The following is a 72,089-nucleotide window of genomic DNA, read 5'->3' on the forward strand; positions in this document are numbered from 1 at the left end:
CATCAGCACCAGCTCTGTCAGCAGCCTTACCAGTATTAGCACATGCCATCACAAACTTTAAAAGACAATTTTTCATCCGAAGACAAATCAACGAGTAGCCAATCAGGCACAATGATGACAAACACAAACGACCAAATAGATCTCAACAAATAAAGAAGCTAAGATAAATTAAAATTTTGAACGAGAACGAAAGATTTTTGTAGATCTAGAGTTGTTTATTTACAGTTAAATCCATTATTTATAACCAAATCAAAATTCTTTTTATGTAATATTTACAACCAAATCACGATCGGAGAGAGATTGCGGTTCGGTACCACTGGACTAAGTGGTGGTAGTGGCGTAAAATAGATTGAAAAAAATTATGCGAAGTCCAAAACAGAGATTTGTGAAGGTGGAAACGAAGCTGAAAGGGTGAAAGAACTGAAAGCGAGGTGAAGAAGAAGAAAAATTGTGAGCTGACAGAGCCCTGTTTGGATTCCGAGAAAGTGTGATAAAAATCTGTAATTTCAAAGCTTTTTATAAAAATATTACCGTGATGGTTTTGCATAATAACAGAGGTATCAAAATATTAGGTAGTAGTACAAGATCTTCTCTTGTAGTACATGATATTCCCCAAATGAAATCAGAATTTAATAATGAGTATATAATGGTACATATTTAAAACTGGTAATAAATGAAGATAAGGTTAATTATTACCATAGTCTAAAGTAAAAACATGAGAGAACACAGGTACCTGCTGGCTCTTTATCTCTCTACCATCTTCCGAGTCGAAGCCTTGTAGAAAGCAACCACCATGGAATTTATAAGTGCTTAACAATGGCGTCGTTCTGGTAGAAAGACACAAAACCCACGGGCTCTCAGATGAAGAAGATAACAGAGAAAAACATAGTCGGTGAACTGGGAGAGGACAGGAGTTTAATAGTAAAAGCAGTTGCATGTTGGAACGGAATTTCATTAGTTATACTCTGCTTTAAGTCACAATTGTAGCAAAAAAATTATGATAAACTTTTTATTGAGAAACTCTTCATTAATTGTGCTGAAAAAAGAGAAAGCAAAAACAAGTGAATAATATTATCTCGACTGACGTGTCAGTACGAATGGAAAAGAAAGGATAGATAAATAATTATATTCGGCCAAAAATTTAAGTAAAAAACAAAGGAAAAATGTAACATTTTTGCTGGGAAAGGTAAAGGTAGGAGCATTCACAGCAGTAGAGTTAAAATTTTAGTAATTTAAATTTATAAAAAGTTACTTTATCTATTTTATTTACTCATTTTACAAAACATGCTGCAAAAGTGGATCTATTTTAGCTTTCAACACAATAAAATAATATAAACATCACAATAAAATAATATATCTACTACAATAAAATAATATATCTCACTACCAAAAAAAATATTTAACCACAATTTAATTGGAAAGGTGAATAATTTTTTTTTTTTTATAGCTCTCAGCTACAGTGCTCATGTATTGATACATGAGCACTGTAGCACTTTAGCTAAATTTTTTTGCTTTATCTCCACTGTTGCAGGAGGATTTTTTGTGTTTGAGTGGAGCCACAATAGCTTATGATCTTTTATTTATATATTTCATTATTTCTTACTCTACACCTTTGTGTACTCGTGCCACGCAATACCTTTTACGCGCCGATAGTGTTTAGATACTATTTATATTACTGAAATTAAAAAATTATTATTAATAATATTATAGATAAAGGTAAAAGTTAGTTAAAATAGTATAATGAGCTCATAAATAGTGTTAAAAAGTACAGTTAAACTCATAAATAGTAATAAAAATAAGCTAAATAGTGAAATAATTTTAATTTTTAATCCCAACTTAAACGCACACTAAGCAAATTGCCAAGTTAAAAACTTTTCTTACATATTTCTAAATAAATAAATAAAAATCATATTCAAAACTCACTGTTTTGTTTGGTGAGTATTTTGCAAGTGTATATGTGTGTGTGTATATAATTAAGCTATTTGAACCACCTTAATAAAAATATTTACCACCCTAACTTGAAAATTATAAGAATTTTGATTCAATAAAAATAAAAGTAGTGTTACATTCATAATATTTTTACAATAATTTCACTATAGATCTTATGTAATAAGTGAAAAGCAGTTATTAATTCTAATTTTAGCTCAATATTGACATTAGTTTTTAACCCACTAATAACAAATTATTGCATAAGATTTGTTTTAAAAAACATTGTAGATGTAGCATTACTCCAAAAATAATTATGTCCCCACAAACATAATTTTTGACCCCTTAAACCCAAAAAAAAAAAAAACACTTAAATAAAAAAAAATGAGCACATATAACAACAAAAATAATCCAAAAAGAAGTTAACAAGTTAACAAATTATTCAACAAAAAAACTATTAAAAATGAAAAATAAAAATAATCATTCAAATTTTTAACTCTTTTAACCTATTACATCAAACTAATCTCTAATTTCATTTTTACTTGAAAAAAGAACTCAAGAAAAATATTGTAGTTCATGAGTTTTTCTTGGCAGTGTTGGCAATTATGCTCTTTTTGACTTTGTAATCGCAATAATTTTGCTCTTTTTAGCAACTCAACTTGTAGTTGCAGTAATATCATCAATTTTTCTTTCTCTTTTCTATTATTATTTCAATTCTCTTACTTTATTACTCTTGTAAGAACCCAAAAATACCATACCCACTTAGAATAGTCGAACAAGATTTTACAGGCGCAGTGCAACTAACTTGTTAGAGTATTAAAAATGTAATAATGATTATAATTTAGAATGTAAAATGTATATTCAAAAATTTTAAGGTGTAAAGTTTAATTAGTGCTATAGTCTAGGTTGAAATAATTTTTCCTAATTTATAAGTGGGATTCAAATTATTTGGACCTCTACTCATCATTGCAACATGGTTTTGAACTTTGGACCATTAAACTGTAAAATAGAGAGGTTCAAGACTTTTGAGGTCGAACCGATATCAAATTGAGGTTGAACTGTGATGATGTCATAATTAATTTTTATAATTATTTAAAATATAAATAAATATATTAAATTAGTAAAATATGACTAAAATAGTCAAAGTAAATATAGAGTTCTATTTTCAAATGTATTTTTTATATCATAACTTTCATAAGAGAAATAAAAAATATGAAATCCTAATCAAACATAATAAACAAAACATATAACAATATCATAGTTGATTTACTATATTAAAAAGGAAATTATTAATTTACATTGTAATATTTATGTAAGATTTACATTATAAACTAAATAAATGTGTATAATATTATATATTTTTATGTAAATGTATACAATATTAAACACTTTATACAAATGTGCAATAAGAAAATTATTACAATACCAACCAATAATTATTCTAGAAAAGAAACATATATAGTTGATTTATCAAAACTACTATTGAAGTAAACAAATAATAAACCACCGGTATCAAGTTTAAATCTAACATAAAATATTAATAAAATATTAAAAAGGTAAGTTTTTTTTTTTTTTCTTTGAGAATCACCTTTTGATGAAGTCAAAAGCTGCCGTGGTAGACAAATATCAACAAAACTAAATATAACAAATATTAGTAAAAATCTGATTTTTTGTGGTCTTTGATAGAGTGTGGTAGATTATTTAACCGCACTAGACTTACCCGTACATTAAAAATGGACTACCTATAAGTTAAAGCTTGGCCTTATATTCTAGCAGTCCCTTCAAATTTAAATGAATTATGAAAAATTAGCTTGAATTTAGATACAAAATCGGGAAAACAGCTTAAAGATATGACTCTGTAAAATGTCAGCGAGTTGATCAAACAAGGAATAGAGTACCCAAATTTAATTATTAGAACAAAAAAAAGAATAATTAAAATAATTTAAAATGATTAATGGGACTTCTTATGAATTACTTACTATTTTCGGTAATTGACTTTTAATTAGACTAGTAATTCACTAATTCTTTTGAATTTTCTAAAATTTTCGGTAATCAATTTTTAATTAGAGTAGTAATTTAAAAATTTTAAAACTTTTTTTTTTTTTATGGGAAAATTTTAAAACTTAGCACAAATAGAGAGTAGTTGACACATGCACATATAGTGTCTAGAACACTTGAATCCATATTAATCCCTAAATTTAGTCAAATAAAAAAAAATTCTTCAACAAAGAGGTACACTTCATGAAAAGGTTGTACTTGGAAAAAAGTGAAAATTAAAGAGTGCAAGTTACCAAACGGTGTACCATATGCCTAAACGACTTGGAGCATACTTTTAAATAAACGGCTTGCAGTATTCATCTTTCTTACAAAACAATAAAACGATTTAAAAAAAAAATTTATGGTTCCTGAATAATGAAATTCATTTAACAAATAAAGGGCCCAGCCCAAAGAGCAATAAGATTACAGAAATTGGAATGGACGCCAGAGCTTCACAAAAGGCTGCCCAAGTAGCAAGCTTCTGGGCCAAAATATTCACAGATACAGGGCAAAAAAAATACACACACACCCCAACAAAAGAATTTATTCTAGTTTAGGCCGATTTAGAATCCACTTATTTTGCTGAAATTGAAAATATTTTGTTAAAAGTACTATAGGTAAAAGTAATCATTAGCTAAAATAGCACAGTGAGACTTATTAATAATACCAAAAAGTGCAAGAGAACCCATAAATAGTAGCAAAAATAAACTGAATAGTAAAATAAGTCAGTAAAAACAATCTTTGGCAAACGGACGCTTAAATATCTGAAGTGCTATTTCTAATTTCCTAATCCATCTGTGATTCTTGCTCTGAGAATGCTGAAATAGCAAGCTGAGAATCTCTTCATACAAAATATACTTCAGTTCAGGCATGCCTTAGTTACTTCTTCCACTGCCAGGAGCATTACTTTTGCTTCTGTACGTAATTGGTAACCAGTCCATTCGTTTGACTGAAGCATCCAAGTTCACGTCTTCTCAACTGAAGGGTTTGGCTGTCCAAGTTGCTATATGAGAGAAAAATACATATGATTAATTCTTCTTCCCAATCAGACAGAATCAATTGATACCTTCAAAACATCAATTGGTTCCTGGACCACCATAAATTGTCACAACAGATGGCAGAGAGAGTATACTGTTTTGCTTCATTTTGATCAAGCCCCAAATGCTGGTCAGGATATAAAAAGCATGTTCAACAACTGGTTCATTGACAACGAATTGAGTTTGAATGAGCTGAAATAAATAGGCTAACCTGAAGTTGATTAGATTGAATTGCATGAGGGCATATGAAATGAGGCATGTGCTCGCGAGTTTCTGGATTATTTTGACGTCACAGGCATAGGAAATCTTCATAAGGTATTTCCCCATTAATTCTTTGAAAATGACTTGAAAGTTGTAACTTGTAACACATATTTTCTGTGCAAATGACGTGCATAGGGGTTTTTTTTTTTTTTTTTCGAGGGGTGGGAGGGTGGTTGTAATTGAGTGATGAGGTCTAATATTAAAATTTTAGAATTAATTAATTTAATTTAATTTCAAATATGAGTTAAGTATGAATTTATCATCGAAGTAGAAAGCTTTTTTTTAACCCACTCAAACTTCTAAGTAATCAATTTTAACCACAACTGAAAATTTCTTCCCTTCACAAATTTGTGCTTATGATCAGAACTAAGCTATAATTTAGATTATATTATATGAATTAATTAAAAAGATTAATTTAATTATGAACTTATAAAAATTAGATTCACTAACTTAGTATTATTAATAATCGGATACAATTTTTTATTATGAATGAACTATTTATATAATAGTAAACTAAAAAAAATAATTTGACTTATAAACTTAATTTCAATTCTAGACAATCTCTCTCTCTCTCTCTCTCTCTCTCTCTCTCTCTCTCTCTCTCTCTCTCTCTCTCTCTCTCTCTCTCTCTATATATATATATATATATATGTGTGTGTGTGTGTGTGTGTGTGTGTGTGTACACATAAACAGATATACAGAAACAAATAAATCAATTTCATATTCAAAAACTTATTCGTGAATACATTATTATATTTGAGTTTTAACTTGTTTAATAATGAGTTTGATATTGAACTTTTATTTGACTGGTTTATAAAAATAATTAGAGAAAAAGGAATTGCAAAAACACCTTTTGAACTTTGAGTCCAAATCAAATTGATTATTTGTTGTTCTAAACGGGATGGAGAAAGAATAATTTTATCTTTAAAAAACAAAAATTAAATCTTCTCCTTTTTCTCCACCAAGAACCCACAACACCCCAATAAGGCCTCGAGCCTTAACTAGTACTACTAAGTTACCAAAAACATATTAATATTTGTAAGGGTGACCACCTTATTAATATTGGTACACACCTACACACTTGATCTCAATCTCTCTCTTAATGGCTAGTTTGAATAGGAATGGGGCCAATCCTATTCTACTTTTCTTCTCCCCCTTCCATCCAAACTGATTATAAGGGAACGAGTGCAATGAACGTTAACTTTTCAAGCAAAAGGTCTAGACTCTAGTTGGTGAAGCAATGCAATCCTTCAAGGAGAGTTGCTTAGATAACTATGCTCAATGATGCACTCTATAAAAGAAGTGCTAGTCCCTCATTTTCACTCACTAAAATTCCTCTTTTGGAAAACCATAACCAGATTTTTTGCTTGTGATTTTCACTTTTATAGGATTACATTCTCTAAAACCAACTAAACAAACCCCAAACTAGGTACTGTTAGTGGCAAACCACCAACAGTACGTGATCGTCAATTCAAAAAATAGATTTCTGGTAAAAAATAAACCCTTTGCCATCATAATCAAACAATCAACAATCTATGGTGGTCGGTAGAAAATTGGGTATGTGGCCAGGCTCGTTGTGGATGAGCTTTCATTATTGGCGTGTTAAGATGGCAGCGAAAGGTTGCGGTGGCGATTAGGTGTTGGTAGGAGAGAGAGAGAGAGAGAGAACAAGAAGAAGATAGAAGGAAGAAGAAAATCAAATGAATTCTAAAATGAATTTACTTTCAGTTTAGCATAGAAGTGCGACAGAAGTACTAATTCGATCAAATTTTCAAATAAGGATAGAAAAGGGGAACAAACAAAACACAGGGCTAGTTTTCAAAATTTTATCTAATCTAATTTATTTCCTACCATTTGGTCAATGAGAATTTGAGCCAAATTCTAGTGGATCATCTTTGTTTTTTAAATAGATATAACTCTAGAGACACCAAAAATTCATAGACATTTTCACACACTTACTGTTTTTCTGAGTTTTTCCATAAATAAATGCAAACAAGTCCTTAGGTTGTCCATAAATAGCTTGACTTATTTATCCAAACGCTTAGCATTGCCTTACAAAACCAGTTGTACGAAAAAGAAAAAAAAAGTCCCCTGTTTTCTTTATTTCATTGTTTGTCGCTATCCCTAGTCAGCTAGTATGTGAACAGGAAATCGGATTTATTACTCTGTTGCACTTCCACTGGTATAATCAGGACCATCTTTCTGTCGAATAACAAATTTGTCAATAATCCTGACAGTCTTTAATGGTTCCTGATCCGATGCAACAGCCTTCCATTGGCTAGGATATTCTCTAAGGTGGCTCAACTCATCCGATTTCAGCTCCTTCCATTTAGGATCCTCCTCCCATTCCTCTGGTACCTAAATGTCAACATGGGTAATTATCAACTACAAAGATAAGAATTTAAAACTAGTTCAAGCCATCAAGTCTTGCAACTCAAGTGACATTAATTAATGTTTTTGACAAATACAATATTCAAGGTTCAAGTCTTCCACAATTATCGAATTAAAAACAAAACATAAAAAAAAATAATAAAAAGAAGAAATAGTTCAAGCCTCCTCAGAAATGCCCATATTATAGTTTTAAGCAATTAAACCATCCTAGAATTACCATCACAAAATGAACCACTAATACTGCTTTCTCACCTTATCAACTGCAAGGGTATAAACTTCAAGATCACCCTTACAGTTGATATGAAATCGTGTGAATGCCTTGTAATCAGCAATCCTAAGTGAGGAGAAGGCTTCATCATAGTGTAAGTTGAACCAGTTGATGCAGATGTACAAGTAGATTCCAAATACTAAGGCAACTGCAGGGGTTGACAATACCCAAAAATAAAGGAAGGTGGAAGCATAATAAATGGCGGCACCCCTTCGAGAGAGAGATTCCATCCCATTCTTGCAAATATTGCTCCGTGTCACCGCCATGAGCTGATAGAACATTTCTTATGAAATTTACGAAAATAGATAAGTAAAGAAGCATGTTTGTGGAGCCAAAGGGAATCCAGTTCTCACCTCTGGTACATCAAATGCAGACATGAGATACTTGATACATGCTGGATAAAGCCCAAAAGTCCACTGTTTTAGTCTTTTTTGAATGCCAATCGGAACTGGAAGGTGTTTATGGAACATAGATTGGTACCACCGATATAAAGAATGATGGTCTGAACAATAAAAGAGTATGCTTTAATTTTTTGGGAAGCTAAAAACATTATATATATATATATATATATATATATATATATATATATATATATATATATATTGAGATCCTCAACATGATACATACTATCTTAGATATCACATAATTAATCCATGAACATACAAACTAGAAAGCAATTTAACCTTTTTATTTGAGTGATGATAAGGATGTAACAAATTTTATTATGTAAGTCTCATAAATTAATGTATCACAAATGAGCAAAAAGTAATTCATATATTTGTTTAGGGAAAATATTAAAAATTTTACAAATTTACTACAAAACATCTACAAATTAATGTGGTAATGAATGTGATTGTTGGATTTTAAACACATAATAAATAAACTTGTCAATTAATTTTTTTGGATTTTTTTTTTTGTTGGATAATTCAATAGTTACAAGTACAACAATGTTGAGAGGAATTCAAACATTGATTCTCCAAGTAAAAGGTAGCAGACTTTTTAATCACTGAGCTACAAAACTTTTTTTTATTTTTATTTTTTGATAATTAATAACATATTAGTTTGTAAAGATTATATAGTAAAACAGTAGTGTTATGTTCACTATATTTTCACAAAATTTTTACAATAAATACTAGGTGGCAAATTGTTATCGGTTGGTAAAATAGTGATGTCAGTGGTGAGCATATATTATAATGAATAACAACTTGATACTTAAGGTTATTTATTGTAAAAATATTATGGACATAATATTACTCGTTGAGCTAGTGACAAGTGAAAGGGCAGGTACGTAGGTGCACTAAACTGTGAATCCATTGGCATTCTGCCATCATACTCTATTGTTTATATATGCTGTTCATTGAAGAGTTGCTTACATATCTTTATATGTTATGAAGTATGTGAATGAAAAACAGAAAGGGAAAACATTCCTGGGATGTCACACATAACCGGAAGGGAAAACTGACCTGAAGTTTCTACTAGATTAGACCTGACAAACCACTCAATACTCACTTCCAACGCCAACATAAGAAGTAGAGATACGGCCAGATGTGCAAAAACATGAAGAATTCCAATCATTATCCTTTTCTTCAATGACAGTTTGGAAGGTGCAAATGCAACCGCCACAATTAGAAATAGCAAAGTAGCTATTAGAGACATATAAGAGTAGTCCACCACGTACATAAAAGCATTCCAAACTGTGCCCAAGAAAGCCCTTGACGAACCGGAAATTGAGTCTACTTGAAAAATGTGGTCAAGCTTACACTGGAAAGGAACATGAAAAGAGAGAGAGAAAATCAAATTGATAAGCCTGTTTAAGAAATTTCAATTTAAGACAGGAAAGGAAGAAAGACATCATAATTGTCACAATAACTACTATAAATTGGAAAAATCACTAGAAGTAGAACATAAATTCACCTGTGGGAACAGAGAATAGACCAACATAAAGTATATGATGCCACCAACAATATCAAATCGCCAATTTTCCTTTCGGAAATTCCAGATATTTTTTAATGCGAGCTGCAAATTAAAAAACAAATAAGATGTATTATCTAAACAGGAAGCAGAAGAAAATGATACAATATGTGAAGTTGGTAAATAATAGGAAATGAAACAACAGAGTCACAATTAATTACCCTTCTTGACTTCTTAAAAGTAGGATAAGCGGCTTTGCACTTATAGAAAACTCCATGAGATTCGTTAAAATCACGAAACACATGGGTGGGATGTGCAAATGCTCCACCACAACCATTTACTAGCAGATGTTGGGGATATACTGAATTTGACTCTTTTGACCTAACAATTGAGTGGCGCATATAGTGATGTATGTCACCAGCAATTCGAAGCTTACACCTTTCTTTTAAAATGCCATAGATAAGGCGTGAGACATATTTTACTTTTGATTGGTACTTTGAGCCATTACTTTTAGAATCACTATTCTCATACCAATCAACAAGCCAATCAGGTTGGTGTGTCATGATGATCACAGAGTTTGTCTCTCCAACCTTACACATTAGACAAGGAAAGTAGTCAAATAATAGAAAGTTTTAGGGGAAAAAGAAAACAAGGAACAAGTTTGTGTGTTACAATTTAGGTTGTGATATCATGATAATTATCAATTATTCAAAAAATTTACATTGTTAAGAAATGATAAATCCAATCATTTAATATAATAGTTATAATTACTCAGAAATAGTAGCATGTAAAAGAAATGAGCCACTAAAACAAGACAAACAACTGTAGTATAATACATGGTAGTTTTTTCTTCTTTCTAAACTTATCAAAAGGAGAATTTGCCATATAATACATCTTACATATGACTATATGGAAAAAGTTTGTACAAACTCAATAATAGAAATATGACATGTACAATTACATGACTCACCAATTTTATACAATATTACAATTACTTAAGTGTGGATTAGTATTCTTCTCAAAAAAGAAAAAGAAAAAAGTGTTGATTAGTAACTTAGTAAGTCATGTGCAATACACATTACAAGGACACATATTATCTTCCTATAAACTACAACTAAGTTTGTAATCAAATTTTTTTCTATTCATATACACTTCATGCTATAAATAAATGAGCAAATCATGTGATCCATTTGTTTTGAAGAGAAATGACTATTTTTAAAAAAAAGTTAGGGTTAAGTCTTGTAAGTGTTGACAAATCCAAGTTAAAACACATTTTTCATTCATGTATTTCAGTACTCAAATATATGAAAAACTTATAACTAGTTATTAGTTTTCAGTGTTTAGATAAATATTGAAGAACACTTCACCGAGGAATCAGTTATGGCCGCCTTATGCCCCTTGGGTATTACACCAAGAAATATTAATGATTGTTTTTTATGCCCCTTGGGTATTAATGATTTTGTGGATCTATTTGTGGGCCTTGATGTACACTAATTTTAGAATCTGTACAGCAAAAAATAAAATAAAATAATTGGGAAAACGATTGCTTTGAACACAAAAATTAAAAGAAAAGGTCAATGTTTGGTCAATCGTCTGGTCAACAATCTGTCTATGAAAAGAGAGAGGGGGGCAGTGATAAATGTTACCATGAGAGAGCTTTTGTTTTTGCTTTTGTTTGTATGGGGTTTATTTGTGATGATTTATTCAGTTATGTTGTAGTAAACGCTAAAAATAACTTGTTTTGTTGTTGGCTTTAAAAATATTTTTCTTCTTCTTTTAAGTATATCCAACATTGGAAAATTTATATAAAAAAAGCGTAAAATATTATTTTGGTTCCTAAACTTTACCAAATGTTTATTTTTCATCTTAAATTTTAAAAAGTTCATTTTTGTCTGTAAACAATTGATAAGTTCATTTTTTTGCTTCTAAACTATTGAAAATGTTTTACTTTCTATCCTTAAATTTTACCAAATGGTTATTTTTCATTCCTAAACTATTAAAAAATATATTTGTTTTGTCATCTCTATTTTGTCTCTAAACTTTTTTAAAAAAAACTATTTACAAAGTGTGAGGATGAAAAAAGAACTTTTAGTAAAGTTTAGGGATCAAAATAGTATTTTACCAAAAAAAAATTAAAAAAAAATTCTGCTGAAACAAACATAATTTAATTTAATGCTTTGATAAACATATTGAAAGTCAAAACAATGAAAATACAAATATAGGAAAGACACCTTTTCCTTAGCTAGTTTGGAGAAGAATTCAAATTGGTAGACATCAATCTCACTATGGAGTGCAAGATCAAGACCAAATATCCACCATCCCCTAGGAAGTTGCAAGGCGAAATAACTTGTCTTCTGAGGCATGAACCACCCTCCCAACCAGCTATTATGACATATATATTCCGTAAAGGTATGAAGTCCATCAAACCAATCTGTCAAGCCAAAACAGAATATTACCACAAATGACAATCTAAATGCAAACAAATTTTAGAGGGTTTTTAAAAGAGTATGAAGAATGGTCTTCCTAGAAAACAAGTGATACATTAATTACTAATATAGGAAATACCAAAAATTATTTTACTACATTATTCTTAAAAACTGATGCATATATTATAAACTACAAAGAAGTGAGACTTTTGTTAATCAAGCATAAATTAGGGTACATTTAATATTTTATTAATTGATGTATTTATACAGTGTTAAAAAAAAAAATTCAAACTGTGTACAAAGATCAAGAAAACACAAATAACTACAATATGCATGCAAATCAATAAATTATATACCTGTATATTTTTTGGATTAAAAAAGACTTTTTTTTTTCTTTTTAAAAATGCATTGAAGCTCTTAACTTTATAATTATTAGTTCTCAACCTATCCTCTTAGAGAACTTGTTAACATGATAAAAAAAACTAATACATACATCTATTTATGGAAAGATGTTTAATTTACTTCAAAATATTTATATATTAATGTGACAATAAATGTAATTGGTACTACATTTTAACAATTTATTAAATAAATATTTGAATTACATTTTTTTTTATTGATTTCACATCAATTTGAAAAACTTGTATAAAATCTCTAGCATCAGTATTTATTTATTGAAATATATTAAAAGTATTACAAATTTTACTATAAAATGCCTACAAATTGACATGACAATTAATATAATTGATGCCACTTTAACAACATAATAAAAAATATTGAATTACATTTTGATGACTAGTAAAACATCAATTAGAAAGCATTTTAACAAAAATTAATATTAGATCTAACTTTTTTCCTTTAGAACATTCGCAATAGCTCATGCAAAAATTTTCGTTTATTTTAACATAAGAACTTACTTTTTCTATTTTACATACTTACTTTTTAAAACACCCCACATCAAATTATCTATTTTACATTACATTTCATTAAAATATTAATTTTTCTTGATTTGTTTTTAACTGGTTCTCTTCCATCTACTCTCTACCTTCATCCTCGAGATACATAAAAAAAATAAATAAATAAATAAATAACTAAATGCAAAATAAATAATGTCAATATAAGTTTACACTATTACTGTAGCAAACTTTTAAATTTACACATTATATACGGACTGATGTGGATCATTAATTTTTAGGTAAAACTATATAAATTCTACACATTTTTTTATTATACACGGACTGATGTGAATGCTCTTATACACACTCACTACGCAACATATTACCTCCTCTTTTTAAATAGGTGGTAACCCATATTTATAACATCTTTCTCGCATGGAGTTGGTCCCACACTTATGAGGTCCATCTTATGTGAGAGGGTTGTCCCCAAGGTTGTCAAAATCGGGATCCTACGTAGGATCGTGGGAGGTAGGTAGGATCGGAGATCGTAGGATCGGATCGTGAATCGTAAGATCCTACCTATTTTCAGATTTTAAGCAAAAAACCTATTGATAGTGACTTTGTATGTTATATAATTACTTAAAATATAAATCCATCCATTAAAAAAAAATTGCATCATAAAATGTAATTTGCACGCACTACATCGTTCTTATGTCATTCTAATGAAGCAAAATATATTTAACTTTTGACATAATGTATCTAAAAAGTTCAGTACATGTTTAATTAGCAACTAAGTACCAAAATATTATCTACACATATGAAAAATGTTTTCCAAATTCTAAGTTCCAAATCCAAAATAAGTTAGGCTAGTTAGCATATAAAAACTAGCTAACTACAATTTTACAATATGTAATCTAAAAGAAAATTTTCAATCTAATGTAAACTAGCTAATTAAATAATGAAGATCCTGTTTCATAATTTTTCAAATTTTACTTAATTTAGTTAACAAAATAGAAAAATAAAAACCTTAAAAGCTTTGTCAAAATCATATACGCAACACAACAATATGGAATTAAGCTAACAAAGTACAAATAAATGATAAACTACTAAGTACTAACTACCAAAACAAATTACCAGAAACTTTAAAGGCAGCAATGGCTCATGGCAACAATATTGAGAGGGTTGAGAGGTGCTGGGTTTTTGACTGAGTTTTTTTTTTTTTTTTTAAAACGTTAAACTTAAGTTAAGAAAGCTTAAAGGCAGTGATGGCTCACCATTAACAGGGCTGAAAGATGCTATGTTTTTGACAAAGGGCTAGTTATGGCATTTTTCACGTTTTATATTTTTGATAATATCGCAATCTCGATTGATCGAACTAGATGTCAAGCTTGAAATCGAAAATCTTATACGGTCTAGCCAGGAATCAAGCTAGCAGTAAAACTGATAGAAACTTTAGTTTTCTTGCTCTAAACTTGATTCTTTCTTGATCTGAACTTGGGTCTTTGTCTTGGACTATAAAATACATCTTTAACCCACTTAAGACACACCAAAAACACTATGAATTGATTACATTTATCGTATTTGCCAACTACAAAAATATGGACTCTACAAAATGCATTTTCTTTTCTACGAAGTTAGAAACACCACTGTTGTGAGTACTAAAACTGTTATTTCTAAGGTAAAGTTCCTAAATCTAATGCTTTAATGACATTGGTTTCAATTGTGTGGTTTTATTTTTTTTTTTTTGGTTCTAAAATTGATATTTACTTTTTTAGGTCTTATTATTCTATGAAAAAAAATAGTTCTTCTTAACTCAATAAAAATAATCACTTCAAAATTATATAAAACATGGTTGCCTATAGATAGTGAAACACAAGTACATCATTAGATTTTATGTAACAACATTTGTGAAGGCGATACAAATAGATGATTAATTTAGCATAAGTATGTTAATATTAAAAATGAATTGGCTTCTACAACAGTTTAAAAAAACAGGAACAGTTAAAGAAAGAAAATGTTTTGTTTTTGAAAACATTAAACTTATACCATAGGTTTTTTTGAGATTTTATGTTGACATAGGGGTAAATTTGGGACTTCAATTCATTATTGGGCTTCTAAAACCTGTTGGGCTTGTGGGTTTAGGTTTACCCAAATGAATCCCACTTAAAAAAAAAAAAAAAAAAAAAATTCAAGCCAAATGGTAGGATCGGTAGGATCGGTAGAATCCCATACGATCCTACGATCCTATACGATTCTACACGATCCTACCTACGATCCTAACATTTTTGCGATCCTGCTACGATTTAAAACTTTTTGGTGAGGTGGGATCGTAAAATCGTGCGATTCTACGATCTGGATCGCGATTTTGACAACCATGGTTGTCCCGACTATATGCACAAATAAAATTTGCTTTTTATGAGTCAAAACAATCTAATTAAGATGAGTTTAACACTCCATTTGTTTTAAAGTAAAACGTGTTTTTTATAAAATGTTTTCTCATTTTCAAATATTTGTTTGCATGTAAAATATAGTCAAACTTGTAAAATATTTTCTATTAACCGTAAAATCCATTATAAAAATTTGTAAAATGTTTTAATTTTTAAAACTTGGTAAAATATTTTTAAAAAAAACACACAATAACTCCCCTTCCCCTCATTTGGTGGCTAGGTCACAGGTTCAGTAGCCGAAGACACCATTCCGGCTGACCAGTCACCAAAGCCACCACTCTAGCTGTTGATTTCGGTAGTCCAATCACTGAACCTTCGGCACCAACAGCTTTGGTGGCTGAGTTTTCGTGGTTAGGTTGAAAATTTTACATTTAAAAAATATTATGTTTGAAAATATTTTACTTCAACACAAACAGAGCATAAATGTTAAAACTAAGACCAACCATGGTTTCCGGGGATAACAAAACATTGAGGCCCATTATATGGTATCGATTGTTTTTGGTACTTCCTTTTGTTTTTCTTCCCATGTTGCGGCTTTGACACCCCAGGAGGCACTGCATGCTTGTAGTCAGTCATACTTTCTTTTTCATGACAGCGTGGTGGTTGAAGAGCATATTTAAAAGGACGAAACAAGCGCCTTTCATATGTAAACTCTGAGGGATTAGGATACCTACAATAAATGCAAAAGTTTCAAAATTTAAACAACATATTGTCAAACATAATATATAAACATTTTTCTCTTGCATTTTTTTGAGAAACTTGGATACATATTTCTCATGCATGCAGAGGCGGAGCCACATTCACAGTAAAATGAGTAAAAAAAAAATTGTAGTAGGTAAAACCGTAAAAGTTAAGACTTTATTCCTTATTTTTATCAAAAATTTCATATTAGCTTCTAGTCAAATTCTTCTTAAAAAAAAAAAAAAAAAACTACTTCTAGTCAAAGAACTGAAATACAAGTTGGATTGGGTAAATATGACAAACGCAAATAGTACAAGATTACAACATAAAGTTTCGTAGTCCAATTTATGGTACCACAAATCTTATTTGAAAAATCTCGTACACATACCAAAACTAACAAATTTGTTTTTGTGTTTGACATTTGGAGACAAATCTTGAAATTGATGTTTGAAAATTCATTAATGTAGAGATGAGTGTGTTAGACATTCATACATAGATATTCTGAATCAATATGATCTTTTAGCCTTGGCCCCCTAAACAAAAATTTCTGACTCTATCCCTACATGCATTTATATATACATAGAGTAGTAATGCCATAAAAGGAGAATTTATAGCAAATGCTGTACCACTGAACAAAAAACTAGGACAAATAGAAGCCCAAATAAAAACTCAACAAATAGTGGCACCATTTGTAGTGCCTTAGGTATGTTGTTTGACAATACCTATCAAAAACACCCTTAACAACCTGTCCCACGTACACAACTGTGGAAGCAAGGAAAATGTTCTGAGGGTTTAACTAATATCATGCACAAGCAATGCATGAAAGATCCAAAAACCAACTTAAAAAAAGCTTTGATAGATCTTTAAGTTTGCACAGGGGTGAAGAGTAGTGATAGAGGTAGTCGCTCTTACCAATAAGGAGATTTGAGAAGTTAACCAGTGCCCAATTGGTGGAAACTTATTTTAGAGCATCAGTAGACAAAGGTTTATCACCTAGCTTGACCATCAAGAAAAAGGCCAACTACTGAAAGACAATGTTCGACTAGTCGACAATAATTTTATTTTTTTATAGAGATAGTTTTAACATATGATATTTGCTTATGATAATTGCATTTATCATCAAACCAAGATACCAATTGATTTTTTAGTGTAGGCAAGGATTAAACTACAAATTTGTTATTCACCAACAAAAAACCTGTCAAGGATCGAACCCACGACTTGGCACTAATAAGGTGTAGAATTGTTAATAAGAATTTTTATTATGAATAAAATTGTCAATTTTCACTCACTCCCAATGAGTAGTAAGTCTTAAAGTAAGATTGAAACCTTTATATATATATAAATGAAAGTAAGCTCGAAACCAGTTAAAATGTGTTAAATTGTCATATTATAATCAAAAAAAGGTATTGTCAACTTACGCAAGATCCCCCCCAATGAGGAGTAAGTCTCCGCGTTTTAAGGTATTCAAATTGATTTTGAATTCTTTTTTCTGGGATGGATCAATATTAATTTCACGTTGAGCAAGTAGCCGTGCCATGGTATAGGTTGAGTTCCCACCGTCACCGGTATCTGCTATGAAGTCGAACCATAGTTCTTTTTTTGCACTAAAATCATCATGTAAATAGTCCCTTTGAGCCTCCTTTTTTGGCACAAGTTGATTTTTCTTCATTGCTGTCTGATGGAAGAAAGGGTAAGATATAAAAGAAATCATTAGTAAGATTCATAACCAAATAATTTTTTTCCCATTTTCCATACCAAAAAAAAAAAGCCTATTTGCACGTGTAAGAATATAAAAGTGAAGATTTTAAATGATGTGGTATCACATATATCTTAGATTTGTAAATAAATTTCTTCATGAAATATAGCCCCCCCCCCCCCCCCCCCCTATACAAATAGCATTTTTGGTTCTTAAACATGTCCAATTTTTTAGTTTGGTTCTTGGAGTTTCAAAATGGCAATTGAATCCTTAAAATTTATAAAATGTTCCAATTTGTTATGCACACTAGCCGGATATATAATAATATGTCATGTGATGAGGCACATTTATAATTTTTTTTTTTAAGTCTATGTAACTTAAATATTACATGTTAACCATACATGTAAATTAAAAATAAGGGGCTATCAAGAGCCTTGTAGTTCAATCGATTGGCAACTCTTATTGTTTTTAAGGGAAACATTCAAGATTTAAATTTTTTCTTTCCCAATTATTGAATTATTTAAAAAAAAAAAAAAAAAAAAAAAAACAACAACAACAACAACAAACTAACTAACTAAATGGCCACAAGGATAGTTCACTACTTTATTGTCACATGCAACTAACGTGAAGTATTCAAAGAAATAACATTGTTTACTTTCTAAACTTGAATTTACTAAATAACTCTACATTTCAGGTTGACTGGTGAAAATATTGAAAAACAAAAGTTCAATAAAGGAAAAAAATGGGTAATCATTTTATAAACTTTTGAAACCTTATGAGCCAAAATGAAAAACGTGACAAAACTTACCAAATTTGATAATTTTACACACTTTAGGGATTTGATTGTTACTCTTGAAAATAAAACGATTTTAAATACTAGGGCAAATTACACAAACCTACCTGAGGTTTGTGATAATACCAGCTAGGTCCAAAATACTTTAAAACCAACCAATTTAGTCCTCAAAAGACAACTTCGCCCCTAGACATACAAACTCTCTATTCTCTCTAATTTCTGTCACTCTCAAACCTCTCTGTGGCCGAAAATACCCAACCCAAATCTCTGAATCCATAAGAACAATACCAAAATCCCACTGAAGGTCCCCAAAAAATGCTACAAAAAAGCACATAAAAATCACTCTTTCAAAACCCATTAATCCACTTGTAAACCCCATTGAAATCTCCAGAAAAACCTAACAAAAATCCCCAAAAACCAGAAAAAATCCCAACCAAACACAACACAGAAAATCAATACAAAACCACCCAAGACCCCACCGTAAACATCAAAATAGAAACCAAAAAAAAACCCACACCACGAGATTGGGGTCATCATCCCCTGGAGAACACTGCCCAAATTTGAAATCTAAAGCTCATGCCGAGATCCACGCTGCCGTTGCAAAGACAATGAGAGATCTAGATCGAAGCACCATCACCACCACCGTGTGGGTTCTGATAAGAGAGAGAGGGGCGAGAGTCCGTTGATGGCATCAAACTTGATGGGAATCGAGAAGACCCTTGCGTGGTGGTGTTGCAGACACCAATGACTAAGCTTATGGGTTTCACCGGTGACCAGATCGAAGCACCATCACCACCGCGTGGATTCCAGTCTGAGAGGGACGAAAGTCCGTTAAATAGCACTGATGGCGTCAAACGACTCAAACCTGCGGTGGGAATCAGGAAGTCCTTTGCTGGGTGGTGTTTCCGGTGACCAAAACTCATGGGTTTCACCGGTTAGAGAGAGAGAGTTCTAAGAAAGAGAGCTGAGAGAAGAGAGCTGAGCGAGGGAGAGTAACGAGATAGGAGAGAGAAAGAAGAGATAATAAAAATTAGGGACAAAATGGTCTTTTCAGAATGAAATTGGTAGGTTTTAAATTGTTTTGGACCTAGTTGGACCTAGTTGGTATTTAGGGTAGGTTTGTGTAATTTATCCTAAATACTAAGAGTGATGTTTTGATTTCCAAAATACAATTAACACTCCCTTTTTTTTTTTTTTCTTCCATGCGTAGTTCCCCCATTCCTCATACACTAGATAATTACAAGAGTAATCCTATATGGGTGGACGCAAGATGAGAACTAGAAATTTTGAACCTGATATCTTATGAATCTCATGCAACAATAAGAACTACTAGACCAACAATTATTAACACTCCATTGGTTCTAAGTTCTAACACAATTTTAGATAAGAAATATAATCCCATCTTTTCAATGCTTGGTGCAACAAAAAATTGTTAATCAACTGCAAACATTTTTATGCTCAAAGGAAATTTACATTGAAATTATAGAAAATATTTTATTCATTTAAAAGCCTAAATAAGTCTCCAGATCATGCATGTGCCCCTTCCACTGTAGCATGTTAGAATTGTGTGGTTAAATAATTAAATTTATCATATCCCAGTAGGTTGAGCTTTTGAGACAATTTGTAATTTAACATGGTATCAAAGCATGAGATTCTAAATTCGATCTTTGTCTCCTTCACTCTACCTCTCATTTAAAATTCCACATGTTGGACCTTACTTATTAAGAGGAATTTGGGCCCAAACGTTTGGGGGTTAAATAATTAAATTGACTATATCCCAATATCTTAAGTTTTGGGATAATCATTAATTTAACATGTTCCCCTTCCACTATAGCATTGCCACCTCCCCATCCTCTCAACAACCAACAACATCATTTTCTTCCCACCCTCCCCTCCTCATTCGTACCATCGCCACCACCTCCCTCCCCTCTTCTCTAGGCCGCCACTTCCCTTCCCTTCCCTTCCCTTCCTACTCCACCACATTGTCACCACTAGCTTCACCATGCAAGGACGGATCTACTTGAAGACTACCCCATAACCCCCTTGCCCCCAATTTTTTTAGTAGTACATATGATTAGATTTTTTGTAATAGGGTATATAGTTAAATTTGAAGTTTATACTTCCAAAACTTGTAACTACCTCCCTCTCAAGAATTAAATTGGTCCAAAGAGGCCCAAAAAAAAACTAACTACACCATACTTGAGACCCCTCCTAAAAAAGTGGACTTTATAGTTAACAAGAACCTAAACTTAAGTGGTGTTACTATATTGATGGCATCAATTGCCTCTCCCTTCAGCCCCCCCCCCCCCCCCTCCCCCGAGAAGAAATTCTTGTTCTATCCCACCCCATGTCACCAGTAGCCTACAAAAGAATTAAGCCGTTTATAAATTACCTGAGTTCAGCTTATGAATGAATCAACCCAAGCTCAAATTAGGCCTAATTTTTAAACTAGCCAAACTCGAACAAAATAATGAACTTGTAAATATGATGAGGCTCAAATTGAATGTATGTAATATTATGTGTGTATCAAATCATAATTTGTAATTTATTGACAATATAAATAGTTCATTTCATAGTAAAAACTATATATAATTTTAAATAATATAAAGTTGATAATCTAATTTTTATGAGTTCATAATAAAAAAAATCATTATATCTAATTAATTCTAATAATATAATTGAAACAATTATTTAATTATTAATTATTAGTATAGATTTGTGAACCAGTAAAAAAATTTAGTCTTGGTGTATACTATATATAAGAATAGAATAAGTTAATCAAATAGTTTATAAACAAGTTTGAACTTATTCCACACAAAAAAAAAAAAAAAAAAAAAAAAAAAAAAAAAAAAAAAAAAAAAAGAAGAAGAAGAAGAAGAAGAAGAAGAAGAAGAAGAAAGAAGAACCAAGCTAAAAATGTTCTTTGGCTTGGTGAAGTGCTCGAGCTCAACTCGTGTTTGAATAAAGTTAAATAAACCAATTTTGAACTTTCAAATACTTAAATATGCTCAATTTAACTTGTTTATAAGGCCCTAGCTCTAACGTCCCAGTCAACCAAAAATAAAAAATAAAAAAATTAGATTTTTTGAGACACACGTGGCTCCCAACTACCCCACCTACCCCACCCATTCCCACCACACATTTCACTCCACCTTATCTCCTCTCTTTGGCTGGCTCACTCACTCCCCTTCTTTTCTTTTTCATTTTCTCTCATACATTCCTCTCTAATCTTATATCCTCTCTCACCGGTACTTCCACACCACCACTATTTCCACCATCATTTTCTGGCAAAATCACTGGAAAATTCTTGAGAACCTATAAGCACCTTCATATCATTTTTTGAGGTAAAAATTTCTAATCTTTTTGGTGGGTTTTACACTTTTACTTGAGGTTATTTTTATCTAAGCTTTAATAATGATACTCATGTGATTTATGAGCATTAGAAGTGATATTTATGTGTTTGTATGTATGGTTTTTGTATTGGTGGAATTATTTGATGAGTGGGTATATGGTTTGTGCTAATGATGACTACTTAAGGTTTATGTATGGTGGAAAATTTAGGGGTTTTGAGTTATAACATGTGATGGTTGGTAAATCTAATTTTTTTCATTGCCATTGGGTTTATTTGGAGTTAGTTGAAGTTCTAAATTTCTTATCTTGGAGGATATTTTGATTTTGCTTTCATGGATCTCTTAATGATGCAATGTAAATTTTATGAAAGCTGGTCATGATATTGGATATGATATTAAATGGGTTAACTTTATAAATTGGAGTTTATGCCTTGTTAATCAATTTGTTGAGAAACTTTGAAAGTAGAATATATTATTATTGATGAGGTTAAATACTAGGCTTGCCTATAAGTGCTCATTTGGCAATTCCTAAATTGTAGCTAGATACAATTTCAAGCTCTATGCTTATTGTGATAGGTTTAATTGATATTGTTTAGGTTCTAGCTAATCTCCTTGGAGCTTGGAGAATTAGGCTTTTGCGATTACGAGGTAAGTAGCTTTTTAGTGGGATTTTTGAAAAATAAACATGTTGCATAAATGTTGTTTTTGGGTTAGACATGCTTTTGAAAACTACCTATGGAAATTATATTTTCCTCAAAACTGTTGTGTCATAACCTTAATATATGTATGATTATATATGAAAATGCATCACATTTGTTATTGCATTTAGGGAAATGCATGAATTTTTTGATATGGAAAAATGAGCATATTTTATTTAACCTTTGATAAGGACATCTTGGATTTTATGGTATATTAGAATATTTAAGGATGCTTGTCTTGTTATGTGGGAAATTGATAGAAAATCTCTTGACAAGAATGAAGTTGAAAATCTTACAAACTTTGTAGAAGTTAGATTATTTAAGGTTTTTCTAGAAATTACCTAGATATAAACTATATATTTAAAAGTAATGTAACCTGTGAGTTTTATGTGGTTTTAACACAATGCCATGTGTGATTTCTTGGTGATCACCCGATTTGGTTTTCGTAGTCTTTGTGACAACGGAATCAGATCCAGGTCAGTGCCTTTTCACTTTGGATGATGCGTTCTTCCCCGCTGCCCATAGGGGGAAAAGGTTCCTTGATTGTGTGTGAGTGAGGCTGCTGTCCATGGGGCCAAAAGACCACATGCAAAAGAGGTCCTATTTGACACACTCTCTTTGCTGCCTATGGGGGGGGGGGAGAAAAACCTTGAGGGTATGGGTGAGGTTGTTGTCCATGGGATCAAGAGTCTGCATACTAGAGAGGACAATATCATGCTAGTTGTGAATGGGTGGATCCCCTGACCGATCTATGTGGTAGTATGGTATATTATGATAATTTACTTTATGTTAGATATTATGGTTTTGGAACTTATATTGTTGGTGCTCACAGATTCTAGTATATAGTTTCAAGGTATTTACTTTGAGAAACTTTGTGTTTCATTAGTAAATCATTCTTGTCATAGCATATTATTATTATTGAAAATGAAACCTGCATTTCCCCCACCCACATTAATTATGCTACTTACTGAGCTCTGTCTCATTTCATTATTTTATAAACTTTTCAGAGTAGGCAACAATATTTTGAGACAGCTTTTTGGTGGCTAACAGTAGTTAAACTAACTATTGATGAAAGCTGAACTTTTGTAATGGAGATATTAGATAATGTACATCTTAGAATAGGCTTGACTCATTCTTTTGTATATTATAGTGGTTGTGACGTTATACGAGCTAATGATATGTAATTATTTATTCAAACCTCTATTCTTTTGTGGTCAATGGTCCTTGTAATTATTGCTTAGAGCTCTAACTTACTTTGAGAGTATATTTAATAAAATTATTATGATAATTCTTGATGTTGGTACTTGATATGATTTATGTGGATTGAATTGTCAAAAATGAAAAATCTATATGTACTTGAGACGTCTTTCTCATGCTTTGGACCCTTTGGGGTTTGGAGCGTGACACTAGCCACCACCATTTACCTTCCCCATCGGCCATCATCGATACTTTTACTACCACCATTGTCTATTTGTCTATTTGAGTTTTGTTAATGTTAGCATAGAAACATTTAGTGTGATCAAACATACAAAATTTCTAAAGTCTCAATCAAATAATAAAGAATAAATCATTTACCTCTGTTAGGTTCTAAGGATTTAGGATCTAAATGTATTAGAACTTCAGTGTGTAATGTTGGCAAACCATAATCAAAACTTAGAGTCTAGATTTAGGATGCTCAAAATATATTTAATGTAAAGTTGGAATCGAGTAATTGCAGAAAATTACTATTCACTTTCTACAAGGCTCGATTGATCGAAAATTAGACTCGATCGATCGAAGCTCGTGCAGATTGTTTTTCTACAAAATTTTCTAACTCTGCCCAAGCCCGTTTGCATGTAGGGTTTTATAATTTATATTTCATATAAATAGAAAAACCCTAGCCACGTTTTAGAGATGTTATTTATGCTGTGTATGTGAATCTCTTGTGAGATTTAGAGGTGTGTACCTTCACACATACTTAGGATTATCAAGAATCAAGATTATGTCAAGAGCTTGATGATCGCTTCAATTGCTGCATAAAGAGCTTAAAGATGCACAAGTGGGAATACTTGTGCTTGTTGTGGATCTAAGAAAGAAGTAGTCCATGGACTCGGAACTGTCACTTGGTCGTGGTAGTAAGTTTCCTACTCGAGGTAGCAATAGGATGTTTGTAGACTAAGTCGCTATTGTGTAAATTTCAATTCTTTCATAGTGGATCTTGTTTTACTTTGAGGATAGCTAGGTTAAATTCTCCCCAAGTTTTTTACCGGTTTGGTTTTTCTGAGTTATCATTTCGTTGTGCTCTTTATTTTTCGCACTTGTCAATGATATGATTTACTTGTGTTAACTTAGATCTGAATAATTTGCCTAAGTTAATCACTTGACTAAATAACTAGGTTAATCTGTTTGGTTTTAAGGGATCTAAAAATGTACAAGTGGTATCAAAGCAGGTTAGCTCTAGTGTTTAGATCCTTTGATCTAAGAGTTGATCCTTGACCCCTGTTATCATAGATACTTGGAAGCTCTTATTGCTAAAGTTTCAATTTGTCTATTTTTGGTTTGTGTATATTGTTGCTTTTTTTAAGTCTCTCCTTGAGCATCTTGGTATAATTACATATGATGATAATTATGTGTGTTATACTGCTTTAACCACCTTAAAGGCACGTGATTCTTGTCTTTAGTATTTGGATAGTGGTTGTTCCAAGCATATGACAGGAAATAAAACTTTATTCAAGACACTCTTGGAAGGAAAGATTGGGACAGTCACCTTTGGAGATGGAAGAAAATCTGTGATTAGAGGCATCGGACCTGTGGACATTCTAGGATTGCCAATTTTTGAAGATGTCTGGTATGTTAGTGGGCTAAAGGCTAATTTACTAAGTATCAGTCAGATTTGTGACAACGGATTAAATATTCTCTTCACCAAGTATGAATGTAAGATACTGGATGGAGGAGGTGACTGCATGTGTATTGGTGTTAGGACAGCTGACAACTATTATGGTATAACACCAAGTATAAACAACAAGTGTTTCAGTGCAAAGATCAATCAAGTAGACTTATGACATCAACGGTTGGGGCATGCAAGTCATAAGCAATTAGAGAAGATTTCCAAGTGTGATGCAGTTATTGGTTTGCCCAAGTTTGAAAAGATAGAAAAGTGCATATGTGGACCATGTCAGATGGGTAAACAAGTGAAGTCCAAACATCCGTCTATGACTAACGTTCAAACTTCAAAACCTCTAGAGTTGTTTCATATTGATCTTATAAGTCCTGCTAGAGTTCAAAGTTTAGGTGGCAAAAGTATATTCTAGTTGTTGTGGATGATTTCACTAGATATACTTAGATTGTGCTTTTAAGAGATAAAGCTGAGGCTCTTGAAAAGATGATAATCTTGTACAAGAAATTGCAAGTTGAGAAAGGAACTGTGATAGCCAGAATCAGAAGTGATCATAGAAGGGAATTTGAAAACACAAAGCTGGCTACCTTCTGCAATGATCAAGCACACATCAAGACTTCTCTTCACCCAAGACACCATAACATAATGGAATAGTGGAACGGAAGAGCAGGGTTGTTCAAGAGATGGCTCGTGTCATACTACATAACAAAAAAATGCCCAAGTCCTTCTGAGGAGAAGCAGTTTACACTACTTTTCATACACTAAATTAGGTGTATTTTAAACCTAATTCTAAGAAAACTCCTTATGAACTATGGAGAGGAAAGAAGCCTGTTGTCAAATACTTCCGGATATTTGGCAGTGACTGTTATATTCTACGTGATAGGGGGAACCTAAAAAGTTTGATGCAAAGAGCGACAAGGAATACTTTCTGGGATACTCCTCCACTAGTAGAGCTTACAGAGTATACAACCTAAGAACTAAAACAGTCATGGAGTCTTCAAATGTGGTGATCAATGATGTACTATGTTCTGAAACTCAGTCAGAAAACATCCCTCCTGATCAAGAAAAGACCGTGGAAGTTGATGAGCTTATTCCTAATGATTATATTGGGAAGCATAGTGATGAAGAGCTACTAGTGTTGAACGATGCTATTTCAATACCTTCAAGTTCAGAACCATCTACACCGGTTCATGAAACTCATCAACAACAAAATGAGCTTAGCCCTTCATCAATACAAAAAGGTACTTCCACATTTCTGGTCAAAGGTCCATCTTCAAGAGTAAAGTTAAATCACTCTATCAGAACCTATATTGGGTATTTTAAATGATAACATGAAATTGAGATCAAAAGCCTTGAATGTTATTACTCACTTATGCTATCTATCCCAATTTGAACCAAAAAAGGTGGATGAAGCACTTCAAGATGCTGATTAAGTTAATTTTATGCACGAAGAGCTTCATCAATTTGTTTGGAATGATGTGTGGGAATTAGTTCCTAGACCAAAAGGAGTAAATGTAATTGGAACTAAGTGAATTTTTAAGAACAAGTCAGATGAACATGGTATTGTTATTTGAAACAAATCAAGACTTGTTGCTCAAGGATACACACAAGTGGAATGGGTTGATTTTGATGAGACTTTTGCACCAGTAGCAAGAATAGAATCCATTAGAATACTGTTGGCCATAGCAAGTCATTTGAATTTCAAGCTGTATCAAATGGATGTCAAGAGTGCCTTCTTGAATGGAATGCTTCAAGAAGAGGTATATGTTGAACAACCAAAGGGTTTTGTTGATTCTCACAGATTGGATGATGTCTACAAGTTGAAAAGCACTCTCTATGGTTTGAAACAAGCTCCCAGGGCATGGTATGATAGGTTGACCACTTATCTCATTGAGTATGGATTCAAAAGAGTATTTGTTGATACAACTCTCTTCATACGAAAGGATAAGAATTATTTTGTAGTAGCTCAAATTTATGTTGATGATATTGTTTTTGGGACTACTAATGATTCTCTTGCTCAATCTTTTGCAAGTGAAAAGAAAAAGATGTTTGAAATGAGTATGGTCAGTGAACTTACTTATTTCTTGGGATTGTAGGTGAAGTAAACGGATTCTGGTATTTACATCAACCAAGCAAAATATGCCAGAAATCTAGTCAAGAGATTTGGACTTGAGTCTGTAAATGTTACATTATATAGAAGCATGATTAGTTGCCTTTTGTATTTAATTGCAAGTCATCTAGACATGGCTTCCAGTGTTGGTGTATGCTCTAGATTTCAATCTAATCCTTAAATTTCACATTTGAATGTTGTTAAAAGAATCATAAAATATGTTAGTGGAACTTGTGATTATGGTTTATTCTATAGCAAAGAGTCAAATTTGTCTCTTGATGGATTTTCTGATTCAGATTGGCCGGCAATGCCAATGATAGAAAAAGCAGCACTGGTGGGTGTTTTACTGTAGGAGCCAATCTTGTTGCTTGGATGAGTAAAAAGCAAAATTCTGTCTCTCTGTCTACTGCAGAAGTAGAATATATTGCTGCTAGAAGTTATTGTTCACAGTTTCTTTGGATGAAAAGCTTTTGAATGATTATGGGATAACACAAGACACCATAGTTGTTTATTGTGATAATTCTAGTGTTATCGATATCTCTAAGAACCCTGTTCAACACTCTAAGACTAAACACGTAGAGATTAGATATCACTTTATTAGGGATCTTTTTTAAAGAAAGATTGTGGCTCTTGAATATATCCCTACTGATCATCAGAATGCTGACATCTTCACCAAACCTCTTGATAGAAGTAAGTTTGAGATACTTTGTCAAGTAATTAGTGTGATTTTGTGTCCCTGATCGTCTTTGGTTTTCATGGTCCTTGTGCTTCTTCTCTCTACTCTATGTGACCATTTTTCTTTTGTTGTTTCGGTTTGTTTTTGTTTTTAGGATTTGCATTGCATAACATTCATGCATTTCACGCTAGGTTGTTTTTGTTTTGTTTTTTTTTTTTAATTAAAAAAGAAAAGAAAAGAAAAACAAATGTGTTTTGCACTATCTTTCTTGGATTTTGAAATCAAGGTTGGCCAAACCATCTTTGCGTAACATGTTTATGTACTTTATTTAGCTTAGATGAGCTTACTTTATTGCACTTTACTAGTTTGAGTTTTGTAGTGCATGTTCTGTGGGAATTGTCTATAGTTTTTGATCACATGATATAAATATTGAAGTCACATGCCTTTGATTGTTGGACTTGAATTTAATGAGAATGGAATAAATAACCATCTCACCACTATTTACTAGCCAATCATGAACACTTTAGTACATATCATATGATTTTGTGCTCAAGAAAGTGTAGCACATGCACAAAAAGAACATAAGGTGTAGCCTCAGTTTAAATAATAAAATTGGTGTGTACATTATTATGCTATAATAACTTCACAATCAAATAAAATTGGTGTGTATATTATGAGGCAAATTCAAGAAACTTACATGATTGCAAGCTTTTATTCTAGGAGATGTGGGAATTATATGATGAAACTCTTTAAGGGATAGTCTCTTTTAAATTTTTGTGATGGATTTTGTAGAAATTGTGATTGATTATTATCTACTTATCACTTCACATGTATTTCAAGCTTTTGCTAGTTGCACACACTTCACAAGTTACTCTTTTCTAAACTTGATACATGTTATTGTATGTGATCTTGTTGTGGCCATCCGAGATTGAAAGAACCTTGATTTTGATGCAAAATGTTTTTAAAGTGTTTTTTAGGACAAATTGATTGAAAATCTTACTTTTGAATAATGGGGGTTAAATTCAAGGGTTTTTGAAAAAAAAAATTATCTCATACTCATGCATTTCATTCATAAAATACTATGCTTTGAGGAGTTTTTGCATTAAAATGCTTTGTTTTTCAAAAATTTGAAGTTTTAAGATTTTCAATTGATCGAACCTGTTGCTCGACCGATTGAAATTGCAAATAACAATTAAGTTTGAATCTGCCTGGCTCGATCTCTGCTCGATTGATACTGGATCGATCGAATATGTTTTTTGATCGATCGAAAACCGTTCAAAAGGTTTTTTAAAACATGAGTTTTTCACGTGCTCCTCACTATTCAAAACTTTTTCAAAAGTTCTTTCTCTCTCTCTTCGATCGGTCAAGATTCAAAAAAAGATTTTTGTCATTTTCCCTCAAAATTTTTCAAGAGTTTTTGTCTTCTAAGGCCGGTAAGACCCTTTTACCCTTCCTTTTTCAATTATTTTCATTTTTCATGCATTTTAGGGAGAAATTCGAACCTATGAATTTTTGGGGTTTTTGGTGTTTTCAATCTTTTTCTTCAAAATTGATCATTGGGTTTTTGTTATGGGATGTTAATAAATTGATCTTTGTGGTTTAATTTGATGAATTTTGAACATTTGGATTTTCTAGGGCTTGAAACTACCCGAATTGGGGATTTTGTTCAATTAAGCATTAATTTATGAAATTGGCTTGTTTGGTTGATTGAATTGGTCATTATATTCTGTTATCTATCTTGTGTAATGATCAATTGGTCAATTTGTTAGGATTTTTGAAAGTGGGTTTTCCAAATTTGGAGTTTTTGCTATAAACTCTATGCTTAAGCCAATTTTGTGTTTTTAAACGAATAATTGAACTTTTCTCATTGCATTAGAGCATGCATCATGTGTTGATATTGTTCATGCATCATATAGATTGTTATTTTCTATATTGTTTTTGCTCTAATTGTGTCTGATATAGTTTGCCCTTGGTTTTTCTTTTTTTTTTTCTTTTTTTTTCTTTTTTTTTTTTTTCTATTTTGTCTCTTTTTTGTCTATTATATTCCAACCTTAGCATCATGACTAGGAAGACTAGAGCCAATAGGAAATCCACCTCTTCTTCTTCTCCGTCCTTTGATAGTGAGAGGTTTTCAAGTGAGAAAAACCAGGAAACTTATGAGAATTTGAACATTTTTAGGAATGTGTGGGCTGAGCGAAAGGTAGTTTTAGATGAGCTTGATTCGGAGATTAGGAGAAACTTTGAGCGTAGGGGCTGGTTGCCTTTGTTGGATGTAGACCATCCTCCACCGGCTACCTTGATTAGAGAGTTCTAATTGAACCTCTCTATCCACTCCAATGATTCTGACACATTGGTGAAAAGTTGGATAAGGGATGAAAATCATGTCATTACTCCTATGGTAGTGGCATCTGCTCTTGGGGTACCTTGGGTCCAACATCCCATTTATCCTTATGATGAGTCTCCGCCCATCGATGACATTGTGTCATATCTTACTGGATCTTCTATCTAGTGGGGTGCTGATCCTCGGATCACTTCTCACGAGTTGACTGAGATTCATTACTTGTTTTTCCGAATTTCTTTCCATTCTATCTGGCCCATCTCTCATTTGCATACTATTCCTCTCGAGAGATGTGCATTTTTGTATGCTCTTGTCACTGACGCTCCTATGAGTTTTCCTCATCTTTTCCTTTGTTCCTTGGTTGAGGTTCATAGGAGTAGCTCTTCTCCTCATGCTCTTTTCTTTCCGGTTCTCATTCATCGAATTTTGTTGCATCTAGGTTTGAATGAGTTTCTTGCTTCTGAGCCCGTACATATCATCGCTCCCATAGATGCCACCTTCCTTAGGCAGAGGGCTGCTCAGATGCGAGCTAGCTCTAAATGCCCTAGAGTAGAGTCTTCCTTTGGTGCACCTCCTCCTCCTCCTTTTACAAGTGATCTGGCTGCTAATGCTTATATCGATCCGACTGTTACTGCTCCTCCACCTTTTACTTCGAATGTTTCTAGCATTCGTCGTACTTTAGACACTGTCATGACCGTTCAAGTGGCTCATGGTCAGCTTTTGGTGGACGTGCTTATCGAGCTTCAGGCTTTGAGAGCAAATTTGACGAGTTTTAGACGGTCACCTCCACCACCTCCTTTTGATGATGAGTCTTGATTGTCCTTTAGCATTTCGTCACAAAAAGGGGGAGTACATATGGATGGAGATAGGGAGAGTTTTTTGTTGTTTTGGAGCTTTAGATTGAATCTAGGCGCTTTACATTGTATTTTTTATGGCTCATGATGTATTTATTTTGATGTCTCTATTTTTTTGATGAGTTGTATATGATAGGAGAAGGCATTATGTTTTTATTTTTGTTTCTTGTTTCACATTGTGCTACATTGATTATTGATTTATATTTATGAGATTATTCATGATATATGTCTTGTAGTTTATGTTATATGAAATCAAGAATTTATTTTGTTTTACTTGTATTTTCCACACATGCGTTTATGTGTTTGTTAAGTGTTTCAAAAATATACAAGTTGATTCAGTCATGCTATTGTTTACACTTGCAACTAATAGATAGTGGTTAGGTTGAATTGTGTTTGGTTGGGCTGTTTTTGTAACTTTGAGCTTTTTGTTTATTTTGTGTTTTGTCATGGATTGCCAAAAGGGGAGTTTGTTAGGTTCTAAGGATTTAGGATCTAAATGTATTAGAATTTCAGTGTGTAATGTTGGTAAACCATAATCAAAACTTAGAGTCTAGATTTAGGATGCTCAAAGTATGTTTAATGTAAAGTTGGAATCGAGTAATTGTAGAAAATTACTGTTCACTTTCTGCAAGACTCGATCGATCAAAAATTAGAATCGATCGATCGAAGCTCGTGCATATTGTTTTTCTGTAGAATTTTCCAACTCAGTCCAAGCTCATTTGACGTGTAAGGTTTTATATTTTATGTTTTATATAAATAGAAAAACCCTAGCCATGTTTTAGAGTTGTTGTTTATGTTGTGTATGTGAATCTCTTGTGAGATCTAGATGTGTTTGCCTTCACATATATTTAGGGTTATCAAGAATCAAGATTATGTCAAGAGCTTGATGATCGCTTCAGTTGTTCCATAAAGAGCTTAAAGATACATAAGTGAGAGTACTTGTACTTGCTATGGATCTAAGAAAAAAGTAGTCCGTGGACTCGGAGCTGTCACGTGGTTGTTGTAGAAAGTTTCCTACTCGAGGTAGTAATAGGATGTTAGTGGTCTAAGTCGCTATTGTATAAACTTCAATTCTTTCATAGTGAATCTTGTTTTACCTTAAGGATAGTTAGGTTAAATCCTCCTTAGGTTTTTTACCGATTTGGTTTTCCTAGGTTATCATATCGTTGTGTTCTTTAATTTTCACACTTATCAATGATAGGATTTACTTGTGTTAACCTAGATCTGAATAATTTATCTAAGTTAATCACTTGACTAAATAACTAGGTTAATCTGTTTGGTTTTAAGGGGTCTAAAAACATACAATCTCAAAACAAACAGAGCATAAAGTTAGTTATTCACTTATACCTGAAATATACGCAGGTCAAAGCGACGTAGGAAGACATTTGCTGATACTTTGAGGTCAAAAAGGGTCTTGTATAGATCAGCTGATGTACTGGACCACATAGCCACAGCCAAAGAAAAAAGAACTTAAGGGGGTTGTTTGTAAGAGCAAAAAACTTAAAATTAAATAATAATGATAATAAATAAATGAATAAATCAGGAGATGGCAGAAATATACCATGAATACCAGGGAACCATGTCTAGAAAATCAGGCTTTGGTTGCTTATTCTTCTTGTATTTTTCTCCTGACCTGACCATAAGAACGTAAGAAGCACTTAGTCCAGCTCATCTCTTGGCAAGGCATCTTTTACATCTTAATTAATGTCAAACTATAAAAATAAATTTTAAATAAAAACAAATGCTTTGCACGATCTAAAATCAAGCATGGTACATTGGCACTCACTCTGGTGATGACCTCTCTGCTACATAATTGGCAATGTACAGGCCTATAAACGTTACCCAACACGAGTAGATGAGAGAACTCGCAGGCGATGACTCACTGCTAGTGCTAGCTAACTGAGAGAAAAAAAAAAAAGAATATGTTTAGGAAAAAGAAGATGACATGGCAATGCATATGAACTAAATTTTCATACAAAGATATTAATCTTTTATTTTCTCATAAAAAACATAAATTTCTTATTTTGGTTTATTGTCATTCTTTATTGTAATAGGTGGTATAAAAAAACAGAGTACGAAAAAGTATGACCTAAGGATTTGTATTCGTGTATATTGACAGTTAACACTTGGGGAGATTCTAAATGAGAAATATAAAATAAATAAATAAACATATAATGACACTATTTAACCCAAAAACTTAAGCCTATAAATTTAGGCCTAACAATTTAATATTTATTGTAGGGATGAAGGGCCCAGATATAGGTATTTCCTCTGGTCATAAGATATAAGTTAATGGGCCTTGGAGGAAGTCTGGTCATAAGATATAGGTTAATGGGCCGTGGAGGAAGTCTAGTCATAAGAAGCTGGAAACGTTGTCCAAGAAGAAGTACTTCCTTGGCTAAACAGAGTAGAAGTCAAAGGTCTAACCCTTTGTCAAGAATAAGGGAACATGAAATCGTGTTGGTAAGGATAAACATCAGAGAGAGATACAAAAGAAAGTTGGGAAATATCTGAGAAACAAGTTGCTACCACTGCACTGAATGCTCTGCATCTAACCCCCTGACCGTATTAATGTGGAAGTGATACTTGAACAGTAATGGGACAAGTATCAAAGCTAGCAATCTAATCTATACGTGGAGGGTTGAGATGAAAGAAGGAAGGAGAATATAAAGGAGAAAAATCTCATTACAAAGGGATCATCAGAAAATTGAAAGGAAATCACTGTATACTTAAGAACTGTAATTTTGTATAAGTCTGAAAGAAATATATAAAAACAAACCATTTTCGGACTTATCCTAGGAGAACTTTTCTTACTCAAAACTGTTTGTTTTATTCTTTCCAACATCAATTAACCTACTACGACTTTATCCACTTAACTCATTGAAAGTTCATCTTCAAGCCAACTCTCTAACAAATTCATTGTTTTGGGCTCTTTGGGCCATTGACAATCCATTTGGGCTTTGGGAGCAAATCGTACCCGTACATTTACAATTCACTTTTTTATTTATTATTCAATTTAGGATTTCATTCACACATGTATACTCAACAATATAGAATAAAAAATCAGATACATACCTAATGGTGATAGATGGAAAACAAAATGGATTTTGGTGATTACAACCATACCTTGTGATAATAACAACATTTATCCGGCATTAAAAAACCGATAATAATTCTCTAAAAACAAATAAACCAAATAATAATAGTAAGTAGTGTTATTAATTTCGTACCGAACCGCTGGTTAAACCAAAATAATTGTGTTCCATGACATTAGATGGAATGATATGCAGTTTTGTACCATTTAAGTAGTCTACCGTATCAACCCACGGAAAACCATAAAAACCAAGTTATAAATTGTTTAAACTGTGGTTAAAAGGCCTCAACTTGGAATAGAAAATCAATTTGATGACAAAAGCTAGCCATCACAATTTTGATACAAATAATGTCACTTTTTGACCTTTTTGAGTGTTTTTGATCTTTTTGAGTGTTTTTGATCTATTACTCAAACCTAACAATTAGCTTAGCCTTTAACACGTGTAGAAGTGAATTATCACTGCATTTCCTACTAGACGATGATTTTTTTTAAATCTATTTTGGTATGTTCTTGGATTTAACAATGAAACTAAAATTTTTATTAGCAAATTTTACTTTATTTTAGTTAATTTTTATAATTATATATACTTAATTAATTATTAATAAACTTACGGTCCAACCATTAAACTACTGGTTGAACCAGTGAACCAATCTTTCAACCGGATCATTCCTTAAGATGGTTTTGATAACTATGATAGCAGCCCGCTTACTCCACAGGAGTAAGCTAAAAGATGAGCACACTTGGTAAAAAATAAAGACAGATTCATTTTCATAGATATTGCCACTAACTGAGAACTAGAAGAATGATACACAAGTGCCACAAAAAGCCTGGATACAAACTTGCAGACGTAAATTCCCAAAAATTACTGATTCCAAGTATCTTTCTCTATGTCATTTTTTATATATCCATAGATATCAGATCATGACTCTTTCCATTACACTTGTTGGAAGCGATCAAAAGTTATAATTTTATTTATTTTTTTATAAAATATAAAATGCTACAACAAATACAAAATTTACCATATAAAACTTACAAACTAATGTGACAGTGAAAGTGATCAGTAGACTTCAACCATCTAATAAATAAATGTTTGAATCGTTTTTACATGATTAGTGATATTTCAATTTATAATAAAATTTGTAGTTTATCTCTAGCATAACTCTTTTAAAAATGACAATGTGAAGGGAGCCACATTTGATATCCCATACCTAAATCTTCATACTATGGCACGCATCGTATTGTCTAAGATCGTCATACTAATGTCATTCCTGCCATATTTGTTTATATTTCTTCTTGTATTGGTCAAGAGAAAACCTACACAACTCGAATTTTGAATATGCCTCCTAACTAATTTTAGCAACTTTTCAAGCATTCAAAAACAAATTAAGTCTTTAGTCTTATCGCAAGAATGTTTGTGTCTTATATATAAAAAAAAAAGAATGTTTGTGCGTCTTATAGAAAATTTACAAGAACTATTAGGGTGCATATGTATTTTGGCCAAAATGGCCAAATATCACCCTTTTGCAAAATATTTTGTAATATATCACTATTTGTGAAATATTTAGCAATGTACCTCCTTTTTTAAACTAGAGTTTGTCGTGTAACTCAAATTCCATAAACTTGAGTTTTTTGAAAAATTAGCTTTCAAATTTGCCGAAATTTTTTTGATGGAACTCGAGTACCGTTAACAATTTTCAAAGTTTTTTCATGGAACTCGAGTTTCCTAAACTCGAGTACCCAAAAAGTGGTGGATTCCTACATATTTTTAAAACAGCGATAGATTAATATATATTTCGGTAAATAGTGCTATTATACCATTTTGGCCGATGTATTTTACTGAAAAGCATGGAAGCATGACTCACCTACTTGGCATGAAGCACGACACGCCTACGCAAATATGAAAGCATGACACGCCTACTTACATATGAAGCATGACCATGGACGGAACCATGTTTGCCCCCCATTTTTTAAAAAAATATTATTATTATATATATTAGGTACTAATTTTAGCAATTTTGTTTTAGAAATTACACTTTTGCTTTCTTAAAAATATCATTGATTCTTTTAAGAGTATTGTTATAGTCACAAATTTTTCTATAATATTTTTACAGACGGTTAAGGTAACAAAATTTTATTGGTTCGCATTTGGGCTCACCACTTACATTATTAGCAATTTGTAAAAAGGTTTGTAGTTCAAACATTCTCTACATTTTAAAGACCATTAAAAAATATTTATATGTCTAAAATCTAAAAAGAAATATACAAGCCCAAAAAAATTAGTACAACAACAAAAATTATCAATAATAAAACTAAAAAAAATTAAGTCTAGTCAACCCATTTTACTTAAAACAAAAAATCTGACCCTTTAAAAAATTTTAAACAACTAACCGCTAAGCGACTAAATAGCAATAAAATCGAAGGCCGAAGTCATTGCACACAACCAACAGAAGAGCCGCCCCCTAACTCTAAGTCCTGGCTCTGTCCCTGAGCATGACACATCAACTTAGGAAGGAAGTATGAGACATCTACTTCAAAACGTGATTCATCATCTCTTTGCTGCTAGTTGCATGACATCTCCACATTACTCCCACACCACCTACTCCTATGTTCAGAAATTCCTACAGAAATTTTCAGTATTCTAAACCTCCTCTTAGTCTTTCTCTCACACTCGCACTCTTTCTCAAAGCATACAAACCATTCTAATTCAAGAGGTGAGACACAAGTCTGAAAGTTTGCATGATCTTCTTGTATCTCAGCATAGTGTATTAAGTTTGCATGTTTTTAATTTTATTTCTTTGGTTAAGTAAATTGTTTAAAAGTTTCTCTTAGTTGAGAACTTGCATGCCATGTTGGTTGAGTAGAAAAGTACGTGCATGTTGAAGGAAAACTATATTTTTGCTCTATTTCGGATTCTAAACACAATTGGGCATGCTATTTGGTTGTTAAGAGTAATCACATCAGTATGTGTATAATCTTCTAAAATAGAAAAAGGCACCCATTTTACACATTTTGGACAAAAAAACACCCACATTAGTAGGTGTAAAAGTGTATAAATATACACATTAACTACAATAACAATGTATATTTACACGATTACTATAACTGTGTATTTAGTATTTTATTAATATTTTGCTTTTAGTTTTACTTTTCTCTCTCCTCTAAGCAAACAGTCCCTCTATCCTTTTCTCTATTCTCTCTTGCTTCTCTTCTCCCTCATCGGTGACCAAGGTCTGGGAGAGCTTAGGCTCATTTGGATTTTTTGGTGGTGGAAAGGAGGTTGTCGAGTAAGGATGGGTGCAGATTTGTATCGGGTCAAGCCAGAGATGGGTTCTTTTGGTGGGTTTTGGAAGTTTCATTAAGATTCATTGATGGCTGTATTTGCAAAGGTACAGGAACAATGGTGATTGGTTGATTTTCTGTTGGGGTTGATCTGTGGGGTTGATCTGCTGGGCTCAGTGCTCAGGCCGGAGATGGGTTTCTTTTGGTGGGTTTTGGAAGTTTCATTGAGATTCATTGATGGCTATATTTGCAAAGGTAGAGGAACAATGGTGGCTGATTGATTTTCTGTTGGGGTTGATCAGTGGTAAGATGGTTGATTGGTGGGGTTGATCTGTTGGGCTTGGTGCTCAGGCTGGAGCACTGATTAATGGGTTTTGGGACATTTTTTATTGTTGATCATTGTTTGTTTTGAACCATTTTTTTTTTCTTTGTTTGATTAGTGGGTTTTGGGCTTTCATACGACTGGGTTGATGATGGTGGTTGCTTGATGATAGTGGCTGTGTGAGTTGTGTTGGGTTTGTGAGAGAGACGACAATGTTAAATAAATGAATATTTTTTTGAATAAATATATAGAATAGATAAATTAATGTAGGTGTTTTGTAAAAGTGAGTGTGTAAAATAAAAAAAGTAGGTTTTTTCTTGCAAAATAGAAGGAAATTTTGCACTAATTGATGTGAATGCTCTAATGTACTAAAAATTTGTGGATCTTATACTTGGTATTACTCAATGATGTGTGTAGTGTGTGTGTACCAATTTCCATGTTGAAAGAACTCCATTTGAGCATGTTTTACAAATTTACAATACTTATGTGCACTGTTGTTTCCAGATTATGTACAGCTTGTGATTAAAAATTTATATTAATTTCTATAGACTGATTTTGAGACCTAGTTTGATTTGTATGAAATATTACATCCATTTGTTTCAAATGAATCAAATATCAAAGAAATTGGACTAGTATTGAATGTTTTATGAGTTTTTCATTCTGACTCTTAATCTATCTTTGACGGAATTGAGTTTAATGGCTTGTACAAATTTTAATTAATCATTGAGAAATGAGACTGAACTGAAATTTATAGAGTATGAACTAATCATATGTATGGTTGTTCATATTAAGTTTTATGCCAATTGGAGACTTTTAAGTGAGTTAAATTAAGTTCACAAGCAGACTGATTTACATTAACTTGAATCTGTAAGAGTAATGAAATACTAAGAAATTAGAGACTTAAAGCTTGGTTTTGGTTTATTAGATTAGATTTTCATTTGATGTCACTATCCATTGATATGTGTTATAATACTTGAGCAAATTTATTATGGCTTGATTCAATGGTTTAATACCTAACAGAAACACATGTACTTCAGTATCCCGTGTTGAGCAATGCTTGCATCATAAAGATTTTTGGTACCTTCTTCTAATGATCCTCTTTGGTTATGTTCATTAAATTGTTTGATGTATGTATGTTGGTTTTGGGAAACTCTTTGAGATGGGATTACAATTTTCTTTATTTTAGAGTTAGGTTGTCATTCATGTGTAAGTTTTTGGTTAAGGTAGAATTATAAGTAAGCTTCGATCATTCGTTTACATCATATCTCTATCTTAATCTCTTTTTTATTTTGGTACAGTGTCATTCTTTGTATATCATATAATATACTATTTCTTGGTAGGATAAAACTAATAAAAACCCTATTTCACTCAAGTGTTCCTTTTTTATCCTCTAGCAACCATAGTTTGCTACAAATCTTTTTATATAAAATAATCAAAGTTTGAAAGGGAAAAAAATAAAGTATGGAACATTGGATTGAAATTTTTTGTTGGATAAAACCACACTGCTTAAAATAGGTTGCAGGCATACCTTGGCATAAAGAACGTATATTGTCCCGCAATTTTCATCCCGCATGCAAAAAAGTGAAGAACACACTTTGTCTTTCAAATTTCTTTGTTCAAGCGGCCTCTCTCTACAATGACTCAGAAATACACAGCAGGCTATACTGACAACCTTCAAAGCATGAACAAGTATTCAGAGTTTACATGGAAAAGGGAGAAGCCGACTGAGTCGGCAAATCTAGAGTTACCAAAAGTCATTTTAGGACTTACAGCAGAAAATTGGAGAATGGTCCATATGTCTGGCCACTTTCGATTCTGACATGAAAAAATGTACTCGACCAGAATAAAGATATAGCGGAAGACGAGAAGGCAAACAATAGAAAAAATGAATATTGTCAAAAATAAAGACAAATTCATTCTCATGGATATTGCCACTGAGTGAGAACTTGGAAGATGATACAGAAGTGCAACGAAGAGCCAGGATACATACCTGCAGAAGTAAATTCCCAAAATTTACTAAATACCCATTGTTTATCTTTATGTCCCTATACAGTCTACACATACACGAGAACATGATATTTTCCATTTCACCGAAAGGGATAAAGTCCTTTTTTTTTCCATGGTTAAATTTTTTAATTTTTTTCATAATGAAAAATGCTATAGTTATTACAAATTTTATAATATAAAATTTATAAACTAATATGTCAATTAATTGGATTAATGGATTTTAACTATCTAATGAATGAATATATAAGTTGTATAATTGGTAACATATTAGTTTTTTTTTTTTTTTCTGAATAGTAATATATCAGTTTGTAACTTATGTAGTAAAATTTGTACATATCACTATTTTAAAAATGACAATGTACAAAATGTCATGTTATCAAAAATTTTAAATGATATGACACTAAGCATATCTTTAAATTTATAGTATTTAATAACCATAAAATGAATCTTTTTTTTTTTTTTTTGGAAAATAGATCCATTTCAAATGGAGAGGAAATGCACGTGCGGAAGGGCAATGTAAATGCAAAGGCAGCTGGCTCTTGCTAGTGTATGTGCGTGTATGCTTTATACATGTCTTTCAAAATGAAGTGTGAACAGAACTATCATAAGATTTAAAATAAATTTTACCACTTTGAGAGATTGGAATAGCTCGGTTCCCCTATCAATGGCTGGGAAAATAAAGTGAAGAATCCAAGCAAACCGACATGCACAGACCACCAAACAATGCTGTTGTCATCCTTAAGAGTATGCATAATGTCGAAGAAGAGAAAGAACACGCAACTCAGTGGGGCAACCACTAGAGCATGTCGTGAGAGCTCATCTTGGTAAGGGAATGTGTCATTTAGAATTCCAAACTTCCTCAGGATTTCCTTAACCCTCTCCATCACCGTTCCAGGCAAGCTTCCTATTTCTGTAGAAGGAAATCATTAAAAAAAAAAAACCATAATTTTCTCTCATTATTTGTTCTCACTTTTTTTTTTTTTTCTCAATCTGATATCTTTCTCCTGCTCTGCCAGAGCCTACCGCTGTCAGATAGACAAAGTAGAAAAAGCACCTAGATTTTCTAACATATGACAATGACTAGCATATGTGGCGTAACAATCTGAACTATTATCTCTCATAGGCTCTATATGAATCGCATATGGATCTATACATTAGATGGTAATACTTAATAAAATATGCTTTGCTTTCTACTTGGAAGAATTCAAAATTAGAAATTTTTTTTTTTTTTTTTTAAATTTCAAAGAAAACTGTTGCTTTTTTTCCCCTTCTTCTCCGATTGGGCCATCATAATTTGCATTAAAATGATCGAAACGAACTAAAATTCTTCAGATTCGAAGCAAAGTCACATCAGAATTTATACGAAATAAGGCACAAACAAACTTATCTATATAATAATTTTTTTATTATTATTAAAATCTCACCACTTTGGCGTTGAAATTCTTGTAGATGTAGAAAGAAGGAGGGTAAAGAAGAGAGAGAAATACGCAAATTGAGAGAGGGAATAAGTCTGTTAGGACCTTGGCCGGTGTGGTTGGGTTAAGGCTACAGGGTTTTTCTGGGTTTCTTTGCGAAGAAGATGAGGTTTTCCTTATAGTTTTCCTGGCTACCAACCACTGGATGTGGCTTTTCCATTTGATTTTCTCAGCTATCAAACACAGTCATTAACCATTTTTCTTTTTCTTTTTAAATTTATTTCTAAAACAATCAAAGGAAATCGTTGTGGTGTTGGTGGTGATAAGAAAAAGGTAGAAAATTCAATGAAATTCAAAGCATTAAATCTTCAAGCAAATATTAGAAGAGCAGGAAGATCTTCTTTACTTGCAGATAAGATGCGAGAGGAAGGGAGGAAAAAGAAAGAAAATACCGAGAGAAGAGACAAGCGTGAGATTAGATTAGATTAGATGCAAAAGAAAAAAATGAGTTAAGGGTCCATTTGGATAGAGCTTATTGCTGAAAACTGAAAACTGAAAATATTGTACCAAAATAATTTTTAAATGTGTGAATAGTGTCGTGAGACCCATTTTTAATAAAAAAAATGCTGTAAAGTGAAGTTTGTGGGTCTCGTGAACAGTACACGAGACCCACAGATGTGCTGAAAAGTCAGCAAAATGCGGCTAGTGTTCATGCACAGTAGCATGAACAGTAGCCTTTGTCCCCCCTGACCCGTGCAGCAGCAGAAGAAGAAAAAAAAAAAAAAAAAAAAACACAAAACGCAGCAGACACGGACGCATATAAGCTGTATCCAAACTCAGCTTAAATGTCAGTGAGTGGAATCCACCTCATATGAGAGAGGAAGGAATATAATTTTTAAATACCTAATAATAACCCAAAATGCCCAAAACGAAACAGAATTGAGTACCGCAATTGCCTACTAGCGGGACTCTTTTACCCATTTCAGTGGCTGATTGGCATATGTATTTAAAATTAAATACATATTTTTAGTTTTTAGATAATATTATATGTATTTTTTATTTTTTTTATTTATATATATTTTTAAAAAATATAAATAATATTACTAAAACAACATTACCAAACAACTTTTTAACCTTTGAAGCATCAACAATTTATTTTAATATATCATTTTACAAACTTTATATCATATTTTCTATTTTAAGACTATATTTAATTAAAATAATTTAAAACAAACCTCATTTATATTAAAAATAAAAATAAATATGTTTTATTGTGGCCCCATTGACAAGGAGAGAGATAAAGAGAGAGAATAGGAGAGAGGACTTGAAATATGACATGGGAGAAAGAAATTGGATTTAAAAAAAACCTAGAATATGTTTAGCACATATAAGATTTTATGTCCAGTTCCAAATATGATATTATACTGTTTATCAATGTTATTTTTTTTGGCATTTAGAATATTTGATGGCATTTAGCACCCTTGATGCTAGTGTTTTAATTCATTCTCACAAAACTTTTCACCAAAATTAACTTTTTAATTCTAACTTTCTTTTTTACTTCTTTTAATATTTTTTATTTAATAATTAAGATTAAAAGTTATTTTTTCAACTCTCAAATTCATTCCTTCTCAAAACAAAAAAAAAAAATTCTCAAATTCATTGATTACAATTACATCATCCGTGAAAAAGGGTGTAAGTAGGGAATTGGCTTATTGTCAGCAAGTTCGGAACCACACACTTATCTTAGTTATCTATGAACAAAATTTTTCTCCAAATTTCTTATATATTTCTTCTTTTTGTATGAATTTTGAAAATCTAATCGTTGAATTTCATATTTCTTTTATTCTTAATATGCATATCAAAGTTTGTTCAAATTAGATATCATTTACTATTCGATCAATAAACTTATTTTTTATACACAATTTTAGATTACAAAAACTTAAAATTTTAACATTTGTTTGATGACATAGCAATTAATCTTTGATTTTCTTGAAATTTTGCAAGCATAAAAGATATAATAAGAATTTGCAATCCAACGGTTAAATTTTTAAAATTCATATTCAATATAAAAGTATATAAGGAGTTTAGAGAGAAACTTTGTTCATTGTTGGCCTATTTTGACCCAAATTAGAGGGGAAAAAAAGGATGAACAAAAAATAAAGCAAAACAAATGAAAAAAAAAAAAAGGAAAACAAAATAACTAACTGAATGAGAAGTACCCGAAAAGACAAAATCCAAAGGAAATTAAAAGGTCAAAAACAAAAACACGAAAACAAATGCTTCAGTGGGATTGGTTTGAAATTTGGGTTGTGATGTACAACAGTTCATCATATAAAGCATTAGCATTGAGGGTGTAAAAACCCTGCTTGCTATTTTACCCACTAAAGTCTTAAAAACTCTCCACATTTTGGTATGTAAACCCATTTTCTTTTTTGCATCCTGGTTACGATGAGGTTGCATGAACGCAACCTCACTGCTTATGAAGATGTAAAGATTATATAATTTTTTAATTTTTTCTCTCTTTCTCTCACTTCAGACTTTGACCCTTTTTTTTAATATTATTTAATACTTAATTTATATTATTTTAATGAATTGTATATAAGAATATAAACTAAAATGTTGGTGAATTATAAAATGATATGATAAAATAAAATAAGTTTTAAAATAGTAAAATAGAATTTTTTTTTTTTTTTTTTTTACGTACGGAAGGGTTTGAAATTTTTTGGAAGAGGTAAGAGAAGAAAACACAAATACATTGAACTATGCGCAGGTAGTCACATGGGTACCGGATAGAAACCCCACGGTCCCACCACAAGAGCCATCAACCACCATGGAAATTACATGTGACTATGTGAGCTTAAAGTTAAAAGGAAAAGAAAGCATTGGACATGATCCATGTAATATATGTACGTATCAAGATTATTCCGCTTAAGAACCATAATATATAAATATAATAGATATAAAATATAAATATAAACTATATAAAGTATAAAAATAATAGTCAAAAATAAAATATTATAGGTATTAGGGAATTGCAACAAACGAAAGGGGAAGTAAAAAGGAATAAGGAAAGAGATCAAAAAGTTATTTTTCCCAAAATTCCAGTTCTTCCCCCCCCCCCCAACCCACAATGAGTATTATCTTTATAATTTTTTTTGTCCATTTAATTCCAAGGAGTCCTATACGTTATCATGGGTCTGAATTGATGAATGCAACTAGCTAGTCCAGATCAAGGTTTCGTGTGAAATTAATGATAGCATAAATGTAAACTTGTGATTTCCTTTTTCCTTGTTAAGACCATTTTAATTTAACTGGTGCCTCCCTCTATTATAACGGTCATGAATTGGGTCTAGTGCCATTTATACTCTGGACCTAATATAACGAGGTCACGCTCCTGCATTATATTGGGTCCAATACACATGATGTGCTTGTCCGTAACCTCTTTCCATTATAAGTATCAAATAAATAAATAATTCTCTTTTTTGCTATAGAAGTGAATTTTAGGAACCAACACTAATGCTAACTTATTCATCTATATGTATATATATAGAGAAATGATATGTCCACAATATTTTTACAACATTTTTACAACAAATCCTAAGTGGCAGGATGTTACTGGTTGTTATTGTTGGGGCAAAAAAGTAATCTTAGTGTTAGGTTCAAATTTGAACCAATAACAACTAACCACCTATGATTTGTTGTAAAAATGTTGTGGACGTAGCACCTCTCATATATAAATTATTGTGTACTCTCGGAGTACCATAAATGTGTATTCTTTCCTCTCACATGAATGATAGGTCTCACTAATTAAATTCATGGTAGGACCTACCATTTATGTGAGAAGATAGAGTACGTATTTATGGTACTCTGAGAGTACCTAATAATTTTCCATATATAAAACCCAAGCCTCAGTTGACACCACAATTTTTCACGTCAACACAACACAATATTTTAAAAAATAAAAAATAAAATTAAAAACACTATTTTCTCTTAGTGAAACTCTATATCTCTAACAAGTTCAACTTAAAATCAAACTCAAACACCGATAATTTAACTCAAGATTAATTATAAACACTATAAAAACAATGTAAACCCCAATATTTTTTTTAACCCAACTCTAAAATCAATGCAAAATCACAACAAAAAAAAAAACTATTTCTTCCCATCCTCTCTCTTCTCTAATTTTTCCTCCTTCTCCTTACAAAACTTCTATGACTTACTTTGGACTGAGCTGAAGAAGAAGACTATGTGCAGCAATCTTCAAAGTAACGTTACTTTTCTTTTTATCCTCAAAAAAATTATAATATCACGCATCTACAATCAGCTCTACCCATCTGTGACTCTATTCTCAGTTTCTTCCTCTCTCTGCGTTCCAACTTCAAACTCACTAATCACTATGTTAAAATTAAGTTTGATTTACTATTCTTTTTCCCCTTTTCTTTACTCATTAGCCGTTTATGAAGTAGACAACTGGTCTGCATTGCCCTTATTTCTAAGAGAACGTGCACCACGTGTGGTTAAAATTTGATATTTTCATCAATTGGAGTGGTGGTCAAGTATGACTCCTCTTTCTTCTTTAATTCTTATTAAAATAATATATATTATACTCTCCACATCCGGTATGTAAATCTTTTTTTTTTTGCATTCTAGTTACGGTGAGGTTGCATGTATGTTGCTTACGAGGATGTAAAGATTATATAATTTTTTAATCTCTTCTCTCTTCTTCTCACTTTAGACTTTGACCTTTTTTTTTAATATTATTTAATTGTATAATTTATATTATTTTAATAAATTGTATATAAAAATAAAAACAATTATAAAACGAGATAATAAAATAAAACAAGTTTTAAATTGGTAAAATATGACTTTTTTAACGTCCTGAATGGTTTGAAATTGTTTGGAATAGGTAAAAGAAGAAAACACAAATACATTAAACTATGCGCAGGTAGTCACATCATGTGTGAAGCGCGTTTCACTTTTGGTCCAAAATTTTCTTTGGACGGTGGTACCAGATAGAAACCCCACCACAAGAGCCATCAGCCACCATGGAAATTACACGTGAGCTTAAAGTAAAAAGGAAAAGAAAGCATTTGGCATTAGTGGGTCACTGATTAATGACATTTGAAAATTACGAGCCTGAAACTGAGAGCAAAGAGTACTCACTTTAAGACAATTTAAGTACAAACTTTAATTTAGTAATGTGAATTTTTTGTTGCTGATGAAGGTGTTTTTAAGTTAAGTGCTATTATATAACTAAATTTTAAGAGAAAATTTTTTGAAGTCCATAAATAATGTATTTAAGTTTTGCCATAAACTTTAAAGACAATTTTTCATCCAAAAACTAATCAACTAGTAGCCAATCAGGCACAATGATGACAAACACAAACGACCAAATAGATCTCTACAAATAAAGAAGACAAGATAAATTAAAACTGCAAAGAAACGCCCAGTGAATCATTAACCAAGCTGATTAACAATTTTGAACGAGAACGAAAGATTTTTGTAGATCTAGAGTTGTTTATTTACAGTTAAATCCATTATTTATAACCCAATCGAAATACTTTTTATGTAATATTTACAACCCAATCGCGATTGAAGAGAGATTGGGGCGGAGTTCAGTACCAGTGGACCAAGTGGTGGTAGTGGCGTAAAATAGATTGTAAAAAATTATGTGAAGTCCAAAAGAGAGATTTGTGAAAGTGGAAACGAAGTTGAAAAAGGGTGAAAGAACTGAAAGTGAGGTGAAGAAGAAGAAAAATTGTGAGCTGACAGAGCCCTGTTTGGATTCCGACAAAGTGTGATAAAAATCTGTAATTTCAAAGCTTTTTTAAAAATATTCTTTTTCTTCTTAGGGACAAAAAAGGAAAAAGAAAAGTACTACATGATATTCCCCAAATGAAGTCAGAATTTAATAATGAGTTGGATGAATGATGTGCATTTAATGGTAAATATTTAAAACTGGTTATAAATGAAGAGAAGGTTAGTTATTACCTTAGTCTAAAGTAAAATCATGAGAGAACCAGGTACCTGCTGAATCTTTATCTCTCTACCATCTTCTGAGTCGAAGCCTTGTAGAAAGCAACCACCATGGAATTTGTAAGTGTTTAACAATGGCGTCTTTCCGGTAGAAAGACACAAAACCCACGAGCTCTCAGATGAAGAAAGATAAAAGAGAAAAATATACTTGGTGAACTGGGAGAGGACAGGACTGAAGCGCGTTAAATAGTAAAACAATTGCATGTGGGAATGGAATTTCATGGAGTCTTTTGGGTAAATATTGGTAAAAATGAAGTTTTTTGGGGTTATAGTCACTGTTCGAAGTTATTTGGAAAAATGAGGAGAGAGAGTGAATTTCGGCAACAGTGTTGCCGAAATTCGAAGAAAAGTATGAGAGAGAAAATCCAAACTGAGGAGAGAGAAATTTTGAGAATTTCGGCAACAGTGTTGCCGAAATTCCTTCTGCCCAAACCCTGCCCGCTTCACTGAGTGCCCATGCGGTGAGTGCCAAAAGGAAAAAATAAAAAAGGTTTGTGGCAATCCCATTGCCGAAAATGGAGGGAAAAGAAAAAAAAAAAAAAAAAAGAGAATTACAGCAATGGGATTGCCGAAATAGGGGGGAAAGAAAAAGAAAAAGAAAAAAAAAAAAGTGGCCATGTAGTGCCGAAATAGGAAAAAAAAAAAAAAGGAAAATTGGCAATGGGGTTGCCGAATAGGGAAAAAAAAAAAAAGGAAAATTGGCAATGGGGTTGCCGAAATAGGGGGGAAAGAAAAAAGAAAAAGAAAAAGAAAAAAAAAAAAAAAAAAGGAAAATTGGCAATGGGGTTGCCGAAATAGGGGGGAAAGAAGAAAAAAAAAAAAAAAAATTGGCAATGGGGTTGCCGAAATAGGGGAGAGAAAAAAAAAAAAAAAAAAAAGGTGGCTATGTAGTGCCACATTTGTTTTTTTTTCTTTCCCCCTATTTCGGCAATCCCATTGTCACATTTCCTCTTTTTTCTTTTTTTTTTTCTTGTTTCGGCACTACATGGCCACTTTTTTTTTTTTTTCCTCCTATTTCGGCAACCCATTGCGAATTTTCCTTTTTTTTTTTTCCTATTTCGGCACTACATGGCCACTTTTTTTTCTTTTTCTTTTTCTTTTTCTTTCCCCCCTATTTCGGCAATCCCATTGCTGTAATTCTCTCTTCTTCTTTTTTTTTCTTTTTTTTTTTTTTCTTTTCCCTCCATTTTCGGCAATGGGATTGCCACAAACCTTTTTTATTTTTTCCTTTTGGCACTCACGCGCATGGGCACTCAGTGAAGCAGGCAGGGTTTAGGCAGAAGGAATTTCGGCAACAGTGTTGCCGAAATTCTCAAAATTTCTCTCTCCTCAGTTTGGATTTTCTCTCTCATACTTTTCTTCGAATTTCGGCAACACTGTTGCCGAAATTCACTCTCTCTCCTCATTTTCCCAAATAACTTCGAACAGTGACTATAACCCCAAAAAACTTCATTTTTACCAATATTTACCCAAAAGACTCGAATTTCATGGGTCCGGTTAACAAATTGGAAAGTTTTTATCTTGAAAAATCTGTTAAAAAGTTTGACACTTTTCTCTATTCTCCATAAAAAAAAATTAAAAAATGTTTTATCAGTAAAAATTTCTCATTAAAAAGTTATTGAAAAGGACATGTACAGTATGTGTACCGTATATACACAGTAATTTTGTGCCTACAAGTCTGAAGCGCGTTCTAAGAAGGCAAATAATTGTTCTGAAAAAGAGAAAGCAAGAACAAGTCAAGTGAATACTATTGTCTCGACTGACGTGTTGGTGCGAAAGGAAAAGAAAGGATAGATAAATAATTGACGTAAATGCACTTTTAGTCCCTATATTTTGACCTGATTTTTATTTTGGTCCCTACATTTTATTTTTACCACTTTTAGTCCCTAAACCAATTAACGCGTGACATTTAAGTCCTTACCGTCACCTAACTAACAGAAAATGCTGACGTGGCTGACGGCACAATAAAATAATAATTAAAAATTCTATTTTGGCATTAAAAAATTGCCACGTCAGCGTTTAAATTAATTTTAATTAAATAAACAAAATTAAAAACAAAAAATTGAACATGAACATGAACAACAACAAACCTAGAATCAAGAACATGAACATTAAACTCAAAATCAAGAACATGAACAACAACAACAACAAAATAGATCAGAGAACCACACCTAAACCAACAAACCCAGAATCAAAAAAAAAAAAAAAACTGGACTCCACTTCCCATTTACTCAACACAAAAAAAGCATGGTCGGGCCTTCACTCAACCCTGCCATCAAACCCACCGCTACTACCATTAGATTCCTCTACAGCTACGGCGGCAAAATCCTCCCCCGTTTTCCCGACAGGAAACTCCGTTACCTCGGCGGCGAAACCCTGGTGTGTGGTACAATTGTGAGCCTTCGTTGCCAGTTGCCGTCGGAGGATCTAGACGCCCTGGTGTCGATCACCTCCGATGAAGACCTCGCGAATCTCATCAAGGAGTACGACAAGGCCACGTCGCCGCCTTCATCTCTAAAGATCAGAGCGTTTCTCTCGCCGCCGAAACCTACTAGAAAATCAATCTCTTCTCCTCTTCCTCCTCCAATCCCTAATTACTCGACGTCTTCATCGAAATCGTCGTCGTGTTCCACTTCGTCTCCGTCTCCGTCTCACACTCCCATCGGCACCACCTCGAGGTTTTCGACGCCGGCAGCCGACGTGTGCCTCCGCCAGATCTCGCCACCGGTTGCTCCGTTTGGGATTGGGATTGTTGAAGCTCTGTTCAACTGGGTTCATTGGTTGGGATTGCAGGATTTGTTGTTGTTGTTGGTCTAATCGGTGTGGGTTTGTTGTTGTTGGTTTGGGTGTGGTTCGGTTTGATCTATTTTGTTGTTGTTGATATTGATGTTCTTGTTCATGTTCTTGATTCTGGATTTGATGTTCATGTTCATGATTTTGGTTTTGTTGTTGTTCATGTTCATGTTCAATTTTTTGTTTTTAAATTTTTTATTTAATTAAAATTAATTTAAACGCTGACGTGGAAATTTTTTAATGCAAAAATAAATTTTTTTTAATTATTATTTTCCTATGCCGTCAGCCACGTCAGCATTTTCTGTTAGTTGGGTGACGGTAAGGACTTAAATGTCACGCGTTAATTGGTTTAGGGACTAAAAGTGGTAAAAATAAAATGTAGGGACCAAAATAGAAATCGAGTCAAAATGTAGGGACTAAAAGTGCATTTACGCCTAAATAATTATACTTGGCCAAAAATTTAAGTAAAAAACAAAAGGAAAAATGTAACTTTTTTGCCGACAATGGAAAAATGTAACTTTTTATGTTCTATAATTTATATATTTCATTCTTTCTTAGGCAGATTATGGGCGTTTTTTCAAAAATAACTAAAAAATTCAAAATATATCATTTGTAAGTAAAGGTTTGAAACAAATTTAGTTTCTAACAAATCGAGTCTATTGGACTCGATTTTGAGCTTATAAATCAAGTACATTGTACTCGATTTCTCCATCGCGGCACGGGCTAAGCTGGACAAGGAGTCTACGTAGGCACAAAAATCGATTTCAATGAACTCAATTTTTGGTCATAAAAATCGAGTTCAATGAACTCGATCTTTGGTTATAAAAATCGAGTCTTTTGTACTCGATTTCCAATTTCCACATCTACCATGTGAAGGTCACGTGCGCACGTGATCACTTTAAAGTAAATCGAGTCTACTGGACTCGATTTTTAGTCCCCACTGGTTTTCGGGCACGTGGACATAACTCGAGTAAAGGAGACTCGATTTATTTGCTTCTAAAAATCGAGTCTACTGAACTCGATTTCTGTGAATGGTCCCAGCCTGTCCACATGTCATGTGGGTCCTAACTGGGACCTTTTTCCCTCTTACCCGGCTCACACCCTCTCTTATGCTCTCACATTTCTCTTCTGCTCTCACAGCAACATCACTCACACAACTTACCTCATCACTCACACAACTTGCCTCTCATCACTCACACAACAATCACACTCAACTTTCATCAACTCTCAGGTAATGTTTTTACAATATTGATAATATTTTTTGTTAGTTAAATATAGTGGTTATTTGCTAGGTTATTTTTTTAAGAAACAATTAGAACATACTGGGAAAATTTTTGTTTTTTTGTTTGTTAGTGTAAATATTGTGATTAATTTATTTGTTAGTATATTGTGGGTAGTTTATTTGTTAGTATATTGTGATTATTTGTTAGTTTTTTTTAATTATTATTATGATTAATTATTGGAAATACTTAGTACTAAATATTGTGATTAATGTTATTACAACATATTTGGAAATATTGTTTTTTTTTGTTAGTGTAAATATTGTGATTAAATTATTTGCTAAGTTTTTTTAAGAAAATTAATATTGTGATTAATTATTGGGAATTTTTAATACCAAATATTGTGATTAATTATGTTATTACAACATATTGGGAATATTTGCTTATTTTTTGTTAGTGTAAATATTGTGATTAAATTATTTTCTAGGTTTTTAAAAAAAATTAATATTGTGATTAATTATTGGGAATATTTAGTATTGGGGAAATATTTAGTACCAAATATTGTGATTAATTATGTTATTACAACATATTGAGAATATTTTTTTTTGTTAGTGTAAATATTGTGATTAATAATATGCTAGGTTTTTAAAAAAAATTAATATTGGGAATATTTAGTACTAAATATTGTGATCAACTGTTAGGAATATTTAGTACTTTTAGGTTTTTGTCATTGGTATGAAATGGATTATGAGTTTGAAACCTAAGACACCAATTACAGTCTTTTTAGTATAAATTATTTCAAGATATAGTTGTTTCAGATTTGTAACAAAGATTTCAATGGGTAACTAGTTGCTATAATATTTTTGTTCATCATATCTTATTTGAATGGGTTTTGAAAGTCATGCCTCTAGAATGATTTGGATGTGAGTGTATGCAAATTTGGCTGAGGTTAGTATTGTTAGCATGTCATACCCAAAGTTTTGTGATTGATGTTGATTGAGAGTTATAAATTTGTCACTAACACAATTGCACTTGATGATCTATAGGTTGATAATGATCTATATAAATATATACTACGGTGGATCCCTTAGCAATGCCAACCCTTATGACGGATTTCCATTTTAAGGTCTGGGTATCTAGTGCTGTTATATGATGATACGCCATAAGTTAAAGACCTTGAGTGATTTGAAGATAAAAATTATGGAAGAGCTGCAACTGAACCCTGCTTTGCATGACATACATATTACTTTCCGTTCTCCACATGAAGTCCTCAATCAATGCATTAATTACAGATATATGGCGATAACAGAAGACAAACATGTGAAATTCATGTTTCACAAGATGCGTCAATGGGAACAAGTAGCAAATTTTGAGTTGTACGTCACTTTGGAGCCGCGTGCAGAAGTCGGCGCAGAGGATATTGTACAAACAACTACATCTCTACAGTTTGCAGTCCTAGATGATTAATGCACCACGTTGAGAGGCTATACACCCCCTTTTCAAGAGACACCAAGAACAGTTGAAAGCAAACCTGGCAATAGATATGAAGATTAATTTTGTACACATCGAGGTGAATCCTCTACAGTTCCAGTAGTTGAAGATGAAGACGAACACTATGTTGGGGAAGATCTTGACGATAGAAATGAGTACGAAGAGAGGATTGAGCGAGGTGACTTTGATAGGGGTGTTGATGACCATGAAATTACTCTCAATCCTAATGTTGATGATATGGATGAATGTGATTAAGATGATGCAAACCCTACTGTTAGAGTTCAACATGTTACAAATGCAACCCCCGTTTATGAACCTCCCGCCTTATCATTTTATGAAAATACTTGGGAAAATATGGTTGATCCTGAAGTTGGTGAGCAAGCATTTGCTTCTTCTTGGAATGCGGACATGAATTTTTGTATGGGGTTGATTTTTGCGAATAAAGAAGAGGTGAAACGTGTATTAACAATTTATGCCGCAAAGCATAACAGAAACTTTCTGACTAGTAGGTCAACCAAAAGTAGACTGTATGTGAAATGCATGGATGGGTCATGCAAGTGGTACGTTGGAGCAGTCATGAAGCCTAAACAGGGAACATGGATGGTCACATCTTATGGGGGTCCTCACAATTGTATGACCCTTGGCATGGCTCTTGATGGCAGAATGATGGATTGTAATTTTCTTGCAGCAGAATTTGTTCCAACGTTGCAAGAAAATCACACGGCAACAATTCAACACCTTAGAGATTACATCAAAGGGAAGTATTATGAACATAAGCTTTCTTACTATAAGATATGGGATGCGAAACAAAGGGCTATTGCAAAGATATTCGGCGATTGGGAAGAGTCTTACGAAAGGCTGAAAAAGTTGTTGTTGGCATACTTGGATCAAGAAGCTGGCACCCGGTACTAGTATCTCACTGAACCGAGGGAGGAAGGTGTTACAATATTGCGATATGTATTTTGGGCTTTCGCTCCTTGCATTGAAGGATTTAGACATTGTAAGCCAGTAATTAGTATTGATGGGACCCATTTGTATGGTAAATATCGAGGGGTGTTGATGATTGTAATGGCCACCGATGCCAACAACAAGGTTTTGTCTCTCGCCTTTGCTGTTGTGGACAAAGAGTCAGGGCCTAGTTGGAGGTGGTTTTTAGATTGTGTCAAGTTTGCACTGGGGGATGTGATAGCAAATAAGGACATATGCATAATTTCTGACCGACATAAGGGTATTCGAAACGCAATTGCAAACTGGCCTAGAGATGATCATAGACGAGTACGAGTATACCACATATATTGCCTTCGACATGTTGCTAGCAACTTCAACACGCATTTTCAGGATGCCACTTTAAAGTCATTGGCCTTGAAAGCGGGGTATGCTACTCAGGAAGCTAAATTTGAGTTGTACATGCAACCTATCAAGGAAGCCGAGATCAAGGCCCTTAGGAAGAAATCAGCCACTGAACAACAGGTAAGTGAACCTGACCCATCCATCATGCCATACACATATCTAATGAAAGAGGATATAGAGAAGTGGACCCAGCTACATGATGGTGGATACCGTTATGGGGCTATGACAACCAATGTCTCAGAGTGCTTCAATGGAGTACTCAAAGGTGCCCGTGGCCTGCCCATTGCTGCACTGGTTGAATTCACTTGGAGCAAACTTGTCGCGTATTTCCATTATCGACACAAAAAAATTACTCATGATCTCTTGGAGGGCAAGGTGTGAAGTAAATATGCCTTAGAAATCTTTGATGCAAATTTGAAAAAATCTAAAACACACCAAGTAAGGCCGTTTAATAATGTCCATGGTGTATATCAAGTAACGACTGCGTACAACATCCATAGCTCTGGAGGGGGACAACATAGTCATGAAATAAACATATTGGCCAGAACATGTGGTTGTGGAAAGTGGCAAAATCGAAAGATCCCTTGTTCACATGCACTTACAGTTCTTCAGTACTTGGGGCAAGATGCAAGTGCATATATTGACCCATGTTATAGTTTGGAGAACGCTATTCGCACCTATTCACACCAATTTGTAGTGTCAAAGTCAGAGTCATTGTGGAGGGATGTGGAAGGTCCAAAGTGGGTGCCTGACCCAGACCTGTTGCGGGCCAAAGGTCGACCTGTGAAGTCTAGGATACGGAATGAGATGGATGGGGTCCGGCGAAAACCGGGAAGCCGAAGGCCAAATTCTGACTTGAGGGAGATTCAACAAAAGCAGAGCTATGGACTGTGTCATCAACATGGGCATAACCGTAGAAGATGTCCGCTTTCCCGTGGGGCTTCGACAAGCAATACTAACCCAACCTAGGTAAGTGATGCTTTTATATAAAATTTCATGATTGTATCAATTATCCAAGTTACGTAGATTAGTACCGTTGTTTTGGCTGTTGGTATCTAACGACAATATTTCAATTTTTCTCAGATATGCAGATACTCGATTTTGGAATGGCATTGTAGATGTAAATTGTGGTTCTCTTTATTGTGTATTCGAACTTACTACTGGGTTGTATCGGCACAATTATTATTTTCTTTTATCACTGAATGCACTTGTAATCGAAGAATTCTGTATCCAATGTACCCATTTTCTTCCTCATCTGTATAGCTTTGGATTCTTTTACCACCTTATTTTCGTCAAGTCTTATCTTATTTTTACTCTGCATGACATTGTTCACTTACTTTTTATAGATTTTAGTCTTGTTAAGTTGATGGTGGCATTACTTGTGAGGAAGGAAAATAACCAATAAGGTGGTTTTCTAAAAGTTTTGCATATACTTCAGTTGACATACTGAATAGAGAGAGCAAAATATCGTGTTTCTGCACTACAGGGAAAAAAAAAAGGAAGAAAAAGTATGAAAAATAAAGGAAGAAAAAAAAAGGAAAAAAAGTAAGGAAAAAAAGGAAAAAAAAGGTAAGAAAAAAAAGTAAGCAAAAGAAAGGAAAAAAAAAAAAGAAAGAAAAAAAAAAGGAAAAAAAAGTAAGAAAAAAAAAACTAGGAAAAAAAAAAGTAAGCAAAAAAAAGGAAAAAAAAAAGTAAGAAAAAAAAAAGGTAAGGACAAAAAGTAAGCAAAAAAAAGGAAAAAAATAAAGTAAGAAAAAAAAAGGAAAAAAAAAAGGTAAGGAAAAAAAGTAAGCAAAAGAAAGGAAAAAAAAACTAAGAAAAAAAACGGAAAAAAAAAAAGCAAGCAAAAAAAAGGAAAAAAATAAAGTAAGAAAAAAAAAGGAAAAAAAAAGGTAAGGAAAAAAAGTAAGCAAAAGAAAGGAAAAAAAAAACTAAGAAAAAAAAGGGAAAAAAAGCAAGGAAAAAAAAAAGGAAGCAAAAAAAAGAAAAAAAAAAGGAAAAAAAAAAACTTAAAAATCGACTTCATAGGGATCAAGTTTGTCCCAACTCTCTGCCTGGAAACTCGAATTTTCGGTACTCGAGTACTCAATGTAGAACTCGAGTCCGTAGTACTCGATTTATAAGTCCACAGTAATCGAGTTTAATGAACTCAATTTATAGGGTTTTTTTTTTTTTTTGGGTGGTTTCCTGTCAAGCCCTAACTGAATCCACATGTCAACCTCACAAAAATAAATTGCCCCATTCAGTCCTCACTCCTCATGATTTTATTAAAGAATGACTTGTCCAAAAGGCCGTGAAAATTCAACAAAAAGTTTTTGTGGATTGCTTGCAGATCCATGGCTCTATATCAAGATCAGGGAAATTGAACTCCTTTATATTTCTCTTTTAATAGTTTTATTGATAAAATCTAGGAAAATTGATAAGTGAAAAATATCATTAAAAGCACTGAAAGCAACCCAGCTATGCTGCAAGGACACAAATGATTTGAATCTCTAATGTGGTGTTATTTCTCCTTGTTATTTAGTAACTCAAATCACGTGTCAATGATTAAGTAGTCTGAGATTAAGGTATCATGTACAGTATACACTGTTTGAACTAATGATAGAAAAATGGAACAGTGACATACAAAAAAACTAATTGTTAAAGCCATACGGGACTACTTGAATTGTTGTTTACAATAGAAATATTTGATTAAGAAAGAACAAATCCTTAACCCGTGTCCGTCTGTCTGTCTGGGGGGGTAGATATGTTGATCTGTAGCAAGAGAAGTCTTATGTATCATGATCTGTGAGCTAGTAAGCCAGTAGATATTGACTAAATAAAAAAAAAAAATGAAACCACATAATTGGGAGAATATAAAAATAAAAATTCTGAGTACAAAAGAAAGGAGAAAGCACTTGAGCTGCAGCAATTTTTTTAGCAGAGTCCGCAACAAGTAAACAGAAATCTGGCCATCTCAAAGATCTGCATGCAAACTTTCAGGCTTGTACCACAATGAGAAATCAATTCCTTTGCTCTTCAATTTCTCTGTTGCTGGGCCAATTCTCTCCAAAAGCTGCATTTCAGAAGATTAAAAAATCTAAGCAATTTAAGAAAACTAGGCAAACCCAAGTGAAATACTCTAGCACTGTCTTCCCTTCCATTTAAAGTTATTTTATTTCCCAAGAAGTAGCAAGTCAATTATGATATGCAACACCAGATACACAATTGGAAAATAGTTTAGGGTCCGTTTGGATATAACTTATTTCTGAAAACTGAAAACACTGCAGCAAAATAATTTTTAAATGTGTAAATAGTACCATGTGACCCATTTTTAATGAAAAAGTTGCTGAAAAGTGCATGAACAGTGCTTTCCCAATGTGTGAACAATGCTAGCACAGTGTGTGCACAGTGACTTGTCCCCTAAAGCTGAAACGCACAGCAGGGGAAAAAAAAAAACTGAAAACGCAAAAGCGTAGACGCAGACATGGATCCAAACAAATACTTAGATTCTTCACGTTGAATCCCCTCAGAATATGAAAATACTGTTTCTTTTTTTTTTAATGAGAAATGATTTTTTTTTTAAAAGAGCATAAAAGCAGAGCAACCCAAGTACATCGGACTCATACAAAGGAACTCTTGGGGGGGACCCCTACAGATTTAACATCTGAAAATCATATTATCAATAAAATCAAATACACTTGAAGAGGTAATTGTCCTAGCAGTTTGCTCCCATATGTGTGAAGATCACAACAATAAAACATCACCTATACTAACATGAGTTCACTGCCGTCAAAAATTCACATTTATTTCTCTCCAAATACTCTACATTAAACTGACACAAATGAAGAGCCTTTTCCGACAATTTAGCACTTAAATAGTGAGAGTGCTCAAATATTTGTTAGGGTGTTAGTTGCATTTAACCCTAGTTGTTAATCAAATCAAATAAGAGACAATTTCTTGAAACAAGGATACAGCAATGGATTTGGTTTTATGTTGTCATTATTAAGTTTCCAGGTTACAAGTCAATTTAGATCTGGCCACAAATAAATCATATGACATTTTAATTAGTCATGTGACCACTGTAAGACAGATTTAAAATCATCAGATTAGATCTTAATTGATGGTTGTAATTGTGTCTTTGCTAGGCCAAATTTTTAGCAAATGTTTGTGGCTTTTTCTCTCCTTTTCACTTCAGGATTGAGTTAGGTTGCTCTTACTGATTTAATAACTTGAACTAGCTCTTTGATTTCCCTTTTTAAATCATTTTATAAGCCATGTACGGATTGCATCACTAAGATATATTCCATGTCAGCACTGAGATAATGTACAAAGTGATGTTGATATTAGCAAAATGATTGTGGGGTGGGGGAAGCAGCAATAACTAACCTTTTCATGCAGTGCACCATTGGATGCTAAAATAGATCTATCAAACACACAGAACTTTCCACCATCCATGCGAGTAACTGTGCTTCTTCAACTATCTGCAGTAAAAGGCATGAAACAAATTCACTAATTAAGCATAAGATGAATTTGGAACAATTTGATTCCTTAAAAGAAATAATACCTTTGGAGAAGACTTAAAATGAAAATCCCAATGAAGCATCTAAATGATCTCAGTTGCCACTAGGGGCATCTTCTCTAGAAGGATATCTTTAAAAGTTTGACATAATTATAAAACAATTGTTGGACAAATCCTGTTTGAATTGATCTAGAACAGCCTGTCCATTTTGAAGAATCTTCAACCCAATGATGGTATGTCAAGCACATGTTGACAATGGACTCATGATCACCCTAATATCTACTCAAACACTTTCATAGGTATACATCTATATTAAAACTGTGCAGAAGTACAAGTGCAGCACTTCAAGCACTAATGGCTTAATACATTAATAGTTCCATATAACTCATGAAATGTCTTTGTTAAAAAAAGAGTAGAAACAAACTAAATATGGAAATCTTACAGACGTGTCATCATTTAGGGACTGCATCAGTTGTCTCTTATATTGTTCCAACTGTCAATTCAAGAAGACAGGCCAGCAGTTATCAAATAAGCTTTCGGTATCCACAATAAAGATCTAGTAGCAGCAAGCATGTTAAACAAGCAAAACTGAAAGTAACAAAAGAAAGAAACTCTAAACAGAAGAACAAGAGACAATGGGCAACATGAGGGAACCAAAAAACTGAGTCCTAATTTCAAAAATAGGTCAGTAACTTTATCTCTCGAGTTAGTATAGTAAGGAATTCCATTAGTACAGTAAGAAGCACTATATTTCATCCTGTCTGCTTTATAGTGCTTCTACCTATCCAAAAAAAAAAGGAAGAAGTACTATGAAGCAGACAAGATGAAATATAGATATGGATAAATAGGGAAAGAAAAAAAAAAAGGAATGGAAACAAGAAAATTCCATACAAATTGAAAGATGAACAAACTCATTTGCTGAAATAAACATAATTGCAGTCATGTATTAAGGAAGGGGGGGGGGGGTGGGGGAAGCAAATTTTACTAGTAAGTTAAACTGCACCCAGTAAATCTTTGAACAACTGAAACTAAAAACTCATCCTGCACCTTTTTCTTACAAGAGGTGAAAATGACATTTGAGCTACAGTATGCTATTCTCCAAAGAAATTTGCAAGAAAAACAATACAGAAATATAAAAATAAACCTAGGAAGTAATACATAGGGTTGGCTGGAGTTAACACCGAGTCATTGTAAAATTCCCAACTGAAATTTTATTTATCATAAACTTGTCTCAATTGGAGTACAATTAGCATGCTTATATAGACCACTAGAACTTCAATACCTAATAAATTATTAATTTTCTTACTTCTTTTCAACATTAACTTATTCACACCATTTAGAGTTTAAGTTTGTCTGTGACAGGACCTGTTAATGATGATTGATTTTATTTGGCCTTATAAATCATGATTGACAATGATGGATGTTATTAGAGAGAATTGATTGCTATTAGATTTTTATTCTCATATGTGATGTAATGTCATTATGAGCTTATTTTCTTTCCATATTTGACATAATTAGAAGAGCCTATTAAAAGACCCCTGGACTCACTATTGTAGATAGTTGATCATGGATTAATGAAGTTTGGGTTGGAAGTTTTCTTTCAATGCTTGGTGGCAATGGTGATTGTAGTGTTCCTATCCTTCTCCAATGCTTGATGTTGATGCCAAACAACCCTAGGTGGTGATTCCTAGATTTTATTTTGCTATTTTCACTAATTGGTGGTGATTCCTAGGTTCTTTTCTTTTTTTCTTTTTTTTTTGTTCCTTTTCTTTCCTCAAACATCAAGTCCTCTTTTGTGAGTGCATTGTCCTGGATCCAAATGAATGAAAAACTACTTTGTCAAACAAAAGTAGATATCAAAGACCCCAATACTAAGCATTTTTAAGGCCTTTGAACATCACCAAGCAGGTCCAAACTCCAACTAGGAGCCACTAGGCCATATCAGATGGACTCAATTTGGCATATCTTTCCAGGCCACTTGAAGCAGATAATCTTACAATCAAACCACATATGATTCATATCAAATTGGTATTAACATCCCAAACAATAAATTTAATTTAACTTCTGGAAAATAAAATGAAACTAGGTAAACATAGAGGAAATGCCAACTACAACAGATGCCAAACTTAGCATCAAACACAAACATAAGCAGTTCTTTGTGTCGCAGTTATTTCTATAAACTTATTTAACAAATCAGCAGCTAAAAGTTCATGGCAACAGATTAGTCTATATGTAAAATGTTTCTGATATTTCACATTAGATAGACATTTTAAATGAAGTTACGTCTATCTGTTCTATACAATTTTTTATTAAATGGTCATTATAGTTGTCTTAGAAATCAATTCTGTGGAAGTTTCAGCATACTAAACCTTGAACCAAAACCTAGGATCTGATTGGCAATAATGATTTTTTTGTTAATCTGGTGAACGTTAGTGTGTTAAAGATTTTTTTTTTTTTTTTAATTTGGGGGGAAAGAAAGACCAAAACGAATATTCCTTTGATGGAGGCAAAGCCTACCATTATATTCCAGTAACTTTTTTTCCAACTCCGTTGACTCACTTTTGTCATCGATTATGAAAGAAAGAATAGAAAGAGAAAAGGTAGCCCAAAAATGTCACTATACAGCTCATTATAGTATTCTTCAACCATGAAGAAAAAGTTGCAAGATTAATAGAATAGAAAATAAAAAGAACCTTAGCAAATGAACAACTAGATGACTAAAATTCAACCACAGAAAAATATTAAAACCTCACCTTTGCCAAATCTCGGCCAAGCTTCTTTGTAGTTATTTCCAAAGAATCCCATTCCCTTGAAAGCCTCATCTTCAATCCAAAAAATAAAGGAAGCAAAAATCAGTTTCAAATGCTTCATTCTTTTAGTGTGGATTGGAGGGAAATAAATGGAGGCTAAAAACCCATCTCTCTTGGAACGTAATACAACTACTTGATTTAAACTAGTTTAACATATGCAAAATATAGAACTTGTCAAAATTCAATCAAAGTTTTTTTTTTTTTTTTTTTTCAGTTTTATTGGCAACCAGGCAATGATTAAGGTCTCAAATCTATGGTTAATAAAAGGAATATTTGTTATGGTTAATAAAAGGAATATTTGTTATTTTCACCAATTTTATAGTAAAAGTAAATCATGCATATCTATCAAAACCAATAGTGAAAATTATACACTACCAAAGCACCAGCAGCCATATCTCATGGCTTTAGACGATACTCCCAATATGCTTCTGCAATCCCCAAAGCTACATGGTACATGTCAACTGCAGCGGCCCCAAGCCTCCTTACACCCTACACATAAAATTCAGTGAAATGAAACACACACAGAGGAGACAAAGGCATGAATCAAATCACTTGGCCAAAGATTATAAAATTTAAATTAATTAACAAATAAAAGCTGGTACCCGGCTGACATCAGTGAAATGTTTAAATAAATCCAGGTTGGTAGCCCATGGATCATCATGTTCATACCCAAATCCAGTCACCAGAAGGGATCGCTCCACCTTAAAACAATAAAAAGACACATGCTGTGGTATTACCTGAAAATTGGGGTGAAGATTTTTTTGGGGAGGGGGGGAGGACTGACAAATAGAATTCATTACAAGTTTTCCAATCATAAAAAGCACTTTTATTTGTAGTTCAAGTGACATCTCCTACTAACTGAGCACTAAAATTCACAGAATTTTATTCTTTTTGTTATAATTCAAATAAAATTATGAAAATAAAACCAATTCGAGCACTGAAATTCACAGAATTTTATTCCTTTTTTATTTAAAAAAAAATCCAAATCAAAATTTAAACATAAACCAAATCAAAGAATCCAAACTATATCATTAGTAAGCAAAGGTTTGAAATAGGTTGAGGGTTTAATATGTTAGTTTTAAAACTATAGGTTTTAAATTTATATTTTTTTCAGTGTTTAATTTATTATTTTTGAAACTGCAGGAATTAATTTGTTGCACATAACAATTATAGTGTTTAAAATGTAGCTTTTCCTAAAATCTATTTTCAAAACAATTAATCATCAACTCACCATGGAAAGACACTGTTCACAATATAATTGGTGGCATTCTGCAAGAAGTTGAACATACTCTTTCCTTGATGATCTGCTTTCAATTTCCTGCAGCACTGGCTTAAGCTGCAAAAACTAACCATCTTTGGCTGCCTCTACACAAGAAAAAATAAATTTACAGCACCTTCCCATTCTCACATCAGAGAGATCCAAATAAGAGTTTTAAAGGATTTATATATTTTTTATGCCCCGACTCCAGTCACTGCCTTAGTGGTAATCATATAACATCTTTATTTTAAACCAAACACAAAACGGCTACCTCATTCACTGCTGCTTTGAAACGAACATGTATAACAGATGCCTCTACACCTTCAGAAACAGCTGCTTTGCTGATCCCACTAGATCGGATTGCTGCCTGGACTTGACAGAACGAACAAGTACATCACTATGGTTTGAGCCCTCTGCTGTCTTCACATGTGCCTATCTATCTACAAATGTGTGTGTGTGACACATTTTCAAATGAATACGCTCACTTCACCGGAGAAGAAGCACTTTTGAGCACAGAAAGTACATGAGAGCGGATCATGCCCAGAGCTCGCGACTGTCAACAAGTAAATTTCTAGATTATTTGAAGTCAAAACTCAAAACAAACCATACTCGCAGAAGCTAACTCAAATAGTAGAGGATAAAATTACTAATTTTCACTCATTCACCAACTAAAAGGTTAACATCAGAGTCACTTGTGTACCTGAAGCTGTCGGAACTTGAGCAAGTCACTAGATTCTGCATACTGCGGAGTGCGGATTGCTTTCAACATACCTAAGATTCAATTATGATAAGTTCTCACTTCATTGCAACTTACAAATGCTAATAGCCAACAAACTTTCATGGATTTTACTGAGTAATTCCAGATGCACAGAATTATAAGAAATCACCGACTTCAGATATTATCCACTTGCAAAATGCAATCGTCAAGTTGTTTGAGCAGCGGGAGAAAATTCTCATTTCCAGCACTCATACTTGGAGAATAAAAATTAGAAGCAATCTGCACATAGTTGTAAAATTAAACAAGCCATTACTTGCAGAACATAATTCCAATATTGTTTGGAGATAATTCAGGGATCCAACAGATACAGAAGTGCTTTGCATTTAAAATTGCAGAATTTGGATAAGCTAGAGTTCTTTTGTAAGCGGTTTAACAAACAAGAATGATCTTATGAGTAGAAATTTAATTTTCTAGTTTCTACTCTCTTTTTTTTTTATAGATAATAAGTATTATTTAAAAAGGAACACTTTATGCACACAAAAAAAAAAAAAAAAAAAAGCAGCCAAAAGATACAAAAGAAGCAAAAATAATGATCAATTTTATTAAAATAATGTTCCATCATTTTCCATTACTTCAGAAATCTTCTCGATTGTTGGACCTGTTCGATATTATCTTAAATGATCAATTTTACAGTAACACCAACATGTAGTCACAATGAAATCTGCAACCCAGTCACTCAAACAGCATCATGAATGCTATAAAGAGTTCCTCATGTGGGAAAAAACTTGAAAAATAAATAGTAACTTATAAAGTTCATGTCTAATGCAATTGATCTTGGATGAAAAAATGTGAAAATAAAATATAAAAAAGAGATGCACACTATATACAACTAGGCTATGGTTGGAAAAGTTAGGGCAAACAAATAGACATATGCGCAGAATCAATTTTTTAAAGTAACTAAAACTCTTGGTAAGATAGCATTCAAACCTTACATTCTCCAATTCATCAAAGTAGTCGAGCTTACTACGAAGTGCATCAGCAAACTCAATCAGCCTTTGCTTCTCTACCACCTGAGATGAGAACAGCAGAGTGAGAGGAAAAATCAACTTTTTCAAACAAACATTACTACCTTAGGTAGTTTGTGAGACATGGTCATCAAATTCAAAACAAGAATTATCATAACACCAACATAAGACAATAGAGCTATGCCGCATAAATAAGGTAAGACCTAAAACAACTTGCTCATGCTATATTGTTGAAGCTCCAACGAAAAAACCATGTCCATGAATTTCCTTTGCACCTAATGACTCTAAGAGCAAGCCAAATATCTACAAATAACCCTGATGCCCACTCTCCATCAAGTAATTTGGAAAGAATAGAAAGCAGTGGCGAAGAAGCTAAGTCTAAACCCACTCCATACTCTATACTGTCCATCATGTTTTTTTAGTATGTAATGCACAAATGTATCATCTATTTCAAGGTCTAAAAAATATTAAATTCATCTACTGCCTCATGTGCAGCAGCTATTAACATATGTCTAAAACTTGGTCCACTATGTTCACCATTTCTCACAAGATATACACAGCACAGAACTTTTCCTTTTCTTTCTTTTCCTAGTTTTTGTTTTCATTAAGTCCCTTGGTATGTTAGTCCTCAAGAACCTCAAACAAAAATATTCAGGACTAGTGTAGCATAAACATATAAAAAGAGATAACATAAACCCTCAAGCATATTGATAAGCCTTACAAATCTTGCAAGGGGTGCTGAGTTGGGCAAAATATACATGCTGAGTTGAACACCATTTGTAGGCAGATGGGGTGCTAACCCTATGGCACTTGACGCTTATGCTGTCTTGTATAATGTCTGGTATGTGGGGGAGGGGGTACCCCATCTCCTTGGTCAGGCTCCTTGCGTTGCTGCAAAGACAAAGTTACAAAGAAACAATGGATCAAATGAATTTTAATACCAACCACAACAGCAGTCACGAAAGTATTCAAAGCTAGTAAATGACCAATGCATACCGTGGGGCTAGCCTTGTGTCCTGCTTTGTGACCACCTGTCCCACAAGGAGGTGCTTTTCTTGTGCGTTTAGGCCGACCTTGTGGGGGTGAGTGTAACCCAACTACTTGCTCATTCTCGACATGCACAGCTGGCTGATTTGCTTGACTCCCAACAACTGAAGATACTACAACTGCGGGGGAGAATGGTGTAGCGGACGAAATGTGAGTGAGGCTCATAGTCATAGGAGCTGTATGCAGTCCAGGAGTGGGCATGAATGACATGGAGTCACTATGGGGTGGTACATGGTGTATATGACCAATGCTGTATGAGGGAGATTGAGTGTGCATGACCTGAGGGGTGTCATTGAAATCAATGCCGAGATCAAAGGATGGTGGAGTAAGCGATAGATGAGCGGGGTCAGAAAATGTACATAGGGTGGGTGAAGGGATCTCGGGGTGAGAAGATGCATGTGTAGTGGGTACAGGGATCTGTAGGTCAGGAAATGCGGGAGTAGTACGAGGAGGGATCTCTGGGGAAGGAGATGCATGTGGGGGTGGAGGGAACTCTGGGGCAGGTGATGCATGTGGGGGTGGAGGGGGTTGATTTTGCCGTTGATGGGGTACAGCAAACTGGCCATGGCTATGGCTGGCAGGAGTTGAGCTCGTGCTTGGTCGTCCATTCTGTTCTGGCAGTTCTAGATTTGTTGTATCCACATCTTCCAAGGGAAGATGGGCAGCTAGACGGTGAAGGCAATCCACTTCCTTCAGCATAGCTGTAATCAGCTTGTGCTCAGGACTGTCTACTACATAACACATCAACATCTACTTGTGCATGGCGACCTGCAATTTTTGTAATACAATTAGTACACCTAACGCAAAAATGGTAATACGCAACAAAATTTGGAAAGAAAGGTCAAAGCGATTACCGTAATAAGAAGTGAGGCGCTAGTGTGGTCGACAAACCTCCATGTGACTTTACCATACCAGCCGAAGTATGGATGAACACTCGACATATCACCCTCTAGTCGTGCTCCATGAAATAATTTCTGTGCTCTCGTATTCCATACTTGGATGTGGCTAAAATGTCTGACCCTCCAATCCACTTCAATCTTCCCCTTCAGGTCTATCTTATGAAGGGCATTGTTAGTATCAACATCTTCGGGAATTTCTTGCACCATCCCAAACTAACGAAGAACACGATCCGGTGTATGTTTCTCTACTAGCCAGAAAAATACAAGCGGCACCCTCACCATCCACATGTCTTGTCCTGCTACACAGAACGCAGGCAGGTGGCCTAATTCGGCTTCATATGGTTGCCACACCACCTGTTGTAGTAAAAAAAAAGCGCAGCACATTATGCAATGTTCCATTATTTTCAATTGACATATTTTACAGTTATAACAGTATACACTAAGATAACATTACAAGAAACACAATTTGGATACTTGGTTGGGATACATAGAATCTAGAAGCTGACGGTACCGAACCAAACAGATTTCGGCGGGGCTATTCTTCGTGCTCACAACCCAAACCAACCTACAATGAAGAAAGAGGAAATCAATATCTACCAATTATGCAATGTAATAAAAAAGAAAAAGGATATGTATGCTGATGGAAGCTTCAAAAATCCATATTGTTTATTTTTCCTTGAAATACTACTACTACACTACATAAGCATCCTTAGTTGTAGAATAATACTTGAATAATGCTAAGATCAATTATTTTGTAATGCTAAATTCAAAAACTTAAGTAGTTGAATAATGCTAAGTTCAATGTGTCATATCGTTTAAAATGATGGATCCAAAAAAAATAGAGAGAATCGGTCAAGGAAGATACTTACTTAATAGACAATGGCGAAGATGGCAATGGTGGGCCATATGCACCATTTGGTGGGAGGTCCATCCTTGGGCACAAAAAAGGGAATCTAAACCATGCCCAATACTGAACAAGTATCAAGGCCCCACCAATCTGACTAGCGTTTTTGTCGGTTGCCCTGCATAACTCTCTGTACAACATTGCAAGGCAAGCGCTCCCCCAACTGTACCGAGGTGGATTGTGAAGGTCCCTCAACATCTGCAACCACATCGTATGCACCCTATCGCCAGACTTGTCAGCGAAAATTGTGTCTCCTAGGAGTGCTAGAATATAACACAGTGCATATTGATGCACAACAACCTCTTCTGCACCATCGGGCAACCCTTGGTCAATTTTTTCAAGTAGCTTCTTGATTTGGATCCTCTGTCCTTTAAGCACCACAGAATTAGTAACAATTCCAAGCATTTGCTGACATTCAACAGCCCACCTCAAGGCACAAGTTCCAACAATTGCCTCACCATCGATTGGAATCCCCAACAGAACCTCTACGTCTTGTAATGTGATCGTCATCTCACCATATGGAAGGTGGAACGTGTGGGTTTCAGGCCGCCATCGCTCAACAAAGGCCGTTATCAAGTTATGGTCAAGCTCTCTAAATAGGGTCCTATACAGCCCCTCTAATCCAATTCTCTTGACAATTTCGAGGACGCGATCATCCACCATCAGGCTTCGTTTTCGAAACTCCTCATTACAACCACGACATTTCAATACCCCCGGATCCTGCACACGATAGAACCATGGTGATGAGATGCAATATGCCATAACCTTTGTATAAATGATTGTAGCTATTGTTCACAAAATAGACTATAAGTTCTTTAATTGGAATTTCCATGAGTTTATGACAACTTATTTAATAAAGCGTTTGTAGTCTCCTCATTTTGTTTATAAAAAAACCAAAAATACAAAAGCTATATATCAAGATTAAGGTTATTCTCAAGAAGAATTACATTAACAAAATCAGGAGTATAGCCTAAAACGAAAATGATAGAGGTAGATATTGTGATATTTAGAGACCATTTTGCAAGAGCATAAGCAATCTAACTCAATCCAACTAATGGGCATGACTATGCATTCAAAGCTAGTGATACCATTGACAAACTTAGGATTTTAGAAATGAAAAAAAAAAATATATATATATATATATATATATATATATAGAAATTCAGCAGGTTGTCGATTTGAACTTTACCTTGCCTTCCCAAACAGCGGACGATCAATGTTCTGTTAGGAACCTTAACACCGAAGGAACCCTGGGACCAGGACCGAACTCATCAACCACCTCAGCAATAGCAGCCATACTACACAAATCTTAGGGAGTCAAGAGTGATATAAGCCCATGTTCAAGATAAATTGGCAAGGATCTCAATGTATAGCCTAATTTATTGCACAATTCTCCAAATACCGCTATGCACACAAGCTCCACAAGAGATAATATTTATGTGAATAAGATAGAATCAAGTGAATAGAAAAACTAGCTAAATAAAAGACATCAACTTAAAACTACTAGGTAAGTTCGGGTGACATTGCAAGGAGAAAATTGGCATATAAAGATAATTTTCAAACAATTTTGTTAGTTAACATCGTTTTCAAACTAATTAGCAAACTAACATCTCAAGTTTTTTAAACTCGATTTCACTGTAGCAACTCGAGTTTTAGAAACTTGAGTTCCACGTGAACTCGACTCTTTAACACTCGATTTTCCTAAAACAAGGACAGAACCAAAAGGAGAAAATTGGCATAAGACATGCATTTTCAAACATATTCGTTAGTTAACATCGTTTTCAAACTAATTAGCAAACTAACATTTCGAGTTTCTTAGACTCGATTTCACTATAGCAACTACCAAAATAGTAACACGAAGCATGGGACTTCATCTAAGTTTTTTTCATTAGTTTGAAATTTAATTAACAATTGGAGTCTAAAGCTAATTTTGCCACTCTACTTCAAACATCCAAAATCTAAAATAGAAGCTCATACTTCTGGGTATTTGTTTCGTTTACAATAATGATGCACTAGAGTTCAAAATTTTTGTATAGTTTAATGATTTAACCATTGGATTCTTATAGACCTTCAAATCTCTATTTTAAATGATCTAATATTAAGTTTTCACCAGTCTAACTAACAATCTTAAACATTATGTGAAATCATTCTGGATCTTTCTTTAGCAACCAATGCCATTATGCAAAATTTCTAGAAATGCCTATACAAGTTACCTTATGAAACATTTGATTTGAAATAACATTGAGTGAAAGAATCCTAATAGATTATTTTAGTTCAAGAGCTTTACTACTTGTATACAAATGCAGTTATTTTAACTCGGAAGTCTATTGATGGAATCTTATTATTGACCATATTCACTGCTATTTAATTTGGACGGGATCGTGTACACATCTAAGTTTTTGAAATACTGCTTCTTCTCTTCCAAATCCAACCACAAGAACACAGCTGCTAATAGGGGTGGCAATTCGTGTTCGCGTGTCGGGTTCGTGTCGTGTCAAGTCATGAGTATTCGACTACATAGGTCAACACTAACCCGACATGTTTATTAAACGAGTCAAGATTCCTCAACCCTAACACGGCCCATTTATTAAACGGGTTAGTCGTGTCGACCTGTTTATCAGATTTTATCAAAATGAAAAATAAAAATTAATGAAAAAACAAACAAATAAATATTTTTAATATAAAATTCAGAACTAACGAGTAACTGCATCACAAATAATCATTCAAAATTAAAGCATATCCCAATATCACAAATAATCAATCACAATATGTCAAAGAAAATAAATCACAACAACTAATAAGTTTATATACCTAGATTTTGAAGGGTATATTGGTAAAAAATCATTTAATTAAACGGGTCAGACGGGTCAAACGGGTTCTATGTGTTCGACACTAACCCAACCCATTTATTAAACGAGTTAGTCGTGTCAACCCGAATATGACACGAACCCGTTAAGCCTCAACCCATAACCTGCTAATTTCGTGTCGTGTCGTGTCGGGTTCGCGGGTTCGCGGGTCGTGTCAAATTTTGCCACCCCTAGCTGCTAACTAAAACCATACCCACAAGAGAAGAACCAGACAGTGGCGCACCCCACAGCCTCAAATCGGTGGCGCCACTCTTTAGTTTTTTCTCTTCCAATCCAACCTCAAATCGGCGGCGCACCCACATCCAATCTAGCTCGGCGGCGCTTCTTCTCTTCCAATCCAACTCGGCGGCACCACCCACAGTCTTCAGGTTCTCTCTCTACATAGGATTAATGCTGATATGGGTTGGTAATATTTCTCTAAACTTTGTGGGTTTATGCTATTGTTGTTTTGTTTGAGTTTCGATTCGTATATATATGTAACAATTTAATCTTTAAACTTTTGAGTTTGGGAATGTTCAGACTTAAAACTTGAGTGAGACGTGGGAACCTTATCCATAAGTTGGGATTAGATTAGATTTGGTTGGGAGTGTGGGGAGGACACGATACTATGAACCTATGGAATTAGGAGTTTTTTTTTTTTTTTTCAACCACCTTGGTAGTAAGAACACCAATTTCACTATCAATTATAGTTTTAGACTTTTAGTTAATTAGACACTTTTGATAAAGAACACCAATTTCATCAATATCTGATACTGTCTGAAAGGCACCCCTCATATCTCTGCAAATATTTAGCCTGAATAATTTTAGCCTTGGAAAGAACAATAGCCTTTTCTGAACATGAAATGCTATATTTAAGGATGCATCATAAAAGTCTTTGCATTCTTGTTACCATTTGGGAGATTTTGGTGGACAGAAATAACTTTACACTAAGGCTTTTGCACCCAAATACTAAGAAAACAACATCAAATTATCTCATTTTTTGTCATATTTTTTGTAGTCCTTATTAGCTACTATACAAACTATACTATCAATCTTTCATCCATCAAAATTTTAATCTTTAAAGCCATTGTGAAACAACATGTTAGTAGTCATGAATTAAACCTCTTACGTACTTCAAACTAAATCCCTCAAAAGTTTGATGAACGAGTCCAAGGGAAACACAGAAAAGTGAATATGGTACATTCCCATAACTACTTAACCGGAACTGTTCCCTCTAGGATTAGAGACCTGTCCCTCCTAATTTATGTTAACCTCAACTACAATAACCTTTGGGCAACATTTCCCTTTTTCTCATTAACATAGCTCAGTTGAACTTGTCATACAATTCTTTGAAGGGTCGAACCCTTAAAACACAAATAAATAAATAAATAAATAAATAAAGC

At 33.3% G+C, this 72,089-nt stretch overlaps 2 protein-coding genes, 1 long non-coding RNA gene and 1 pseudogene across 3 annotated transcripts; 1 reads left to right on the forward strand and 3 right to left on the reverse strand.

Annotated features, from left to right (window-relative positions):
• Window positions 1–7,325: 7,325 nt before the first annotated feature.
• Window positions 7,326–47,943, reverse strand: LOC142622276 (uncharacterized). Its single transcript, XM_075795721.1, has 16 exons — window positions 47,780–47,943; window positions 41,001–41,283; window positions 40,137–40,356; window positions 39,895–40,038; window positions 33,458–33,570; window positions 33,233–33,304; window positions 33,019–33,106; window positions 17,700–17,956; window positions 16,044–16,270; window positions 12,063–12,262; window positions 10,053–10,421; window positions 9,835–9,936; window positions 9,384–9,681; window positions 8,274–8,422; window positions 7,905–8,189; window positions 7,326–7,619 (listed from the first exon to the last, which is right to left on the reverse strand). The coding sequence occupies exons 2-16, from the start codon at window positions 41,255–41,257 to the stop codon at window positions 7,422–7,424; spliced, it is 2,979 nt and encodes a 992-aa protein (XP_075651836.1). The 5' UTR covers window positions 41,258–41,283; window positions 47,780–47,943; the 3' UTR covers window positions 7,326–7,421.
• LOC142608399 (uncharacterized) lies at window positions 21,907–24,110 on the forward strand. The gene is made up of 3 exons (XR_012839489.1): window positions 21,907–22,114; window positions 22,717–22,768; window positions 23,826–24,110. It is a non-coding gene; the product is annotated as an uncharacterized LOC142608399 (long non-coding RNA).
• A 9,453-nt stretch (window positions 47,944–57,396) lies between the features above and the next one.
• LOC142638359 (phosphatase IMPL1, chloroplastic-like) lies at window positions 57,397–62,837 on the reverse strand (annotated as a pseudogene).
• Window positions 62,838–67,149: 4,312 nt separating this feature from the next.
• LOC142638447 (serine/threonine-protein phosphatase 7 long form homolog) lies at window positions 67,150–68,602 on the reverse strand. The gene is made up of 3 exons (XM_075812510.1): window positions 67,806–68,602; window positions 67,411–67,501; window positions 67,150–67,290 (listed from the first exon to the last, which is right to left on the reverse strand). The coding sequence occupies exons 1-3, from the start codon at window positions 68,600–68,602 to the stop codon at window positions 67,150–67,152; spliced, it is 1,029 nt and encodes a 342-aa protein (XP_075668625.1).
• Between the last annotated feature and the right edge of the window lie 3,487 nt (window positions 68,603–72,089).

This window comes from Castanea sativa, chromosome 1, assembly GCF_040712315.1.
Source record: "Castanea sativa cultivar Marrone di Chiusa Pesio chromosome 1, ASM4071231v1".
Lineage (NCBI taxonomy): Eukaryota > Viridiplantae > Streptophyta > Magnoliopsida > Fagales > Fagaceae > Castanea > Castanea sativa.

Bases quoted from the DNA above. Each gene is read 5' to 3' on its own strand.
- LOC142638447 (XM_075812510.1), bottom strand. From the start codon at position 68,602: ATGGCATATTGCATCTCATCACCATGGTTCTATCGTGTGCAGGATCCG. The intron at 67,502-67,805 runs GTAAGTATCTTC...TCTTCATTGTAG, and splicing joins TCTTCGCCATTGTCTATTAA to GTTGGTTTGGGTTGTGAGCA. The intron at 67,291-67,410 runs GTATCCAAATTG...TTACTACAACAG, and splicing joins ATTCTATGTATCCCAACCAA to GTGGTGTGGCAACCATATGA.
- LOC142622276 (XM_075795721.1), bottom strand. From the start codon at position 41,257: ATGGAGAGGGTTAAGGAAATCCTGAGGAAGTTTGGAATTCTAAATGAC. The intron at 9,937-10,052 runs GTAATTAATTGT...TTTAATTTGCAG, and splicing joins CTTTTAAGAAGTCAAGAAGG to CTCGCATTAAAAAATATCTG. The intron at 9,682-9,834 runs GTGAATTTATGT...GTTCCTTTCCAG, and splicing joins TCTATTCTCTGTTCCCACAG to TGTAAGCTTGACCACATTTT.